This window comes from Solanum dulcamara, chromosome 9 (assembly GCF_947179165.1).
Source record: "Solanum dulcamara chromosome 9, daSolDulc1.2, whole genome shotgun sequence".
Classification (NCBI taxonomy): Eukaryota; Viridiplantae; Streptophyta; class Magnoliopsida; order Solanales; family Solanaceae; genus Solanum; species Solanum dulcamara.
Genome location: NC_077245.1, coordinates 61,537,786 through 61,606,748, shown reverse-complemented (window position 1 = coordinate 61,606,748; position 68,963 = coordinate 61,537,786). Strand labels below are relative to the sequence as shown.

Below are 68,963 nucleotides of genomic sequence, written 5' to 3'. Positions count from 1 at the left end.
TGTATGACTACCTTATTAAGTTTCAGATAATGATCCACCTGTGCGTGGTTGATGCTGACACCGAGTCCCATAAAAAGCTGGGTATGGTATATGATAATGACACTGAGTCCCATAAAAAGCTGGGTACAGTATATGATAATGACATCGAGTCTCATAAAGGGCCGGGTATGGTATATGATAATGACACCGAGTCCTATAAAGGCTGGGTATGGTATATGATAATGACATCGAGTCCCATAAAGGGTCGGGTACGGTATATGATAATAACACTGAGTCCCATAAAGGGCCGGGTACGATATATGATGATTATGACACCGAGTCCCCTAGTGGGCCGGGTATGGTATATAATGATATAATTATAACACCGAGACCCATAATGGGCCAGGTACAGTATGATAAGATATGATGGTATAAAAGGGTAACAATATGATATGAATGTGCATTACTCCCTTCACCGAGTCCCTTACTAAAGGACCGGGTATAATAGACAAGCATACACATGAAAATATAGTAATGTACTGGTAACGTATGAAACGATGTTGTATATGATAGTATGATGCCATATACATTAGTCTGGTAACACCGAGTCCCACGGTGGGCTGAGAGTGATATGTGAGGGTCATATACATGTCCTCTTTTCATAGGATGCAGGTATAGTAAACTCTTAATTGTCACACTTGTTTCCTGCATCCCTATTTCAGTTGTTATCTCAGTTATTTGTTGTTATACTTTATATACTCAGTACATATATCGTACTGACCCCCTTTCTTCGAGGGGCTGCATTTCATGCCCGCAGGTGCAGACGCATGCTTTGGGGATTCGCTAGCTTAGTGTTCTACTCGGAAAATTTAGGAGCAACTCCATTGAATCGGAGCCAAGCCTTTGGGTATTAGACCTTCTATGTATATATTTGTATATTCAGGGGTACGGCGGGGGCCCTGTCCTGCCATATATTATTGTTACTATTCTTAGAGGTCTGTAGACATATGTATGTGGGTTGTTTGAGAGTTCATTTTGATTGTTCCTATACGGTATATTGTAAATATTTTTATGTTATAATAGCCTTGTCAGCTTGCGTGTCCTTTCATGATATGGTTCGAATGGAAGGGGCCACACATGCACAAAAAAAAAGTTTTGACTCATTAGGATTTTGTAAGTAGTATCACTTTGTGCATATCTCAATTTGACTATAGCGGATAGGTATGTATATGGGGTCCAGGTCAGACCCTAGTCGTGGCCTACGGGGTTAGATCGTGACAGAAGTGGTATCAGAGCAGTTCATCCTTGGAGTGTCTACAGACCGTGTCTAGTAGAGTCTTATTTATTGGTGTGTTGTGCACTGCATCTATAAACAGGAGGCTACAGGGCATTTAGGATGCTCTCCCTCTTTTCTATCTTACATCATGCGATAGAGCTATGTTGTTAGGATGATCTTTCATTAACATATCATTATGTTTACAGTGATGTCTCTAAGGGAAGCAACAACTGCCCAGAAGGGCTAGTCTGTAGTAGGGGAAACTAGCCAGATCCCGAGGGTTAATAGGTCTTATGCCTAGTTTATGTCGGGGATTGTGCTGCAATCGGCAAGCCCTACTACGTCGCCACCTCTAGAGAAGCTTAGAACAACAGCAACTACCGATCCTGAAGCTTCAATACCTGAGCCTCCAGCTCCATAGACAGGGCCGGAAGATAGGGCCATGAGAGATGCAGTGCAATTATTGACTAAGATAATGGCATGGCAAGCTCGAAGGCCTAGGTTAGGAGCAGATGATACAAATAGACAAGATAGTTTAAGGGTCTGTTTTTTCTCACCTGTAACCCTCTGGAGTTTCATTGGTCGAGACTTGCAAAGGATCTACAAGAGTTCATTCGACAGATGAAACGTATATTGCGAATAATCAGGGCCTCGGAGACGTAGTCGGTCAAATTGGCTTCATATCAGCTACGTGACGTAGCCATTAATTGGTATGAGTCCTGGGAATTATCGAGGGGCGAGGGTGCTCTTCCAATGATCTGGGATGAGCTCGTGGAAGCTTTCTTTGGCCATTTTCTACCTCCAGAAATGAAACGAGCCAAAATTGATAAATTCTTACAATTAAGGCAGAATAGTAGGAGCATTAAAGACTATAGCCTGGAGTTTGACTCGTTGGCAAGACATGTGCCCACTATAGTAGCGGATATGGCTGATAGGGTGCATCGCTATATGATGGGGTTGGACCATTACTTAATTGATAGCTGTATGGCCATGGCTTCTCAGCCATGCATGGATATCACTCTGGTACAGGTATACGCACATGGGGTGGAAGATCGGCACAGAAGACGTCAGCCCGAGAGAGATTTTGACAGAGGCTAACATAAGAGGACTAAATTAGCTGGTTATTATAGTAACGTTTGAGGCGGGTAGCCTCAACAGTATGGTAGATACCCTTCCTAGCTGGCCTAGAGTACACCCCTACTATTCTTAGGTAGGGGATTTGATAGCACAGTGTATTCAGGAGCCGGTCAGAGCTCTAGGGTTTCAGGCATACAGACGAATAGGGGTTCGCGTCAATCTAGGCTATCTTTGCCCCAATATTCTCATTGTGGTAGGTTTTATTTTGAGGAATTCCATTTTTCCACCGACGCTTGTTTTGCTTACGGCCGTCAGGGCCATGTTATGAGGGAGTGCCCATCTAGGGGTAGGCAGGGGAGTGTAGTCCAGCCTACCGGGTCAGTTGCCGGTCCTTCTTCTTCTGTGGTTGTGCGCCCTATGGGGCGAAGTCTGCAGACACTAGCAGGCCGTAGTAGAGGCCGTGACGGAGCTTCCAAATTCAGTTGCCCTTCAAATTGGAGATACTCCCTGGCTAGTAGACAAGGCCAGGAGGCGTCACCAAATGTGGTTACAGGTATATTATCAATTTTCTTCCGAAATATATATACATTGATATTGGGAGCCCTGTGTGGCTGCGATATGATATGATATGAATATATAAGTTGGTCTTGTGAGGCATTGTTGGTATTTTCTGCATGCAGATGTTGGGATAGTAAGAAATACAGAGGACACTCTGCCCAAATTATCCTAGAAATAAAAGGAGAATGAGATACGGAGTTATAGTATGCCTTGCCCATCATAAGAAGGAGATTATGTACAAATGATGTTCTCCAAAGGGTATAGGAGTGATATGAAATTCCTCGGGCACAAAAAAAGGGGTAGACATAGGCTAGCGAAATGAAAAGACTATGAAAAGAGGCACTCGGATAGACATGATTAATTAAGTATAAATCTCGGGCAAAGAGGGATAGAGATAGCTATGAACGGAAGGTTTAGTACCAACGATTAAACTAGATCAGGACCTCGCCATTATGTTAAGCTATCGTACATGGACAACCAGAGGTATGGATGATATAAAAGAAGGCATAGACCTGGTGCAATGTACCAAATATATTGGGAAAGAATCATACATATTTGAAAATTTGAAATAAGGGCGTAAGGTAGAACATAAATTGATAGTTCCATGGGTATACCCTAAAGGGGGGAAGTGGCTTCGAGCGAGTTCCCATGCTGGCATGGGTTAACAAGATCTAAAAGCCAACAATGAATGGATAGAAGCCATGATACCTGAGACAGTGCGGGGAATTACTAATAAGGACCTTGAATAGTATGACATCAAAGAATAGGTGCATACAAATGGAATGAATACTACAAAAGAAGTACAATGAGAACTTAAGGATATTGTAAGGGATAAACAAGCTACACTTGATTAAAGGGTAAGATGTTGGTAACAAAGTTACTAGCTACTGACATTGTGGTATACAAGTAGCAAAAGAATAAGGATAAGAAATCTCTCCTATATTGGGAAAGGAGAAAACTTAAGAATAAGATCAAGTGACTACTCGATGAAAAGAAGTTGGTAATAGCAATGTGATCGCCATATTTAAACTCTATTAAAGAAAAGTGTAAGATGGTTCGAGGCAGAATTATTGAGATATGGTTAGTATTGAGGGCAAAAGCCATAGTGAGCCCTGACATCAATCGAAGGGGGTAAGAGGCAATGTAGGGTCTTTATGAAGATGAGTATACAGACGCTAAGGCATCTTCGTAACTAACTAAACACCTATACATGCTAGTATGAGGATTGCAATATGATGCGGGGTAAGAGAACTAAAAAGAAAATCTGAGTAAAGGCATAGTGGAATATACCTAGAGTACTACAAATTGGTGTGAGAGAAATTAGGAAATAGCTTAAACCAGATCGAGCATTAGAAGCTAGATAACCTATTACGGGAGAAATTATTAACAGCCCAGGATCAGCAGAAATCATGGGCGGACAGTCGACGTCGACAGATAGAGGTTGAAGTTAGAGATTAGGAGTTTATGAAAACCTCACCAATGAAAGGAATAATGAGATGTGGCAAGAGAGGGAAACTTATCCCAAAATACACTGGCCCTTATTAAATTATTTGTAAGGTAGGCAAGATTACCTATGAAGCGTACCTACTATCTAATTTGGAAGCGATATATCTAGTCGTTCACATGTCCATGCTCTGCAAATAAATAGGCGACCCTTCAAGAATATTCCCCACGGAGGAGGCCCATGTAGTAAAGGAAAGATCCCACTAGGGGTAACCTATCTCCATCTTGGATCGGCAGATTAAAACGTTGCAAACTAAGGACGTAGCTTCTGTCAAGGTGCTGTGGCGGAATAAGAATCGTGAATAAATGACCTAGGAAGCTGAAGAGGACATGAAACGTAAGTATCCATACCTATTCTCGATGTCTACAAGTAACCCCCACTTCTGGAACTCGTATATTAATTACTTGGATGAAAATGTATATTATCGCAATAGAAAGGAATCTCCCTACAATCTGTATGAACTCTTAAGGGAAGTTTTATGTAACATTCGGGGATGAATGTTCTAAAGGGGGGGAATGATGTTACACCATACACTTTTAAACTTGGAATGTCTTTTAAGTTCCTTAGACATTATCATAGGAGCCGAATAAGCTACGACACTATCAAACAATTTTAAGGAAAGGAGAATGTGATACCCTGTAGTAGAGAAGGTTGGAAATAGAGTTATAAGGATCCAGAAGAAATTGGAGGCCAAGTAATGAGTCGTACGACTCGATTTACCTACGTAAGCTACTAACTTAGAAGTCTTACATACCTAAGCAATTTGATTACATACCAAGTTTGCGTAGCACGAATTACATAGGCTCTTAAAATAAGACGAGATTATGAACCCACGTGGAAGGAAAAAAAAACACGTGGCAGCCAATGAGAGAGTGACACATGGAAGCAAATCAAGCAAGAAGGTGATCCACCTTCTTGGGGTCAAGTAGGTGACCCACCTGCTTGGGAGAGGTGGGCCCCACTGCCACATGGCAGCCCATCCTTCAATGCATGGATACGGTGGCCCAATAGGGGCTGGACATGTGTCTCCCTTAGGGTATGACACGTTTCACCCCCTAAGACCACCTATATTTGTATATTATCCATTAAACTTCATCTTTAATTCATTAAACTTCAGGAAAAAAAGTCAAGAACAAACCCTAAACTTGGAGAGAAAAGTGTGGCGGCTAGGAGGAAAAAAATAGGTAAGTCCCGATTTCGTTCTGTAAATTAATTATCCAGCATATAACACGATGATATGGAGGTATTATAAGTATAAAATCATGGCTTTGTACAGCCAAAATGGACAGAAAATAGTCCACACAGTTTCAGCGCAACTAAAGAAGTTCTGAGGCACAATTTTGGCTAGCTCTTTAACTAGTTAAGGAACTAGTCGAGAAGGCAAGTGAGGAAACGAGTTCTATGAATACTCATAGGTAATCTAAGGCGATAAAAAGTCTAAGGTTTTTGATACTTACATTGCTTCCATATTAAATAGGTTTGGAGGACGACAACGTGGACGTGATTAAGGAAAGTCCGTAAGAGGTATGTAAAGCTAACGTTTTCTTCTTTTGGCATGTTTTTGGCATAAGTATGTAAGGCTATTCTTCTTTATTTTGGCATGTCTTAGATATAAGTTATAAATGGTTTATATATGAAACATGTGGATAATTCCATTCGTAAAGCTCTGAGTATAGTTCGTAGTTCTCATCCACTTTGTGATGGTAGAACTCCTGAAATAGTTGAGTTATTGCCCTTTTAGGCTTCTATATGATAAAAGGTGATATATGTAGAGTCTATTGCTTCTTTCTTTTGGGATGTCTTAACTGTAAATGAAATGAGATATGATATGAGTGTAGAGGTAGTTCCAATTGTAAGTTTCAAGTATAACTCACGACTCGAGTTCACTCCTAAATGCTAAGGCTCTTAAGGTAGCTGAGCTATCACCCTCGAACCTGCTATACATGAGATAGTAATTGGACACACAGGAAATAGGAACTATAACTCTTGTTCACTTCTTGATACTGGAGCTTTTATTCCCAAGTTCTGAATATGCTATATGTCTCCTATTCACTCATTGGCGGGAAAACTCTCATCATAGTTGAGCTACCTTCCCTGAACCATCTATATGTCAATTAGTAGTGGGGATATAAGCTCCCATTCTTAGGGACTCTGTAATGACAGATGTCCCTGATTTCCTTAAGTCGGTTGGCATTACCCTAAAATATGTCTACAACTCCTAAGACTTCACTTAATGTAGCCCTAGGGGCACTCAAAGGGCACCTGAGATGATTATTATCCTGATCCACGAATGATAGTCTATATGACTACCTTATTAAGTTTTAGATAATGATCCACCTGTGCGTGGTTGATAATGACATCGAGTCCCATAAAAGGCTGGGTACGATATATGATAATGACATCGAGTCCCATAAAGGGCTGGGTACGGTATATGATAATGGCATCGAGTCCCATAAAAGGCCGGGTATGGTATATGATAATGACACCGAGTCCCATAAAGGGCTGGATATGGTATATGATAATGACACTGAGTCCCATAAAGGGCCGGGTATGGTATATGATAATGACACCGAGTCCCATAAAGGGCCGAGTATGGTATATGATGATTATGACACCGAGTCCCCTAATGGGTCGGGTATGGTATATGATGATATGATTATAACACCGAGACCCGTAATGGGCCGAGTATGGTATGATAAGATATGATGGTATGAGAGGGTAATGGTACAATATGGATGTGCACTACTCCCTTCACCGAGTCCCTTACTAAAGGGCCGAATATAATAGACAAGCATACACATAAAAACATAGTAATATACTAGTAAGATATGATATGATATTGTATACGATGGTATGATGTCGTATACGTTAGTCTGGTAACACCGAGTCCCACGGCGGGCCGAGAGTGATATGTGAAGGTGATATACATGCCCTCTTTTCATAGGATGAAGGTATAGTGAACTCTTAACTATCATACTTGTTTACTACATCCATATTTCAGTTTTTATCTCAGTTATGTGTTGTTATACTTTATATACTCAGTATATATATTGTACTAGCCCCTTTTCTTCGAGGGGCTGCATTTCATGCCCGCAGGTGCAGACACATGCTTTGGGGATTCACTAGCTTAGTGTTCTACTCGGCAAATTTAGGAGCAACTCCATTGAATCGGAGCCAAGCCTTTGGGTATTAGACCTTTTATGTATATATTTATATATTTAGGGGTATGGCGGGGGCTTTGTCCCGCCATATGTTGCTATTACTATTCTTAGAGGTCTGTAGATATATATATTTATATATAAGTTATTTGGGAGTTCATTTTGATTGTGCCTATATGACATGTTGTAAATGTTTTTATGTTACCGTAGTCTTATCGACTTGCATGCCCTTTCATGATATGGTTTGATTGAAAGGGGCCACACGTACACAAAAAAGGGTTCTAACTCATTAAGATTGTGTAAGTAGTATCGTTTTGTGCATAGCTTGATTTAACTATAGCAGATAGGTATGTATATGTGGTCCAGGTCGAACCCCAGTCACGGCCTACGAGGTTAGGTCATAACAGATATTGAGTCAGGTACATAGCCGGTCTCTATCCCACCATATCAGATGGCTCTAGTTGAGTTGAGGGATATTAAGGTACAGCTCTAGGACCTCTTGAGTAAGGGTTTTATTAGGCCCAATGTGTCTCCCTGGGGTGCTCCTATTTTTTTTGTCAAAAAGAATAATGGTACCTTACGTATGTGTATTGATTACATGTAGCTAAATAAGGTGACCATCAAGAATTGGTACCCAATGCTGTGAATTGATGACTTATTTGACCAGATCCAGGGTGAAGTAGTATTCACTAAGATAGAATTGAGATCAAGGTATCATCAGTTGAGGATTAGGGAGTCAGATATCCCTAAGACTACTTTCAGGACTCGATACGGGCACTATGAGTTCTTGGTCATGTCTTTTGAATTGACTAATACCCCCGCAACATTTATGGATTTGATGAACTGTGTGTTCAGGCCCTACTTGGACTCTTTTGTTATTGTGTTCATTGATAACATTCTAGTCTACTCCTGGAGTAGAGAGCAACATGAGCAGCACCTAAGGATAGTACTTCAAACCTTACAAGATAAACATTGTATGACAAATTCACTAAGTGTAAATTTTGGTGAGTCTGTGGTATTCCTAGGGCACGTGGTGTCTAAAGATAGGATTATGGTAGATCCAGCTAAGATAGCGGCAGTTCATGATTAGGCTAGGCCCATTTCTCCTACTTACGTTCGCAATATTGTTAAGCTGGCACAGTATTACAACAGTTTGTGGAGGGGTTCTCTTCTATTGTAGCACCCTTGGCCATATTGACTTAGAAGAATATCCATTTCTAGTAGTCCAATGAGAGTGAGGCATACTTTATAAAGCTCAAGGCCTTGTTAACTTCAGCTCTAATTATTACTCTTCCTGTCGAGCACTAGAGATTTACAGTGTATTGTGATGCTTCAAGTGTTGGCTTGGGGTGCATTCTGATGCATCAGGGTAGAGTTATTGTATATACTTCTAGGCAACTAAAGGTGCATGAGTGGAACTGCCCCACACATGATTTAGAGTTGGTGGCGATAGTCTTCGCATTGAAAATTTGGAAGCATTACTTGTATGTAGCCCATTGTGAGGTCTACACTAACCACCATAGTCTATAGTACATATTCAGTGAGAAAGACCTTAATTTGAGAAAGCGTAGGTGGTTGGAGTTATTAAAGGACTATGACATCACTATTCTCTATTACCCAAGCAAGGCAAATATGGTAGAAGATGCTTGGAGCCGGAAGGCGGTGAGTATGGGGAGTTTGGTATTCTTATCAGTTGAGGAGTGGTCTTTAGATTAGGACATTCAGTGCTTAGCTAACCAGATAGTTCATCATGATATCTCTGAGCCGGGCAAGCTACTTGCTTGTGTAGAGGCTAGGTCTTCCTTGATGGAGTAGATTTGGGAACAATAGTTTGAGGACCCACAACTGAGGGTGATTCATGATAAGGCACTCAATAGGGAGGCTAGGAAAGCGACCTTAGATCCAGAGGGCATCTTGAGGATTAAGGGTCGTATCTGTGTTCTTAGAGTTGGAGATCTAGTCAGGTTCATCCTGTAGGAGGCCCATTGTTCCAGATATTCCATTCATTCTGGTGCGGCGAAGATGTATCGCGACCTAAGATAACATTATAAGTGGTATAGGATGAAGCGGGATATTACAACTTTTGTGGCTTGGTTCTTGAACTATCAGCAGGTCAAGTTCGAGCATCAGAGGCCAGGAGGTTTGACTCAGCGACTACCCATTCCAGAGTAAAAGTGGGATCAGATAGCTATGGACTTTGTAGTGGGTTTACCATGTACCTTCCGAGGTTGTGATTATATTTAGATCATCGTAGATCAATTGACTAAATCTACTTACTTCTTACTGGTCTAGACTACCTACACTTCATAGAAGTTGGCTCAAATTTACATCCAAGAGGTGGTCCGATTGCATGGGGTGCTAGTATCTATCATTTCAGACCATGGTCTCAGTTTACTTTGCATTTCTAGGGGTCTATACAAAAAGAGTTGGGTACCCGAATTGAGCTCAACAGAGATTTCACCCCCAGATCGGTGGCCAGTTAGAGAGTACTATTCATGTCTTGGAGGACATGTTAAAGGCCTGTGTTATTGATTTTAGGGGCCAGTGAGATTAGTCCTTAGCTTTGCCAGAGTTTGCATATAATAATAAATACCATTCGAGAATTGAGATGGCACCTTTTGAGGCATTGTATGGTAGGAGATGTTGTTCCCTAGTGGGCTGGTTTGATGCCTTTAAGGTTAGGCCTTCGGGCACTAATTTTCTACGTGAGTCAATGGACAGAGTTTATATGATTCAGGAGAGGCTCCGTACTGCCCAGAGTAGGTAAAAGAGCTATGTTAATTGAAGGGTGCAACCTTTAGAGTTTATGGTTGGAGGCCGAGTATTCCTATGAGTGTCGCCCATGAAGGGCGTGATGAGATTCGAGAGAAGGGGTAATCTCAGTTCCAGGTTTATTGGCCCTTTTTAGTTCTTGAGACGGGTAGGGAAGATAGCTTATGAGATGGCCTTGCCCCCAGAACTATTAGGTGTTCACCCTGTATTCTATGTTTCTATGTTGTATCGGTATATTCCAGATAATTCTCACACAGCTTCATCATCTTCAGAAGGTCCATTATGGTCTAGAAGGGAGGCTTGTTTGGGTTTTGGAGTTTTTGTTTTGAGTTTGTGCGAGTTGTGGTTTTAACTTTAATGTTTTGGCCAAGTTAGACTTCAATCAACATTTTGAGTAAACACGCTCGGATGAGAAATTCGTCAGTGCGGTTAACTCTACAATGCCAATTTTGGTCTAGAATGACCTTTGCTTCTATTTCTAAGGTGATCGAAATGAGTTTTTGGCCATTTGGGCAGTTTAAGTGTTTTCTTTGAAAATTATTTGACTTGGGTCAAGTTTTCATCGAAAAAACCTCCGTTGGAAAATCTATCAATTCCATTGAGTCTGAAATGTCATTTTTAGTTGGGTAGCATAGTCCGTTTGCGTTTGCGAGGTTCCGAATGAATTCTGGACCCCCATCGGAGAAACACTCAATTCTCCAAAGTTTAGCACCAATTGAACTGCTAGTGCAAGTGCCTTTGCTATTCGCATTCGCGATCTAGTGGTCCACGATTGCGAAGGTTTGAGACCTTGGGCATCGCGATCGCGTGATTGGCCATCACGATCGTAATAAATTAACTGGATCAGACCTCGCGATCGCGAGGCCCAACTCTCAATCGCGATAAATAAAATCACTGAATTTAGTGAATTAAATGCCCATTTTCAGTAGTCTAAGTCCCATTTTGGGACTTAGAAAAAGAGTGATTTGAGAACAATTCTTGCCCATTTTCGATCATTCTTACTCCGGTGTGTTGAAAATTCTTGAAGGGACATTCTGAGACCCTTTCCCGTCCTAAAAACCTTGTAAGTTTTGCATAAATTTTATTGTTTCTTATATTTTTGAACTATTTTAGGACTTGAATTTGGTGGGGTTATTTGAGATCTTTCAGTTCTCGAAATGTGCCCATTTTTGGGGCATAAGTTCCTTAAGTTATTTGGGACCTTATGATGGGGTTGATTTTTTGATTTTGAGTGCGGGTCCCAATGTCGAATTTTGACCCAATTTTAGTTCCATTTTTAATTATAGCAATATGGGTATCGTTGGCCTTGTTTTGATGTGTTCATCAAAATTTGATAGAGTGGCATCATTTGGAGGTGGCCCGAAAAGGAAAAGCTCAAGTTTAGTGGTTCGGGTGCGATTTCAGTTTGAGGTAGATTATGGCTTGCTCTTGTTAGACTTGGCTTGTTTAGAATTAGTATATTTTGAGTAGTAACGTGTGATTAGGTGGCTTATTTAGGTTTGGATATCCCATTAAGTAATTTGGAGCCGATGATCATCGATAGTGACTATTTTGGGTTGTAGTCATTGGAACCTTAGTCTAGGTGATATATTGGCTTGTTTGCATCGATTAGAATCCTTAGAGCTTGCTCCTAGGTGAATTGAACTTAGGATGCCGTTTGCTTGACTTGATTGGTTTTGGTTTTCGTTTGATGAAATTTCGATTTAAGCCTATGTCTTGCTCACCTTTGAAATTGATGGTTTTGGTTTTGCTCACCTTTCGGTACATCAGAGTCTCAGGTGAGTGTTATATGACTCTTTGACATGTTATTTGTCTTATTTACCTTGTCGGAGATAAAAACCCTTTTTAAAGCAAGAATAAAATGATGAGATTAATACTTTTGAATGGTGAATAAGGATAAAGTTTTTTTATTAAGGAAATACCGGTGATATTATATTTATACATGATATTTCATATTGAAAAGCTCGAGGTGTGAATTTCGGGCGGCCCATCGATACATATCCCAGGTTATTACTACTACCATTATTATTGAGAAGCACTAGGTGGGAATTCTGGGTGGCCCGTCGATACATATTTCAGGTTATTATTATTACCATTATTATTGAGAAGCTTGAGGCATGAATTTCGGGCGCTTCATGATACTTTTGAAGGATATTAATCCTTGGCTATGAGTTTACATTTCTGTATTCCTCCGGTATTTTATTAGTTGAGATATTTGATGTGATTACATGATTTGGATGGGCTTACTTGACTACCGTATGATTATTTCCATACCCTCTTTCCCTGTATTTGTAGTTTATGCTCCTCTCTTAATGTTATTATTATCATTGTGCTGCTTATTATATATTTATTTTTTCTGAGCTCTGTCGGCCTATGATGCCTACTGGATATCCAATGTTTTGGTACTCAAACTGCACTTCTACATCTTTTTGATGCAACTCCTAGTTTGAGCCACCCCCATCGTGTGCCTGATCATCTGTAGCGATGCAAGTTCCCGGCTTTCAAAGACATGCTACATTCTCTCTTTTGTTCTTACTTATGTTTGTATTTTTGGACAGTCAGTTCTACATTGTATATTTATACTTATTGTCATCTTTTGTACTTAGTAGTTCCTGTATAGGTGACACCACATCCGGGGTTGATCTAGTGTCAGTCTGTCAGATTTGGTCACTTTTGGGGCTTTTTGTGTATTTTGTATCATATTTATATATCTATACCTTGCCCCAATTTCTTTTGTTATATTTGTCTTGCTTTTGCCTATTTATGCTTTTTATTATTTAATTAACTTGAAATTTGACTTTCGCTTGATTTGGGTTTGGCTTGCCTACTCGAGGGTTATAGTAGGCGCTATCATGGCCCAGATTCGAGTCATGATATTTTACCAAATTCTACCAGAACAGAGTTTTCAAGGTCAATAACTACGGATATGACCTACTGGTCATAGGTTGGGTGTACGGTCTATACTGTGACTAGTGGGGGCCCTATCTGGAGACATACTAAAAACCATGCCTTTCAAACCGAGGCCGCAGTGGGACTACCATAGGAAATCTCACGCCTTCAACCTTTGTCTCCATGTTGCCTCGACAAACCTTTCCCCTATCTCTAAAGGGGGCCCAAGTGAAAAGGGTCCTGAAAGTCAATTTTGGGGTCTAATTCTCACAGACCCAATAATGGGTCGTAGAATAATTATGGGTCATAGTTTGAGCCCGTAGAATGAAGTCTTGAACCTCATATTCAAGCCAAGTTTATACGGTTGGATTCTTCAATCCGTAGAAGCTACGATAGACTGTAGATGGCCCTATAGACGACTTGGCAGTATTTTAAGAGGGGTTATTTTAGTCTTTTCCCACCCCTTCTAAGCCTAAACCCGGACAGTTGCATCTAATTAACGTTCTAAGCATTAATATTCGACCTCATTACTCTAAAAAAAATATTCAAATCTAAGAGCAATATTCAAGGGGAGAAAACTAGAGTTTCAAGCATGTTTTTCAAAGTTCTTCAAGAATCTAGTTCTTTAAGGTATGTAAGGTTATTCATAGTGTTGGACTAAGTTCTTCCTTAGACCCTACATCTAAGTTCAATCAATAAGAGTTTAACCTATGGTTCTAACCCAGTACTTTTATTGAATTTTGAGTTTTTATTATTCTTTGTTATTGAATTAGAATCTCTATCATTAAACTTGTGATTCCTTATATGATTTTAGTTTCTAGATTGTTGTTCATGATTATTTTTCACATAAACCCTGTTTGAGTTGTTGAAGGTTTTACATAACTATATATTATGCATTATTTTCATTTAAAGTAAAAAGATCTCAAAGCTATTAGTAAAAGAATAGTTTCAAGGGAACTTGAGTATCCCAAGTTCATTAATTGATTTTGAGGATTTTGCATTACTATTCATTATGCATGATTTTCAGAATTTTAAGTGAGTTCAAGTATTTTAAGTTATCAGTTAAAGAAAAGTTTTAAGGAAATATTAAGCATTCCAAATGTATTATTTTATAATAAAAAGCGTAGCTACTTTTAAAGAAAGCATTATCAGTTTGAGAAATCAATTTTCAGTAAGTTAAAGTCGAGTTCAATTCAGTTTAAAAAAAGTATTTTGAGCAAAGGCTTTAAGTATCTAATTTTTATTTTTCTCCTAAAGTGGGATATTTTTAAAGTTATTAAGCATGTGCATGATTTGGGAGAAATATTAAGCACCGATTTTGGTGCGAGTTAGGATAACTCAAACCCCATAACTTGAGCCACCAGCGTAAATAGGATCGTGTCATTGGTTCGTTGACTAATCACTTAGTTCCTACAGAGGACTTTTTAGATGGATCCATAAGTTTTATCCTATGCTTTGACAAAGTATATGATGACTCTGGCAACGTGGGCAGAATATTGTATCATCACAAGGCTCATAGTACTACAAGAAAAATGAGTTTTTACAAAGGAAAATTTGGTCGGTAAAAATCCTAATCCAATCATTATTGGTCAATAACGACCAAAAAAATTTGATCATTTCCAGTCATTAAAAGCTTCGTCATTTAAAGTTCACGACCAAATTTGAATTTTGGTCGTTAAAAACTCTTTAGCGATGACAAAAAAATTAATCGTTAAACATTTTTTTAATGTGCGGTGTTAAAAACCTTTAGTTACGACTATAAATCTAATTGATATAAATATCTTTAACATCAAATTTTACCTTGGCTCATTTTCTGCTAACTTGCAACAACCATAAAAATAATAATTAAATATTTATCAAAACATACAAAATAATGGATTTTTATATACAATTGCATAGTTAATTACATAAAATTAAAGCATAAATTGCATAAAATATATTTATCCAATTTTATATTATGTCTGTCAATTCCTAACAAGAAAGAAAAATAATAGCATCTAAGAATGGGAACATCTGTAAATTTCTCCCAATAATATAAAAGAAAAAGTCTCTTGTGCTTCAACCGTCCGTTTTTATCTCATTTGCTTATACTTCTCCTCTGTACTTTTCTTCCTACATAGGTTCTACGTACTTTTAGCTCTTGGTCTATTAAAAAAAGGGAGGAACGCTCAAGCTTTCGACAAATATATACCTATACATCATACATCACAAGTCCAATTTAAATCACTGATAAATAAAAAAGTACATTAGAAAATATTTCACATTGCTGACACTAATAGCATATTATTCAGAGCTAAAATAATCTACTAGTCAAGAAAGTAAATCAAATACAACACCTATAGTTACAACACTGAAAGTCTGTCTCTCATTGCTAGACAAAATCAAAGCATATCTGTCTTTTCCTCTGAATCAGAGCAACAAGAAAATGAATAGGGGGATGTCAAGAAAGGTCAAGCGGATAGAGAGAAAAATATCATTATAAAAAAATTAAAAAAAAAGGAAGAGTTGAAGAGAAAATTTACTAAGGGTAACACGCTTCGCATAAATAGCACATAGTATTGCATCTTCAAACAAATGAACTAACAAATTTGTCTGCTTGTATAAGTCCTTTGATAGTACTAAGATTCACCTACCAGTGCATAGACACCAAGTAGGTTTTACTTTTTTCTTCTTCTCCTTCTTTTGATTGGAAAAACAAACATCATCAGCTACTAAATAATATATAAAATCACTCTAATGGGCAGAATCGTTACTAACTTTGTTTAGAGAAATCCAAATAAACTTTCTGAAAAATCTGTTATATAAAATTAAACCCAAATAGTGAATGATTAATCTAACACTCATTCCAACTAATAAAGTGTAGTTCTTTTAAAAAAATAAGAGACAATTAAATTTTATGATTAAGGTCCCTTAGGAATCTTATGTTGTTCATGTTGCAAGTCACATGTTGGTTGTTTCATGAAGTTCATAATAATATATATTTTTAAAAGAAATAAATGTCAAATGCATTCTGGAGAATTATCTAAAAATTAAGAATCATATATGAGCCTTAGTTTCCCCTAATCCCTCAACCTTGATCCTCTCCCTAAAGAGTTTTATTCTTAGAAATAAAAATAGATAGCTTTAAAGCTGAACAATTAAGCATAGAGAATGGTTCAAACAAAATATATTTAAATCAACTTACAACCAAACGAAAAAACTGCTCAAATATAATTTTTACAAAGTTGGGATGCTAAATTGAGAACAAGAAATACCAATCTCATAAATAACGCTAAACATTATTACTTTTTTCCCACCTATTCAATCAATATATCTGTGAAATTAGCCACCGAACATTTTTTAATTAAAAATAGTAATTTTTTGATAGTGATGGTGCTTGTCAATAATTTTATCCCGATTCCGAAAGAGAAACATCACATGGTGACTTATTTTTCAGTTTCATAAAATCTGTAAAAATCAAAACTTATTCCTTTTTATATTGATAAATTGATAAATCTCAAAACTTATTCCTATCTGCTATTCCTATTTGCTATATATAACATGCCATAAGTAAAGGTATGAGATGCTTCTCATTAAGCTAATAATAATTAATTGCTCATTCAAGTTCCTCAAGAACACTCCACCCTTTATAGCACATAACTCCATTTATATTATGTTTTCTATTGTGTGTTTTTCTATATTGATGACTAAAGTTGAAATTGAAATTATAGTTTGGGTAATTAGAATGATTTGGTAGATGCCTTGAAGATTTTACGTTTATTTCTCGAACCAAAGTTTTATCTATTATGATAAATAACTCTTATTTTTTCCTTACTCTTATTTTTGAAGTATAAATATCAAAAATCGAATCATAATATTCAATGGCATATTAGGATGGCCTCGCTACTTTAGTATATTTTTGTCTTGAGCCGAGAGTCTATCGGAAATAACATCTCTACCTCACCTTTATAATAGAGGTAAGGTCTGCGTATACTCTATTGTCTCCAGACCTCACTATTTGGGAATACACCGAGTATATTGTAATTATATTCGGAGTGCCTCACTAATTTAATACAATCAATACATGGGAAGTAAATAAGAGTGAAATTAATTTATAAAATTTTTAAGCATAGAAAATTGAAAAACGATCACAATTGGAAAAGAGGTTTAGCACAAAGAGAAAACAAAAATTGAAACACAAAATCTAACAACTCTAATTCACAGACAAGGATACCTATTGTTAAAATGTATACGTCCACTAAACGTCAGAGACCGGGTACCTTATCAAAAAATCGTACAGAAAATTAAAGAACAAGAACATAAAATCAGACACACGATTTTACGTGGAAAACTCCTTGCTCAAGGGAGAAAAACCACGACCTGTCTCACAGAATTTCACCTCCAATCTTCACTAATCAAACGAGCGAAGGATTTAGATTACAAACTCTTGCAATCAAGGAACTGCACTCCAAATCCCTACTCCCTTCATTGCAACAACTCTGTTGCAACCAGATCTAAGTAATAACTCTATTTCTCATTAAATCAACACCCTAGCTGACTTAGACTTCAAGTAGTCTCCATAACTAAATCTAGTACTTTGACAAGACAACAAATAAAAAAACTGATCTAATTCCTTTATAAATTAGGAATAGATCTTACAAAGATTTATACCACGAAATCAAGACTCTAAAACAAGAATAAACTACTTATAACTCTACCAGTTCCTTTGTCTTCTTCAAGAGAAGATTTCAGAGAGCAAGAGCTTCAAGATTTTTCTTTTTCAGTAATTCTGAAAAGCTAAAGAGGAAATGTTATTGAGAATGTATATATATAAAAGATATACATTATTTTGGATGTTTTTTATTAGATAGACAACTGTCCTCTTGCAAAAGGACTCAGCCGCGCACACAATAGACCTATAGATTTGGCAAGGTCTATTTTGTACTATTGTCTGTTGTCATTATCAACTTAGAGTCCTCAAAGAGATTAGGTCCCTTACCTATTTCCTTAGTTTATTAAATCATCAAAACCAACAACATTAAGCATTATCAATTTTCCCTTTTTTTGATGATGACAAACTCAAGCCTTGTTTACAATAATCTTTTTTCATTTTAATTGCATGCAGAAACAATTTCATGTTTCAACTAGATTAGCATGCAGAAGCAATTCCCCCTTTCACTAATATTCCCCTTTCAACTAGTACCAGATCCCTCAAACCAGAAGCAACTTACTATCTCACCAATTACTTATTCTAAGATCATCCTCAGCCATCCTCATCTTACAATATATTTCCCTTTTTGACATCATAAAAAAGGAAAAACAATAAACTAAGAACAAAGCATGCAAATTTTTAGAAGTTCATAGACACTAAGGGCAACAAAAGCACAAAGCAATCAACAATGAAGTAAGAAGTTGAAAGAAGAACAAAATTATTCATTCAGAATAGGTTAAAGGACATTATTCAATACATTACAAAAAAATTACAAATATTAACCATTGTGACTAGATCAAGGAAATCAGGGGAGTTTCAGAAGTTGACACTTAGAGGATGGGGGTTTCTAAGTAAGAAACTTGGGAATGAGGGATAAATGATAAGCAGAGTTCTCATGGTATTGAATCAGCTTGTCTTTAAGATTGAAGACCTGTACAGCAAGACTGGCATTCTCTTCCTTAAGGGCCTGTAGTTCAGAAGAACTTGGTCCCTCTATTTTTGCCATAGCAAGTTGTGCCTTGAGCTTAGTAATTTCTCCATCCTTAGCACTCAACATGGTTTAAAAATTGGTGAGTCCACCCCTAAAGCTCCATAGCATCAAGCAACTCAATCATCCCTAGTTTTTTCATGATATCAGTGTCGAACACCTTACCATTTAATAATTTTTGAGTCCTCAAAATGGCAACTCTTTCTTCTTTGGATAGTTCCTTCTCAATTTTTATCTTTTTACTACTGGAACCTGGTCCCTTGTCAGGCTCAGGTTCAGATGCAGCAAATAACTCATCTATATCTAGTTCATCTATATTAGGAGATGAGTCTCTTTTTCATTTGGTTTGCTTTTTTCTTCTTTTTGTTCATCTCCTTTTCTTTTCTTCTTCTTGATAACCGACCTTTTTGTACAGACTTTTCTTGTCCTTCGCTTTGTGGCTCATTTCCCCTTAAGAAGAGCCTTCCTTGGTTTTCTCTCAGCAATTTCCTCAATCTTGTCTGACTTAGTCTCACTGTCACTGTTTCCTTTAGACACCTCAATGATGTCCCCTTCTTAGGCATGACAGTCTCATTAATCATTAACAATTTTTTCTTCTTCTCTCAGTGTTTTTTTCCTTGTCTTACTTTCATAGCATCACACATCAGTTTCTTTGACGAGATTCTTGTAGTAGGATGGGATTTTGGCTTCGATCATGTAGTCTCAATCACTTTCTCCTTCCCTTTTCTTGATATAGGCACCATTTTTCTTTTAATTCCCAGGACAGGGGCATATTGTACTCATGATCTTCATCGTCAATATCACTCATAAAGGGTGGGGCAATTACGGAATCTTGTCTAAGTTAGAAAGAAGTTCTTTAGAAAGAGGAAGATTGGCATTACCTGGTTCTTCTTCTGAGAATAAAGGAACAACTTTGTCCTTCATGATTGTAAGACTCTCTGCAGCCAAGTTATCAACTATCAGTTCCTCACTCATTGCCAAAATATTTGAATCATTTCTTTTGCTTTCAGGAAAATCCCCTTCAAAGTGTTGCTTTGTAACATCAGTTGAAGGCAGACGAGATAGAGACAATGATAACTCAAGTTCAAAAGGAATTTTGGATTGAGTAGAATCATCTAGAGACATGTTCTAAGGCTTATTAAAGTCCAGAGTATAAGAGACAATGGGGAAATCTTGGTACTGACTTGTATAGAGGCATCAGTAACAAGATTTTTAGACACTTCACTTGTAGAAAGGGTTGAAGGAGGAGTATAATAAGAAGGAATGTTGGAACTACTTAGAAATGCAGAAAGGTCAATTTCTTGAAGAACCTTAAGAATATCTTGAGTGTTTCAACTAGGGTTAGTCACTTTTAGGATCTGAAGGCAAATAATGAGAGATGAAGTTTTAGAGAGAAAGAGATAAATTTCTTAGAATGGAATAGGGTTTTAATTTTTGAAAATGTGGAAATAGTGAAGGTATATAAAAGGAAAGGAAGAGGTATGTCATTTCCCTTCGTAAAGATCACGACGATTGAGTTTAACTGATGGAAAAATGGTCAGAAGATAGATGACTGGCACGTGGCAATCATAATGGTTCACATAAGCACTTAATAATGGAATGTAAGGAGTACTAACCTTGAGATAGGACCAAGTCCCTATCTACAAGTTAGGAATGATTTACCCTGCTCCTCCAATTCTCCTTTTATTCAAGCTCATTTCTTGTGAGTGTATACCTGCATAGATACAAGATTGACTTTCATAAAATAATGCAATGTAAAGATCAAAGATACCTACATCCTAATTGTAGTCAGTGTGGATTGTGGGCTTTAGATAAACCCAGATCAGTTCTGCTTCAGCATCCCTAATTTCAGTTTGTTCTTCTCAAATTGATCCATGTTCAATGCCTTGGTGAAGATATCAATAATTTGATCGTCAGTTTTACAAAACTGCATAGCAATGTTTCCCTTCTTAATATTGTCTCTCAGAAAGTGATGCCTGACATCAATATGCTTGGTCCTCTTGTGTTGCACTGGATTCTTTGCCATGTTCAATGCACTGGTGTTGTCACATAGAAGAGGAATTATTTGGGTGACTACTCCAAAATCTTCAAGTTGCTGTTTAATCCACAATAATTGTGCACAACATGATGAAGCTTCCACACATTTAGCTTTAACTGTTGAAAGAGCAATAAAATTCTACTTCTTGGTACCCTAAAAAATAAGAGATGCACCCAGAAAATGAGCCATTCTTGATGTTGTCTTCCTGTCAACTTGGTGACCAACATAATCTATATTTGCATATTCAACCAAATCAAAAGAATCTCTTGATGGATAAAATAGGACCAGGTCCCTAGTTTTCTTCAAATATCTCAGAATTCTCTAGGCAGACTACAGATGTAATTCCTTTGGATAAGCCTAGAATCTTGCACACATACCAACACTGAATACAATATCAGGCCTACTGGAAGTTAGATATAACAAAGAGCCAACTATACCTCTATACATAGTTTTATTTACTGCAGGATCAGTACCATCTGCATCCAATTTTGAATTAGTCCCTATGAGAGTATCAATGGGCTTTGCATCCATGATATGAAAATTTTTGAGTAGCTTCTTGATATACTTTTCTTGATAAATAGAAGTTCCATTTGGTGTCTTCTTGATTTGCAGACCCAAAAAGAAACTCAGTTCTCCCATCATGCTTATTTTAAACTTACTTCCCATGAGATTAGCAAACTATTCACTTAGTGATTCAGAAGTGGTTCCAAAAATAATGTCAACAATATACACCTAAACAATAAGGAACTCCTTGCCTCTAGATTTTAAGGACGTGATTTGGATGATCAACATCATCAAATCCAAGGGACTATTTCACACACACTTCTTCCTTTAGATAGCCATTACCAAATGAGACACCTCCACCTTGAAGTGCCTTGAGTGAGAGGAAGTTTTCAATCTTTCGAGTCATGTGCTTGCACTTGTCCTAGAACCAATACTGACTTTCACTTCCCTGCAACGTAGATCAGTTGTTAGATTTGGGAACCCATTTCAATCTGAGTACCCAATATTTAGATAAAGGTATAATAAGAGAGTTTTTGGTCCAGTAAGGTAAGTTATCTTTTTTCTTGAGATCTTTTCCAAGCTTAACAGTCATCCTTCATATGGCCATTCCTTCCACAATAAAGGCACAAGAGTTTGTCAGATACAAATACATACTTGCTATGAGGATTGTGAGAAAGACTGATGTTCAGGCTTCCTAGTCCTCTTCTACCACTGTACCCTTGACTAGTCATATTTTCAAGTATTTTTGATGAGGTAGTCCATTTTAGCGACTTGTTCAACTCTTGTTTTGACTGAACGGGATCATTTTCAAGTTGAGCATTTCTTTTAAGTGCCATAGCCAGCTTCACTTCAGCTTCATTCAAATTATCTTCAAGCTCCAACTGTAAATTACTAGCCTCACCCTTCCCTTTAGAACAACTTTTGTTAAATTTTTAAAGCTAATGGTTAAGTTTTGCATTATCAGCTATTAACACTATTATCTATTCCGGGATTAGATAGTTTTATTTCAGCCTCATTTAAATTCTATTCAAGCTCAACTTGTAAACTTCTAGCTTCGTCATTTCAATTTTCACTACTTTTGTTCAACTTCTTAAGTTCAAGATTAAGCTCTACATTATCATCTATCAAAACCATTATTTGCTCTTCCAGATTAGATAGTTTCATCTCAGACTTATTTAGCTTCTCTTTAAGCTCAGCCTATAAACTTCTAGCTTCATTTTTGTAATTTTCACTATTTTTGTTCAACTTTTTGAGCTTAAGATCAATCTCTACATTATTAGCTATTAGGGACATAATTTTCTCTTTCAAATTAGAGATTTGAGCAACTAGGGCAAGCTTTTTATCTTAAAAAATATTTATGCTATTATTCACATATCTTTCTTATTTGTTAACTTTGTGATTGAGTCAATCAACACAACTGTTAAGCTTCTCAATCTTTTAGCAGAATAAACGTGTAAGTTTTGTTTGAGGACAACAAGAGTTACCTCTGTTTCAGCTTTAAATTCAACTCCCTTATCATCAGACTATGCCATAAATGCAAATATCAAAATCGAACACTTCTTTATCATCTTTTACTGCTACCATGGAAGCATCTTCAGGATGAGTAGACTCCTCATAATCGCTTGAGGAATTTTCCCAAACAGCAAGAGCCTTCTTAATAACATAGTCAATTGCAACCCTTTTTCCCTTTTTATCAAGGATTAGGTCCCTTCTTTAGTCTCCTCTGGTTTTGACATATTCTTTATACTCCATCTCATACATTGGGCAATCTCTAATGAAGTTCCCTGGATTGCCACTTTTATGACACAAATCAATGGCATTTGCAGGTCAACTAGAGTTGCCCTTCTTAGCAAATCCATCGTGTTTTCTCACTATCTTATGAAATCTCTTTGTCAAATAGGCCATGTCTTCATCTTCAGCTGAAAGTTCACTTGGAGTCACCTTTAGAGCAAGTGACTCCTCCTGCTTGGTCTCCTTTTTCAGACCATCCTATGCTCAATTTAGTTCATGGGTTTGGAGACTCCCAATCAAGGCATCCATTGTGAGAACCTTCAGGTCCTTAGCTTCAGTTATGGTATCACTTTGCTGGCCTATGACTTGGAAAGAATTCCAAGAATTTTTCTAACTTGCTTACTAGGATGAATGGGTTCACCCAAACTTCAAAGCTCATTATGATAGAAGAGAACCTGGTATGCATGTCATAGATCGAATCTCCTTCTTTCATGGTGAAGTTTTCATATTGAGTGGTCAAAATGTCCACCTTAGATTCCTTTACTTGTTTAGTCCCTTCATGAACAATCTTCAAATAGTCCCAAATTTCTTTTGCAGATTCACTATCAGCGATTCTGTTGTACTCCTCAGCACCAATGCCACACACCAATAATTTCTTAGCCTTGTAGTTCTTCTCAATCTTTTTCCTATCATCCTCATTGTACTGCCTACGAGTTTTAAGGACAATCCTGATGATATCTCTTTCTTTCTCCTCAATAGTGGGAACATAAGGACCATCAAGAATAATATCCCACAGTTCACTATTCTCAGCCATGAAGAAATCATGCATGCGATTCTTCCACCAATTATTAAATTGACCATTAAATCGAGGGGGTCTTGTTGATGATTGGCTTTCTTCAAAATTAAGTGGAGCAACCATTTTTACAGGAACTTCTCGTGGTGTTAACCAGATAGAGAAAACCTGCTATAATACCAATTGTTAAAATATATGCGTCCACTAAACGTTAGGGACCTGGTCCCTTATGAAAAAACTGTGTAGAAAATTAAAGAAAAAAATGTAAAATCAGACACATAATTTTATGTGAAAAACTCCTTGCTCAAGGGAGAAAAACCATGACATGTCTCATAGGATTTCACCTCCAATCTTCACTAATCAAATGAGTCAAGGATTTAGATTACAAACTCTTGCAATCAAGGAATTGCACTCCCAATCCCTACTCCCCTTACTGCAACAACTCTATTGCAACCAGATCTAAGCAATAACTCCATTGCTCACTAAATCAACACCCTAACTGACTTAGACATTAAGTAGTCTCCATTACTAACTCTAGTTACTTTGACAAGAAAACAAACATAAAAACTGATCTAATTCCTTTATAAATTAGGAATAGATCTTACAAAGATTTATACCACGAAATCAAGACTCTAAAATAAGAACAAACTACTTATAACTCTACCAGGTCCTTCGTCTTCATTAAGAGCAGATTTCAGAGAGAAAAAGCTTCAAGATTTTTCTTTTTCAGTGATTCTGAAAAGCCGAGGAAATGTTGTTGAGAATGTATACATATATAGAAGATATACATTGTCTTGGATATTTTCTATTGGATAGACAACTTTCTTCTGCAAAGGGACTCGATCGCGCACACAATAGACCTGCAGATTTGGCAGGATCTATTTTGTACTATTCTCTGCTGTCATTATAAACTCAGAGTCCTCAAAGGGATCAAGTCCCTTACATGTTCCCTTAGTTTGTTAAATCATCAAAACCAACAACATTAAGCATTATCATCGATTTATTTGACATTTCAATTGATTGATTCTCACACATCGGATGCTCAATGTCACGCCCCAAGAGGGTACCCTGGGCATGGCCGGTACTCAGAAACTATTTCTGGCTTCCGAGAGAACCACTTGGTCTCATTTCTTATTTACTCATCAGCGAAAGACTTAAGAATACTAATGTGGGCTTATCATAATCAAAGGAAAAATAGATAATTCTTAGAAGAAGTAGTTTCTAAGGAGAACTACTCCGATTACATCATCAAACTCTGTCTATGAAGCCTCTAATACTCTTAGATGGTGCCAATGACATGTCCATGTCTACCTTAAAAGAAACATAATACTCAACAATAATTAAAGGATAAAGAGTTCCTCCGAATACAAGAAGGACTCACCAAATAGCTGAAAAATAATGATCTTCAACGAAACGCCTGTTGAGGATCTCTAACACCTGTATCTGCATCATAAAACGATGCAGGTCGAATGACGTCAGTACGTGAAATGTACGAGTATGTAAAATGGCAGGAAGATAAGGACAGATATCAATAAACTCCTCTCAAGAAAACTCAGCTCAAAACTCAACATCATCTCAACATCAATATGTAATGCAAGTTTAAAATATAATAATAAAAATAATAGTAATAAGCAATACTTACTCAGTTGGGAGTTTCTCTAACCGACAACCATCACTTATGAGCTAGCGATGATACAACGAAGCGATGCCGTTGCCACATCCATCCAATACCTTGCCAGGGTAAAGGACATCACCATCTTGGATCCACTCATCAAAGTCCTCTTTTTGGGACTTAAGAGGCATAGCCTCCATCCTACGTTGGCTACGTAGTTCTGGGGTTTGAGTCATTTAAACTCTTACCCAACTCGGTGCTCAATACTACTCCCAAAATATGTGCTCATATTAAACTCATCATCTAGTCTCATTGGACTTTAATTTAAATCATCAAACTCATCTCATTTCATGTTCATCAATCATTATACTTCCAAAAAACATCATTTACATCTCATCAAAATATCTTGCTCAAAATATCATTTGCTCAAATTCATTCAAACTCAACTCTTATGCTCTTTTAAAACTCAATAAAATACATATATAGTATTAATTCATATAACTTTCTTTTTATCAATGAAAATAATAAAAAGGCAACATCTTTACTCAAAACATATGTAAAAATATTCATGAACATCAAATCAATTAGGATTCATGGGAAAGTAGCCATGAACAATAATTCCAATAATATGAGAGATAACAATAATAATAATATTAATGCATAAATATATCAAACTCAATAGAAGAAGAATTAATTCATCTAGAATTCAAGATTTGGATAAAACTCAACTATAACTCAATTATAATAAATTTAAATATTGGGCGCATGGACGAACTCAATCCAATGCTATGAAAGCCTTACATACCTTAAATCCGAAGGTTTACTCCGAATTGAAACACTCTTGGACCCCTAGCCTTTTCTTCTCGCCGGATCGTTTTGTGTACTACCCGGAGTATAAGAATAACCGGAGTAGTATTTTTATACTACTAAAACTAAAACTATATTTGAGAAGAAGTATATAGAGAGAAGAAATGCTTAAGAAAGCTTGATGAATAAAATGAGGAAATAAGGTGGGTATTTATAGGTGGGCAAGAGGGACCTAACAATAAATAAAATAATTATAAAGAAAAATCTAAAATTTTAATGGAATATATTGATGTCATGGATGATGTTAAATGGAGGACAATTTATGTCATGAATGATGTCAAATGTATCTAGATGTTTCCATGGTAGGTAAGATGAGTTCTTTTTAACAGAATACTCTTTTTTGAAGCTGCGTTTGAATAAGATAAATTCCTTATTAGGATTTGGTGTCTTCATAAGAATTGTAGATATGGAAGTCTATTTTCATATCGTTCAAGAATCAACCAATTTGGAGAAACCTACAATGAGATATGAATTTCTTTCTATAAACACTCAATTCCGTCACAACACTATATCTTGCAAAGATTAATTTATTTGATCTACTTATACTCCGAATCTTAAGATGTGTTCTTCATGAAAGTTATAGGTAATGATGTTGTGGTTACTCAGAAATTTGAATCACCTAATTTGGTATAAACTAAGAAAAGTTATGCCCAAAATACAGAGGCTGTATTATTTTCATCGAGAATTAAAATACCGACATACAACATTTTAGGGGTTGTTACAATATCTCCCCCTTGGGATCATTCGTCCTCGAATGAAGATGAAAATAGGAGACATAAAGAATGAATATCATCAATACATCAACTCCGATACTCAAATGGTCAATGACTCAAACTCAAGAATAAACATCGACTCAAAGGTAGAAGTAAGGAATATTACCTTGAATATCGTCATCAGAAGGCATAAATAGATGAGGATAGTTAGCCTTCATATCTTCTTCAACTTCCCATGTGGCCTCTTCAACAAATTGATTTCGCTATAGGACTTTGACAGATGCCACTTCCTTAGTTCTTAATTTGCGAACCTGACGATCAAGAATTTGAACTGGAATTTCTTCATAACTCAAACTCTCTTTCACCCAAATGCTCTCAGCTGGGAAAACAAGTGAAGGACCTCCCAAACACTTCTTAAGCATAGAGATGTGAAACACGGGATGAATAGTAGCTAATTCTGGAGGCAACTCTAATTCATAGGCTACGTTACCTACCCTGCTCATAATCTGATAAGGACCAATGTAGCGGGGAATAAGCTTCCCTTTCTTTCCAAATCTCATCACACCCTTTATGGGTGAAACTTTCAAGTATATCCAATCGTACACTTCAACTCCAAATCTCTTCTTCTAACATCAGTGTAGGATTTCTGGCGACTTTGAGCAGTTCTCAACCTCTCTTGTATGGTTTTCACCTTCTCCATAGCTTGGTGAACCAAGTCTGGTCCAATCAACTCAGCTTCACCAATTTCAAACCAACTAATTGGTGATCTACATCTCCTCCTATACAGAGCTTCATAAGGAGCCATTTGAATACTCGAATGGAAACTATTATTGTATGCAAACTCAATAAGAGGTAAATGATCATCCCAATTACCTTTGAAGTCAATGACACAGGCTCTTAACATATCCTCCAAAGTCTGTATCGTACGCTCTGCCTGGCTATCTGTTTGTGGATGAAAAGCAATACTAAGGTTCACTCTTGAACCCAAGCCCTTCTAAAATGACTTCCAAAACTAAGTAGTAAATTGAGCTCCCCTATCAGAGATGATAGACAAAGGAACTCCATGCAGTCTTACAATCTCTCTAAGATACAGTTTGGCATAATCTTCTGCAGTGTTCGTAGTCTTAACCGACAAGAAATGGGCCGATTTAGTCATCCTATTCACAATCACCCAAATAGAGTCAGGTTGTTTGTGGGTTCGTGGTAAACCGGTAATGAAGTCCATATTGATCATTTCCCACTTCCATTCCGGGATCTCTATATTCTGAGCCACTCTACAAGGCCTTTGGTGCTCAACTTTAACTTGTTGCCAATTCGGGCACTTGGACACAAACTCTGCTATATCTCTCTTCATTCCACTCCACCAGTATACTTCTCTCAAGTCATGATACATCTTTGTTGAACCTGGATGGATGGAATACTTAGAATTATGGGCTTCTTTCATGATTCTCTCCCGAATACCATCAACACTTGGAACACATAACCTTTCTTGATATCTCAACACTCCATCTCCCCCTTTGGTAAAAGCCATTACCTTCTGCTTGTGAACCTCATCCTTCAGTTGAAGAAGAATGGGATCCTGATCTTGCTTTTCTTTCACCTCTACAACTAGAGATGATTATGCTCCATTTCGTACTATTGTCTCACCCTCACTAGAGTCAATAAGTTGAACTCCTAAACGTGCAAGTCTATGCACTTCCTTTGCCAACTCCTTCTTTTCCTCTTCCACATGGGTTGTACTCCCCAAAGATAAACTGCTAAGAGCATCAGCAACTACATTTGCTTTACCTGGGTGGTAGAGAATGCTTATGTCATAATTCTTGAGCAACTCTAGCCATCTCCTCTGCCTCAAATTCAGCTCCTTCTAGCTGAATACGTACTATAAGCTCTTATGGTATGTGAACACATCCCCATGTACACCATAAAGATAGTGATGCCAGATCTTAAGAGAAAATACCACAGTTGCCAACTCAAGGTCATGAGTGGGGTAGTTTCTCTCATGAGTCTTAAGCTGTCTGGAGGCATAGGCAATGACCTTACCTTTCTGCATCAATACACATCCCAACCCAACTCTTGAAGCATCACAATAGATTACAAAATCATCCGTTCCTTCGGGTAGGGATAGTACTGGAGCAGTAGTCAATCTAGCTTTCAACTCTTGAAAACTTTTCTCACAAGCATCAGACCATTGAAACTTAGCCTTTTTCTGAGTCAGCTTAGTCAATGGTGAGGATATGGATGAAAATCCCTCAACAAACCTCCTATAGTAACCAGCCAAACCTAAGAAACTTCTTATGTCGGTTGGAGAGGTGGGTCGGGGCCAGTTCTTAACTGCCTCAATCTTTTGAGTATCAACTTGGATTCCATCCCCAGATATAATATGGCCTAGAAATGCTACAGACTCAAGCCAAAACTCACACTTTGAAAACTTAGCATACAACTCCTCCTCCTTAAGAGTTTGAAGGATAATCCTAAGGTGATTAGCATGCTCACTCTTACTTCTAGAGTAGACCAAAATATCATCGATGAAGATAATTACAAACATATCTAGGTATGGCTTGAATACTCGGTTCATGAGGTCCATAAAAGCTGCTGGAGCATTTGTCAATCTAAAGGGCATAACAAGAAACTCAAAATGACCATAGCGGGTTCGAAAAGCCGTCTTCGGGATGTCACATTCTCTTACTTTCAACTGGTGATAGCCTGATCTGAGGTCTATCTTAAGAAGCATGTGGCACCCTGAAGTTGGTCAAATAAATCATCTATTCTGGGGAGAGGGTACTTGTTTTTAATGGTGACCTTGTTTAGTTATCGGTAATCAATGCACATTCTAAGGGACCCATCTTTCTTTCGCACGAATAGGACAGGAGCGCCCCAAGGTGAGACACTTGGCCTAATAAACCCCTTATCTAGGAGGTCTTTCAGTTGTTCTTTCAACTCTTTCAACTCAGTAGGAGCCATCCTATAAGGAGGAATGGAGATAGGTTGTGTATCAGGAAGGACATCAATACCAAAGTCTATCTCTCTATCAGGAGGGATTTCGTGTAGATCCTTAGGAAAGACTTCAGGAAACTCATTCACAATGGGAACTGACTCAAGATATGGAGTCTGATCATTAATATTTTTGACTCGGACTATATGATATATACATCCCTTAGAGATTAATTTTCTGGCCTTAAGGTAGGAAATAAATTTACCCCTAGGCACTACAGAATTCCCCTTCCACTCTAAGATAGGCTCGTTTGGAAATTGAAACTTGACAATTCGGGTCCTACAATCAACTGAAGCATAACAAGAATAAAGCCAGTCCATGCCAAGAATCACATCAAAATCAACCATGTCTAACTCAACTAAGTCAGCCATGGTATCCCTATGATAGATTGATACAGTACAATTTCTATAGACCCTTTCAGCTAAGACAGACTCACCAACAAGAGCAGACACGCTGAAAGGCTCAAGAAGACACTCAGGAAGGATCTTAAATTTACTAGCCAAGTAAGGAGTCACAAAAGATAATATAGCACCCGGATCAAGTAATGCATACACATCAAAAGAAAGGACTCGGAGCATACCAGTAACAACATCGGGTGCATTCTCTTAGTCTTGACAACTACCCATAGCATATAGACGGTTGGTTCCCCCACCTGCACTTGAATGTGCACCTCTATGATTACCTCTATTCTGTGGAGCTGCAGAAGAAAACTGAGCTCTACTACTTCTATCTCCCTACCTCTTTGAAGGATACTCATTCTGGAAGTGGCCTATCTTTCCACATCCGTAGCAAGCATTGGTGCCCACACGACACTCTCCCAAATGGAGCCTCCCACATCTAGCACATGGTGGTTTCCCTCTAGAACCTTGAGCCATACTTAATTGGGACTGAGAACCCCGAGATCGGAAGTTTTGGTGACTTAGCGATCTCTGATCATACCTAGTATTAGGTGTAAAAGCATTTGTTGGGGAAGGTGCATAATTGGAAGATCTTTTCTGAAAGAAAGACTTGTTACCCTTCCCTTACTTCTGCTCATTCTCATGCCCAGCAGACTTAGCCTTCTTGCTTAGGTGTTCCTCTTGGTCCTTTTTCTTGTCATCCTCAACCTGCTGAGCATACACCATCAATTTAGAAAAATCCATGTCAGAAATCATTAGCATTGCCTTACATTCTTTCTTTACATGTTTGCCTAGGCCAGAGACAAACTTCCTCATCTTAGACCTCATATGAGGAATCATTTCTGGGGCATATTTGGACAATTGAATAAACTTCAAACTATACTCTTTCACAGTCATACTCTCTTGCTTGAGGTTCACAAACTCCTCAATTTTTGCTTCATGTAGCTCTTGGGGAAAGAAGTTATCAAGAAATGCTCTCTCAAACTCATCCCAAAGAGAAGGCTCTGCATCCTCACCTCTAATTTCTTCCCACTGGTTATACCAGATATTTGCCACATCCTTGAGTTGATAAGACACAACCTCAACCCCCTCGATATCTGTAGCATGCATCGCTTTTAGTATCTTTCACATCTCATCAATGTAATTTTGGGGGTCTTCATCAACGTTGGAACCCGTGAAGACCGGTGGATTCATTCTTAGAAAATCTCTGATCCTCGTGGCAACAGACGACTCTTGATAACTAGAACTAGGAGTTGGTGAATTCTGGCTACTATTTCGAGCAGCCACCAACTGGGTGAGCATATCAATCGCTCCTCGAAAATCTTCCTCAGAAGTAGGAGTGGTCTGAACAGTAGGTACTTGGGGTACCTCAGTAGACTTTGCAGGTCGGCCCCTAGTTCTCCGTGGAGGCATCACTGACTGTGGAACCTCAGTGCTGGTAGCGTTTCTCTGACTAGCTGAACGTTTAGGAGGCATGTCTGAAATGTGTAAACGCACGAATTAGAAAGAAAGCTTTTATAGAGTTAAACTCTATCGCACGAACTTAGATTATGAAAGTAGTGAAATAATTCCTAATGTCTTATAGCTTCCTGATTATAAGTGTGGTGCACGACACACCCATAAACAAGACTCTACTAGACACGGCTTCATAGACACCCTAGGACTCTTGAACTCTGTGCACCAAGTTTGTCACGCCCCAAGAGGGTACCCTGGGCATGACCGGCACTCAGAAACCATTTCTGGCTTCCGAGAGAACCACTTGGTCTCATTTCTTATTTACTCATCAGCGGAAGACTTAAGAATACTAATGTGGGCTTATCATAATCAAAGGAAAAATAGATAATTCTTAGAAGAAGTAGTTTCTAAGGAGAACTACTCCGATTACATCATCAAACTCTGTCTATGAAGCCTCTAATACTCTTAGATGGTGCCAATGACATGTCCATGTCTACCTTAAAAGAAACATAATACTCAACAATAATTAAAGGATAAAGAGTTCCTCCGAATACAAGAAGGACTCACCAAATAGCTGAAAAATAATGATCTTCAACGAAACGCCTGTTGAGGATCTCTAACACCTGTATCTGCATCATAAAACGATGCAGGTCGAATGACGTCAGTACATGGAATGTACGAGTATGTAAAATGGCAGGAAGATAAGGACAGATATCAATAAACTCCTCTCAAGAAAACTCAGCTCAAAACTCAACATCATCTCAACATCAATATGTAATGCAAGTTTAAAATATAATAATAAAAATAATAGTAATAAGCAATGCTTACTCAGTTGGGAGTTTCTCTAACCGACAACCATCACTTATGAGCTAGCGATGATACAACGAAGCGATGCCGTTGCCACATCCATCCAATACCTTACCAGGGTAAAGGACATCACCATCTTGGATCCACTCATCAAAGTCCTCTTTTTGGGACTTAAGAGGCATAGCCTCCATCCTACGTTGGCTACGTAGTTCTGGGGTTTGAGTCATTTAAACTCTTACCCAACTCGGTGCTCAATACTACTCCCAAAATATGTGCTCATATTAAACTCATCATCTAGTCTCATTGGACTTTAATTTAAATCATCAAACTCATCTCATTTCATGTTCATCAATCATTATACTTCCAAAAAACATCATTTACATCTCATCAAAATATCTTGCTCAAAATATCATTTGCTCAAATTCATTCAAACTCAACTCTTATGCTCTTTTAAAACTCAATAAAATACATATATAGTATTAATTCATATAACTTTCTTTTTATCAATGAAAATAATAAAAAGGCAACATCTTTACTCAAAACATATGTAAAAATATTCATGAACATCAAATCAATTAGGATTCATGGGAAAGTAGCCATGAACAATAATTCCAATAATATGAGAGATAACAATAATAATAATATTAATGCATAAATATATCAAACTCAATAGAAGAAGAATTAATTTATCTAGAATTCAAGATTTGGATAAAACTCAACTATAACTCAATTATAATAAATTTAAATATTGGGCGCATGGACGAACTCAATCCAATGCTATGAAAGCCTTACATACCTTAAATCCGAAGGTTTACTCTGAATTGAAACACTCTTGGACCCCTAGCCTTTTCTTCTCGCCGGATCGTTTTGTGTACTACCCGGAGTATAAGAATAACCGGAGTAGTATTTTTATACTACTAAAACTAAAACTATATTTGAGAAGAAGTATATAGAGAGAAGAAATGCTTAAGAAAGCTTGATGAATAAAATGAGGAAATAAGGTGGGTATTTATAGGTGGGCAAGAGGGACCTAACAATAAATAAAATAATTATAAAGAAAAATCTAAAATTTTAATGGAATATATTGATGTCATGGATGATGTTAAATGGAGGACAATTTATGTCATGAATGATGTCAAATGTATCTAGATGTTTCCATGGTAGGTAAGATGAGTTCTTTTTAACAGAATACTCTTTTTTGAAGCTGCGTTTGAATAAGATAAATTCCTTATTAGGATTTGGTGTCTTCATAAGAATTGTAGATATGGAAGTCTATTTTCATATCGTTCAAGAATCAACCAATTTGGAGAAACCTACAATGAGATATGATTTTTTTTCTATAAACACTCAATTCCGTCACAACACTATATCTTGCAAAGATTAATTTATTTGATCTACTTATACTCCGAATCTTAAGATGTGTTCTTCATGAAAGTTATAGGTAATGATGTTGTGGTTACTCAGAAATTTGAATCACCTAATTTGGAACAAACTAAGAAAAGTTATGCCCAAAATATAGAGGCTGTATTATTTTCATCGAGAATTAAAATACCGATATACAACATTTTAGGGGTTGTTACACTCAAAATCAAATATACATAAATATAAAGGTTACTGAAGTAGTATAGTTAAACTGAAATTAAAGATATACACAACTGCTAAGAAATCCATTAATTAAAAAAATATCTGGTGGGGTATTAAACTGATAACATATTAAAAAATAATTCAACCCAAAAGCATGATACCCTTAGTCACGAAATCAATATCTTTGTATAGTCATATATTCAAAAATATACTCATCCTTAATACAATCAACAAAATAGATTTATCTTCCTTAATCGTTGTTGGGGATCAAGCTTCCAGCCTTATCTTGCAGTCCGAATCCACCGCTATCACTATCACATGGTTCTAGAGGATTTTTTCTCGATCAAAACCCTACTCGAAAGTTATGGGGTGCTTGTAGAATGCATTGATGAAAAATAAAAACTAACCCTAGAGAAGTACAGGAGTAAAACTTTCTCTTTCCTTTTTTTTTAAATTTATTTAATATGGGAGTATAGTGGTTTTAAATAATTAATGGGATAACTAATTTTAGGAGTAAGTTATTAGTGGTTTAAAAAAGGCAAAATGACCTGGGAGGCCTTTGTACTTGGCTCCGTTTGTAAGTTGGCCTCTTATACTTACGACTTTGCCAACTAAACCCTTAAATTTACTGAAACACAATATTTTATACACCTATTACCATTAACCAAACACATGTGGCATTAATATTGCTGACTTGGAATAATGCGTGATTCTACACATTTTAAAGCAAGTGAAAATAATATTTTATATTAAAAAATATAATAAAAAACACCAAAAAAAGAAGAAGAAGTCATCTTCTTCAAAGCTTCATCTCACTGCCGCCGCCACCCCCGCCCCCTCCCCCAACCCAACCAAATTTCTTCTCTCCATTCCACTTCTTTCTTTCTTCTTTGAATCCACCTATTATTCTCACCTCCTTCTTCTTCTTAATGCCCCAGCATCACTGCCTATCCCCTAAATACTTTCTCAAAATTCTTTTCTTTTGATGCAAACCAGTACCACCCCTAGCCCTTTTCGTTTTGCCACATTCCAATCTTAAAATCTCATTTTTGTGAGTATTTTTTGAATTTTGTATGAGTTAATGTAAAGATTGATAGTGGGTATTGAAAAATTGAAAAACTTTATTGATAAGCTTGATGAAGCTTCAAGTATAATAAATGGGTTTTGTGAATTTATAAAATAAATTTAAAATTGTAATGAAGATTTGTTGGGTTTGTGTTTGTGAACCTATAGGGTGAAATACAAGTCAAATAGGTAAGAATTCCACCCTTTTGACATGAATTGGGTACTCAATTTGAGAGCAAATATGGAGAAAATAATGTTCAAAAATTTTAGAATATGCAAAAGTAGCATTTTTTTAACATCTAATTTCTTATGTGTCATTAAAAATGAATTGGTGTACTACACTCACACAGGATGAGAAATGAGTTTAAAATATTGCGTTTCAATGAGTTTAAGGGTTTAGTTGGCAAAGTCGTAAGTATAAGAGTCCAACTTACAAATGGAGCCAAGTACAAAGGTCTTCCAGGTCATTCCGTGTTAAAAATATTAGTGGGATAATTAATGCACCACCTGATCTTGCACACTTATTTGCATCAACGACCGAATATTATAGTTTTAACGACGAGTGTATTATCCCTAGGCTAGTGATTAGTCAAAAATAAATTTTAGTGACCGGAATTTTTTTTGGTCGTTGTAAGTGTATGTATTTACAACGATCAGATCCATCTCCCTTCGTTAAGTAGTGGTCGTTAAAGACCAAATTTCTTTTAGTGTAGTGATGGCTGTCTATTAAAAAAACTTTCCAAAAAGTAAAGTTATTATTTTCAATTATTTTCATCACACACGCACACGCACACGCGCACACACACACACGCACACGCACACGCACACACACACGTGCGCGCACGCGCACGCGCACCCACCCACCATTCAGCTTTATTGTGAAGTTCTACATGTTTTCATTACATTCATGGTTTACTTTAAGTCAAGTTATTTTTAGCATTCCTTTCAGCATAAGTATTCAGTTCAGTTATTGTATCATTCAGTTTTATTACATACCGTACATTCCATGTACTGATGCCATTTGGTGATGCATCATTTTATGATGCAGATTGAGGTATTCACAATCACACACTTCTGTAAGATCTCCTTCCATCAACAATTGGTGAGATCTCCTTGCTTTCGGAGGGCTCCAGTTTAGTCAGTTTAGTTTATTTATTTTATAGTTAGGTAGCCGTGAGTCTTGTCTCGACAACTATCTTCACTTAGTAGAAGATTCATAGATAGTCCAAGTTAGTGAGTCAGTTTAGTCTTTTGTATTCAGAAATTTTAAACATTATTAATATTATTATTTATATTCAGATTGATTCCAAACTTTTGCATCAGATATCTTTAAATGATTTTAATTGCTCATCTTTTAAAGCTTCCGCATTCATGTATAGTATTCCGTTCAGTAGTCAGCTAGACTAAGGGTTCGCTTAGGACCAACAATGGTCTTCAAGTGCCAGCAATGTCCAGGGTGTAGGCTCGGGGCGTGACACCCAACTTGTCGCACTCCTCTTTTTCTTTTTTTCCTTTTTCTTTTAATTTATTTTTGCTCCAAATTTCTTCATCTTTATACTATTTTATTTCTACGTTGTAACAATATTATATTAAGTATAAATTAATATAATTAATACTCAAAAAATAATTAAAAATACTATAATATGAGTAAAGAATGGCTAAATATATTTTAGACCTTAAATTACTTCCAACATGATTACTGTACTTATTATTATGATCATAAGATATGGTAATAGTCTGTAGACTCTCTTGGCACATAAAAAATATTATTTCTTATCGTCAGTATTTCACTTAAAATCTGGATTGATTTGGTTGGCATTTAATCACAATTATCCTAAGCAAGTAAAGGTATTGTGGGTATTATTTTGCGTAGTCATTTGGTAACTTATTAGGTTACGGAGATACATATTATTTATTTAGGTATTGATTTTAAGATAAGTTAGAATATTAGTCAAACTGTGCAGTGGCTTTAATTATGTACTAATGGATTATTTAATGAGAATGGGGCATTTATCATGTTTTGCTATATTTATAATAATCTTTTAGTGTGGTTTCTTAGCACTTAATGTCTATTTTCTTTTTATACTAAAGGTTCTATGGTATTATGATTGCAAAGAACTTGATAATATGTGTAACTTCTGTTAATAGTTTTGTGAAATCGAATTATTATTATAGTTTTTATGAATTTAGAAATGCTAAGATATATTCACAATTAAAAAACTTATAGATTGTCTCTTCTTTGTACATGAGATTTACCATTAAAGAAATGAAAATTGAGGCCTATTTTATCAACAATAAATGCCATTAACTCTTTAAGATGAGCGAACTAATTTCAACATTATCTTTCTAATCGAAGTTTAAGAATTATAACTTTACTTTATCAAAAAAACAACTGAAATAATAATTCATTGAAGCATAATCATTTAGTTAGTGTTTAATTTCATAAACTTTTTGGTTAGGAATATATTACTTAAAAAATAAGCTAAATGATAGTTATATGTTTCTTAAGATAGTTAAATTAAAAATAAATAAGATAATAATTTTTTATAATTTTTTTTCTTCTAACATATTTCTCCATTGTAATACTTAGATAAATTAGCGATACGTGTATGATCAGATTTAGGGCATGATAATAATATATAAATTGGTACTTTTTTTAAAGATGCACTATACAAGAACTATGAGATACTTTTGTATAAAATTTGATATGTTAATTTTTAAGTCAACTAAATAAATGACATTTAAGATTAATAATGTTCGAACATCTACTCTAACTTCATTCATCAAAGATTAAAAATTAGTTAAGTTATTCTTTTTCTTTTTATACTAAAAGAGTCTATCTTATTATCACGGCAAAGAACTTGATAATATGTAAATTTACATGCGTAACTTCTATTAATAGCTTTGTGAAATAATTATTATTATACTTTGTGTGAATATAAAAAAGAGCCTATCTTATTATGACTGCAAAGACGTTGATAATATGTAAATTAACGTGTGTAACTTCTGTTAATAGCTTTGTAAAATCATCATCATCATCATAATAATAATAATAATAATAATAATAATAATAATTATTATTATTATTATTATTATTATTATTATTATTATTATTATTATTATTATTATTATGCTGTTTATGAATTTAGGAATACTAAAATGTATTCATAACTCGAAAACTGTTGACCAAGAGGATAAAACTAGAAAACATTGTATGAGATTTAGCATAAAGAAATTAAAACAAATGCCTATTTTTTTTTCCCAATAAATGTCAGTTGCCATTAAAACAAATGCCTATTTTTTCAATAGATGTCAGTTGCCATTTGCCAAGTAACTTTTTAAGGTGAGTGAAGTAATATCAAGTTTCCAATATTATTTTCTAGACTGAAACTTTTGAATTTTAACATTTTTTAAAATAAAAAAGTAATTGTTATAACAATTCTTTGAAAGCATAATTATTTTGCTAATGCTTAATTTCATAAACTTTTTGGTTAAGAATATATTACTTAAAATAAGCTAAATGATAATTATATTTTTCAAAAGATAGTTAAATTAATATAATAAAAATAATAATTTTTCTATGATTTTATTTTTCTCTAAGATAGTTTGCCATCGCACAATTTAGAGAAATTAGAGACACGTGCATGACATGCAATAAACCGTTTGTTGATTTCCTTGGAAAATAAGGAATAAATAAAAACCTAAAAGGAATGAGCAGAAAAATTTGAATTTGAAACAAAAAGAAAAGATTATTTCTCAGGTTAAACATATAACCCACCCACTATATATAACAAAGAGTATTTTCTATAACGATCTTCGATTTAGGGAAATATTCTGAATTATTATATTTATTGGGTTGGGTTTGGGAAAAATTAATTAATCATGAAGTTTGGAGAAACTTTCATGGAGTATCTACAGGCGGAAGAAGGTTCAGACAAATTTTCTCCGCATGTCGAATACAAAAGGCTGAAAAAGGTTCTCAAGAGTTGCAGGGCTTGTAGGGCTGCTTTGAAGGAATCCAATTCCAATGGAGAACCACATGATGATCATCATCAACCTTGCCAGTTTGAATCTTGCCAATGTACCTATTTCTTTTCCCTTTTTTTTTTCAATTTTTTTTAAATCAATAGTAGCACATTGGAATTTGTTTTTTTTTCTTTTTTTGTTTCTGCTGTTGCTGTTATGTTGATTTATTCTATTCCTCGAATTTGATTTTCATATACACAAATGTTAACCTGCTAGCTTGTATCCTTATTAAATTATAGCTTGCCGTGAAACTTTGTGGTTTTTACCATTTGTTTCTCCTGTTTTCAACAAATTTTAAAAGTGATAGAAAAATAAATTTCTATCACAAATAAAATATAGTGAAATAAAGATTTTATTGATGAATATTTGTGAGTACAATTTTGTTCCTTTCTTGATTGTTCTTCTCTCTAATTTTTCTTCGTGATTATTTCTCGAAAATAGGATAATTTGGACCTCCGTACGATGTATTTGATCGCAAAGAATGTTAAGTTGCGGCTTTGACAAAGGCAGTATTTGATGCTTTGATATCTTTTTTTGAATATCTCAAGAGTTTATGGGATTTCAAAATGCCTATTCAAGGGAATATGTTACCCTTTTATATAGGGGTGACATAGAGTTTAGGGTAGAGTAGCCTCCATGAACCCTAACAAAGATTGGGCTTGTCTTGTAGAGTCCCACAATTTTTTTTCGATGGCTACATCTCCCTCATATCTTTCTTGGAGAAAAGACATGCATGTAGTTTCACTTAAGAGCAAATGCATCCTAGAGTGAATAAGCAAATACCCAATATAATCCCGCAAGCAAGTGGGGTCTGTGGAGGGTGGTGTATGCAAACCTTACCCTTGCCTTGTGAAGACAAGGAGATTGTTTCCCAAAGACATTGAATAAATGAATAAAAATGCAAGGAAATTGTCGTGACTTAATGTAACTAGCGGAAGGTTTCATATTAAGTATCACATATAATTATTGTCAGAAGATGGCTAACCTCACATATTTGAGTACAATTTTGTATTCATGAATTGGTTACCTTGAACTTAGAATGTGAAGTTAGCTTAACCTTTCTGCTGCTGCTGCGTAATAACTCCTTCATTCTCACAAATTGGTATATGAGGCATTTCAAAATTGAAACTGGAATCTTTACTTGGTACAAAATTCTAGGGAGATTTTTTATGGGATAGACCTTTGATCATTTTCTTTTATATGTTCGGAAAGTGTAAACAAGGACGATATGTTTTTTATGAGGTTATGTATGATAGTGAAAAAGTGATGGGAAAAGAGGGAAACAAGATATTGCATAGATTTAAAGAAATAAAACATTTTAGACCTCTAAATAGGCTTAATGTTGGAAATGAGAGTCCTTGTAATTTGAGAGATGATATTTCAATTGATGCTCGACCAAAACTTGCTTAACTTGGCCCGTCGAAGATTTTGGCTAGTAGCTCTTTACAAGGTAATGCTTTGAGTCACCCCTCCATAGAAAGAGCAGAATAAAATCATATAGTTGTATGTTATAGATTAGTTAATAGAGAACATCCAATAACGAACACTAACACTTCAAATGGGGTTGTGTTGATACATCGATTTATCAATTACACCGGGTACATGCTTTGTTCATCCAAGCTGGCAGAGCTAGGTTCAAGATAGAGAGGGAGAGTGTTTCCATTTCTTTGATGCACATGACTTTTCCAAATATAATGATACTTCATTTGAAGGCTATTTATGAGTAACCCAATCTGGAGCTCTATGTTTGAGGATATTTGCAATCTGCTCTAAAGGCTTTTAGAGAAGGAAGAGAAAGTAGGTGCTTTTTTGGGTACTAGTCTCTCTGCATGTGCATTGCATGCGTAGTTCATGTTATTTTTTTCCGAATCTATATACATAAAGTATTTAATACATAGAAAGATATTTTATTTAGCTATATGATAAATGTCGATAGATAGCACTCTTGCACAACTCTATCTATGTTTTAGCCATTACACTTTCAATTAAACTTTGATATATTTCCTTTCTAAAATTATTTTTTAGTAGATAATGTTGAAAGTCACATTCTTTAATAAGCTTTAGATTCTCTATGATCTTCGGAAAATCAAAAGTTAAGCTCTTTAATCGAGATTCAACCCACTAAGTGGCCATAAAATTTTGTTATAAAATAAACAACAACAACAACCCAGTGAAATCCCACAACGTGAGGTCTGAGGAGGGTAAAGTGTACGCAGACCTTACTCCTACCAAGGTAGGACGACTGTTTTCGAAAGACCCTCGGCTCAATAAAAGCATAGAAAGAGGTTAGATAAGGCATATATGGAAAAGCAAATAACGAGAGCGACAGAGATAAAATAGAATAATCAAAGTACAGAAAGTGATAGATAATAATAGAAATCAGAGCACAAGAAATTATAGTGCGCTAATGCGCCTACTAATAGGGAGGAATAACGAGACTATGTACTAGCCTTCTACCCTAATGTGGGTCCTCCACATCCTCCTATCTAAGGTCATGTCCTCGGTAAGCTGTAACTGCGTCATGTCCTGTCTAATCACCTCTCCCCAATATTTCTTCGGCCTACCCCTACCTCTCCTGAAACCATCCATAACCAACCTCTCACACCTCCGCACTGGGGCATCTGTGTCTCTCCTCTTCACATGCTCAAACTATCTCAGTCGCATTTTCCGCATCTTGTCTTCCATCTAGGCCACGCCTACCTTGTCCCGAATAGCCTCGTTTCTAATCCTATCGCTCCTGGTATGCCCACACATCCATCTCAACATTTTCATCTCGGCAACTTTCATCTTTTGAACATGAGAGACCTTAACTGGCCAACACTCCGCCCCATATAACATAGCCGGTTTAACCACCACTTTGTAGAACTTGCCCTTAAGTTGTGGTGGCACCTTCTTGTCACATAGCACATCAGAAGAGAGCCTCCATTTCATCCACCCTTCCCCAATATGGTGTGTGACATCATCGTCAATCTCCCCGCTGACTTGCATGATAGACCCAAGGTACTTGAAACTACTTTTCTTTTGGATGGCCTGGTCACCAAGCCTAACTTCCGCACCAACCTCCTGAAATGTCTCACTGAACTTGCACTCTAAGTACCTCTATCTTGGTCCTACTGAGCTTAAACCCTTTAGACTCTAAGGTATGTGTCCAATCCTCCAGCTTAGCGTTAACTCCACTACGAGTCTCATCGATCAGGACTATGTCGTACGCTCAAAGCATACACCATGGCACCTCACGTTGAATTTATCACGTCAATCCATCCATCCCCAAGGCAAATAAAAATAGACTGAGAGCTGATCCTTGATGCAACCCCATCCCGACTGGAAAGTGCTCTGAGTCCCCTCCTACTGTCCTTACCCTAGTTTTGGCACCCTCATACATGTCCTTGATCACCCTAATGTACGCCATAGGTATACCTTTAGCCTCCAGACATCTCCATAGTATCTCTCGTGGAACTTTATCGTAAGCCTTTTCTAGGTCGATGAATACCATATGCAAGTCCCTCTTCCTCTCCCTATCCTGCTCCACCACTCTCCTCATAAGATTGATGGCTTCTGTAGTTGAGCGTCCCGGCATAAATCCGAACGGGTTCTTTGAAATAGACATGCCTCTCCTGACCCTCATCTCCACCACTCTTTCCCACACTTTCATAGTATGGCTTAGAAGCTTGATACCTCTATAGTTGTTGCAGCTCTGGATATCCCCAGTGTTTTTGTATAGGGGGATCATTACGCTTGACCTCCATTCTTCGGGCATCGTTGCCATCTTAAAGATGACATTGAATAACCTAGTCAGGCATTCCAAACCTACCGAGCTCGCACTCTTCCAAAATTCCCCAGGAATCTCATCAGGTCCGGTCGCTCTTCCCCAGCGCAACCTACGAACAACACTCTTAACCTCCTCGACCGTAATACTCACGCAACACCCAAAATCGTGACGCCTCCCTATATGTTCCAAATCTCCCAGTATAATCTCTCTGTCCCCTTCTTCATTCAAGAGTTTATGGAAGTATGACCCTCATTTATGTTTAATGAGGGTCTCCTCTACCAATACTTTTCCATGCTCGTCCTTAATGCACTTCACTTGACCCGAGAGAGAATTGTTGATAGGACATAAATTTAAGCAGTGGAATGCAGAAGGCACAATCTTTAATTAGGAAAAAAACTCAATGTCGAAGAAAATGTAATACTTTTTGGAAGTTTGTTTTGAAGTTTTGGTTTCAAAAGACTCAAAAATGTTAGATTGTTTTAAAATTAGCTTTCAACAGTGACAACACATTTACCCGACCAAATTACTGCCCAAGCCCACAATGTATTTATGCATTTTTCTTCAGTGTTGGTAATGAATGGTAGTGAAGAAGTAATAAGCATAAGGTTAGGAAGAGTGGTTTTTGTTTAACGTTGTTGGCTGCTGGAATCACATTTAATGAATACATTCTTCATTTCTAAACCAAAGGGTGTCTCCAATTCATGGAGGGAAGTTAGTTACTAATCATAGGAACACAACTTTTGGCAGAAAATACTTCAGAATATTAACGTGATGTTTTTATTTTTTATTTTTTATTTATTTTTATATGTAGGACATTAAATTATTTAAAAGAATATTTAGGTAATTCCATTTTTTAGTTTAGGAGTTTTTACTTTTATGGTAAGATACGTAGAGGTATTTTTTGTTAAATTATTTAGAATGAGGAGGTAATACAAGAATTTTCCCTATGCTCTAACTTAAATGTATATTTATTTTTTATTGTCTCCATTAAGAGGTAGAGAAAATCAAAGGTGTTAATAAAATCTAGCTTGAGAATGAACAAAAAGGTGGACAGTTGCGGCTATATATATAACATTAACATGATTTTTAAAGATAGTATATTTTTTTCACAAAAATCTTTAAAATACTTTTCTTCGTATGTAACTCACTCAAATAAGTTAGAGTGGACCTAGAAACTGAGAATATTATAATATTCATGAAAAAAAATGAAGTAACACCAATATCAATAAATAATAAATTAGTTATACTAATGAGCAAGGGTGGATTTATAGGGTAGTGAGGGGGCTCTCATGTAATAAATTACACGATATCTATAAGGTATTTTAATTTTTTTTATATCTATATATATAGATTTTGAACCTCCAAAACATAAGATTAGAGGTTGACTTAGTGGTTGAGGGATTAAAAATCCACCTTGAGGTTCCAAGTTTGAATCTCAAGCACTACATTCTTATTTTTGACGCCACTGCTAATAAGCAGCTTCACACATAACGAAAAGTTGAAAACACTGAACTTATCGAAGTGTTGAGAATACCCGTCATTTGTTGAAATGCACGTAATTAATAGAGCTAGATCATTCTGTCTATGTATAATGTATATAGAAATTACCTTATAAGCTATGCTTAATATGGTGACATATTAATACGATAATAAACTTAAGAGTTTGATTTTTCTCTTTTCCTCGTTTAAAATAAAAATGAGCTCGTCCCTGAGTAGGAAAGCTATAATTGACAGTTTCGGGTACACAATTGGAATAACCAGGAACAAAGATTAAAATAAGCAAGGAAAATGACAATGATATATGGGATATAAAGCATAAATAATTAATATTTTGTTACCTGAAGACGTATGGTGCCTTTAAAAGTTGTTGTCTCACAGGTTAAAAAAGAAGAACAACAACTAATTTGGAGAAGCTATTCCCGATCTTTGGGTTGTCTTGATCAAGACAAGTTCTAGTATGAGTTGAATGTTTGTGGCTATTGACCAAGGAGTGTGAAGCAATAGGATTTTCTTTTATAAATAAGATATTTAAATTATTTAGAAAGGTATGTTGGTAATTTAAACTTTTAGCTTAAGACATTCCCAATTTTAATATAATATATATGTAGGGAGATATGATGCTTCACTTCTGCTGGTTTCGTCACGTCTTTTCTTGAGACTTTCTGGGATATTGCAGAGTCCACTTAAAAGACTATTTGAGGATATTTATGGTGTTGAGTGTGTTAGGAATGATGTATCAACTCTACTTTGATCTGGCTTGTTCAGAGGTAACTCAATTCTGTACGAACAATGTGTCTTTGGACCTACAACCTTGGGTTCAGAAATTTTTTGTGTTATATAGGCAGAAACTTGATGTGTCATGGTTGATAGTGAGTTGGTGGATAATGTTAGGAATAAGGATGAATCAACTGTTATATTCAAAATGGACCTCGAAAATTCCCGTGAGAGGGGTTAAAGAGGCTTTCCGGATAAGGTGATGGGCAGAAGAAGGGGGTGATAAATGCAGAAGGATTGCTAATAGTTCTCTCATGATGACTAATGGAAAGCATATGTTCTAATTCTATGCATCTCTACCTCTTTTATTGCTTATGTTGATGGTGTATGTAGCTGCAAATTTCTCAGGAGGACCAAAGAGGGGACTGTAGGATGCTGGGGAAACGGTAATTACTTCAGGTTTGCAATTTCGCGGATGTAGCCATCTAGTCCTCTTTCTTATGATTGGAGCATCTTTATGAAAATTATTGTTTCTTCATGTCATGATGTTGTCAAACATGGGCTTTGAGCAGTTTCAAAGACTGAATATATGAGCAGTGCAACACTGAATAACTATGCAATTGATGATTCCATTACATAGGCCTGGAGAGTGAGGGCTTCTAGAAAGTATTTTCGGAATCATGGCGGATCTAGGGGCTGGAGGGTGTTCACCCGAACCCCCTCGGAAAAAAATTACACTATATACATTAAGTAGTTTTTTTTTCTACATTTGTAGACTTTGAATCATCTGAACACAAGAGATTTGGCTAAGTGGTTTAGGGGTACAAAATTCACCTTGAAGTTCCAAGTTCAACTCTCTTGTGCTACATTTTTAATTTTTGGACCCCCTTAATGGAAGTACGGGATCCGTCGTTGTTTGGAATAAGTCACTGCATTTCCGGGAAAAGCATTTGGAAACACTCTGGTTATTTTATTTTAAGCTATTGAATAAACTTATACCAATATTGTGAATATTTGTATCTTTTCGAAAATGAAGATGCGTCCACACTACAGAATTTTCAGCGAGTGTACCATTAGGTAAAACTAAGTCAATTTTAATACCCTAAAAGCTCCCTCTAGAGGCTGACCAAATGTATCTTCAGGAATTGAAGTCAAAGTTGAGAAAATATATATGTTGCCTATATTTTCGTTTCTTCTTCGATATCAGTTACAAGTTATACCAGATGGTATTGTCCATTTTCAATGGGGTAGCTTGTAAGAGTATTCTCTCTGTTGCTATATCCAGAAATAGGATCTTGCTGCAGCTAATGAGTATTTTAGAACCAAAAAAAATTCTTTGATTTTTCTCAATCACAGTCTGCATGTTCTTTTTTTTTCATTTTTGTTTATACCTTAAAATAGCATTTTAGATGTGTAATCTTTTCTCTGTTCGCTAGTTTTGCAGGATCCATATACTTCGATTTTTGGGTACCATTATATTTAACATGCTTCATTTGATTATCCTTTGTTACAGTCTCTAACTATGCACTTTTAAATTCTTCTAGTGTGTGATCAGAACTTCTTCTCTGAATTGAAAAAGGAGGCTTCTGATATAGCTGGTTGCTTCAGTTCTAGAGTGAGAAGACTTCTCCAACTTCATACTGCTCCAGGAATACAAAAATATCTGGTAACGTTGCGTCAATGTTTCAAGAATGATCAGCAGGCGATGATGCAAGAGTGCCGAATACTAATTGAATATGCCATGATGAATGCTATTGCCATGCAAAAGATTCTTAAGAAATATGATAAAGTAAGCGACTGTACTACATTTTTCTTAAGCAGATATTTTATGTGTACTCTATTTAAATAGGGACATGTTTATGTAGATTCACAGCTCTGTGAATGGAAGGAACTTTAAGTCAAAGATGCGTTCTGAACGCCTTGAGATTCTACAATCACCATGGTTGATAGAACTAGGGGCTTTGTATTTGAATTTCAATGAATCGAATGGTGGGAAGTCTAATGAGATTTTCAGCCAATTTTCTTGCAATCTCAGTGATACAGGGTCTATTATGACTTTGATGTTTCCAGATTCTGTGAAATTAGAGTATGATCTGACTTGTCCAATCTGTTTGGTAAGCACACCCCCTTTTTTTCGGTTAACCATGATATGGAATCCCTTTCCTTGACAGGATATTAATAATTCACTTGTTCATGATTTCTAGGATACGGTCTTCAATCCATACGCTTTAGGCTGTGGGCATCTTTTCTGCAAATCTTGTGCTTGCACTGCAGCTTCTGTGATGATATTCCAAGGTATTAAGGCTGCAAGTAACATGTCAAAATGTCCAGTTTGCAGAGAGGTTAGCACTGTTACACAATTTTATTTCTTTCAGTTACTTTGAGAGCATATATTATGCAGTAGCATCATTTCTTAATCCTAGAGTGCATTCTGAAAAAAAAATCTGCTTTAACTCTTCTCCTCCAACTCTGCACATATGTGGCATTCCTTTTATAATGAACGCTGGAATTTTGTAAGCTTTGGATCGTCATATAAGTATGCCTTTCCTATCTAGCAATTACAAAAAGAAAAAAGAAAAAAAAACTAAATAACAAATTTATCGAATGCAAATACCACTTGGAGTTTCTGGTTTAGCCAAGTCAAGGTTCTGGTATGCCTTCATTGTGAAGCTCAATTTGATTTTTGAAAATAAGCTTCTCGGAGAGGCTCCCTGTGTAAATATCGTCAGATATGCTGGAGTTGAATTTCTCTTTGATATTTTCTGTCTTGCTAATTTGCCTCTGAGAGCAAACATGCATTTCAGTTTGGAAAAGAACCGTGAATATCTATATGAAAGAACCTCTCAAGATGGACTCGGTTTCACGTAATTTAAAATGTATTACCAGACGAACGAGCTAATTCTTTGTTTTACCACTCTCCGACAATAACTTTTCCTCCTATTGATAGATTTCCACTCCCTACTTCTCACCACTATTATAACCACTGCCCACCATGTCCTCCTCCACCCTTTAATTATCACATGCCTCCAACCCCCCCCCCCCCCCCCCCCCTTTTTTTTTTCCTTCTGAAATGTCAAAGTATTCAAAACAGCACTAAGAGTGTGCTGGGAACTCCATAAGATGTGTGTATTGGTATGAAGAAATTGGAGAGATACTAGTGTTTGGTATGAAGAAAAATGTTTACTTGGAAAATAAGTGGGTTTCTTGCTTATTTTGTAATATTTAGTATGGTAATGAATAACAACACACTCCATATAGTTCCACAAATGGTGTCTGGGGAGGGTCAGGTGTGCATAGAACATTTGTATGTAATTGAGCAAAACACTATGGGGCAGGGTAGGGAGTGGGGGTGGGATGATCAAGGGGTTGGGGGCATTAGGTGGGTGGGAGAAGACAATATACTTGGAATGTTACTTATGAAACTTGTTTTTTGTACTTTCACGAGGGAAGTCATTTTCCTCATTTTAAGAAACTTGCTTTCCTAGAGAATATATTTCAAAGCATTCTGACCATTTAAACAAGGGGAAATTGAAAAACAGTTTTTCCTCGACACCAAGCACACCCTAAGATTGATGGGAAAAACATTAAGGATTGGAGTATTTATAGTTGAGAATTAGTGTAGAAGTGTAATTTTATAAATTTTCAGGGGGTGTTTTGGGGTTTTGATGGGCCAAACGACTGTTTTTAGCCATTAGCAACGATGGGAAACATATAAAATAATAATAATAAAATTTTAAGTATCGGTACCAGCAGCCTGTCGGGTCCCTAGTGGGCCTGCTGCCGATTGGTCCTTAAGGGGCCAGTCCAGCGGGCTTTTCTATTCCCATTACTATCCCCTCTTATTTGTGGTAAGCGTTTTCTTGCTAAAATATTTGGCTTTACATGGAAAACGTTTTTTGAAGTTTTACTGAAGCTGAACTAGTTATCCCTTGGCTCTCCAAGTAAAAGGTAAACAAGAAGTAATTTATTGTTGCAGGTTGGAACTTATGCTAATGCAGTGCATATGATGGAATTAGATTTGCTTCAAAAGAAGAGGTGAGTAACATAAAGTATTAGTATATATTTTTCCTATCAACAGGTAGCTTTATTTGTTCATTCTTTTACTAATTTATACGCTAAATTTTTCAAAGGTGACAGTAAAATGTTAGGAAATTGCTTATTTGCTTATAATTTTCAGATTTAAGCAGTATTGGAAGGAAAGACATGCTTCTGAACGAACTGAAATGGTGAAGCAATCAAAACTCTACTGGGATAACCAAACAAGATATGCTATCGGTTTTTAGATATTGTCTTGAGGTTACAGCGCGATGGAGCGATCTATTTCCTCTGAGCTCCGGTTTTTCACATTCCAGCTAAAGATCATCACCTGGTGTTTTTGTCTTATTTAGATCATTGCTAGCTACCTCATTCCTAGACTATTGGAGTTTGACAAAGTTTATAAAAGTCACCATTGTGACTTTTCTTTCTTTTCTTGCAAATTTCCTTTTTGACTCATTTAACAGATTTCAAGGTGGCGATTTTGACCTGAATATGTTCTTGTGTATTATAAATTCTTTTAAGCAATTTTTAGTCGTGATCTGGTGGCTTTTAAGTTTAACAACTACTATGCCTCCAAACAAGTTCGGTTGCGTATATGAATTCTCATTTCTTCTTCATAATTATAAATTAAGGAGAAAAGACATAAATTTCTCCCTTGAAGTTGTATCGAAAAAAAAATGTTAACAATATTATAAATAATACTAATAGTAGCAATCATAATAATTAGTTCTATATGAGTTTAAAACCTTCGTATTACCTATATAGATCTTTTTCTTCGTTCTTTTTTCTTTTTCGTTGTGTTATCCTTTTTTTCCACATGGTTTCTTATCTTTAACTTTCTTTGATGTAATTTTAGGTTTGTCTTGCTTCTTTCTAACACATTCACTTATCATAATTTAGTTTCACATCTAAAGACCGGTGTATTTATAGATGGATGCAAAGCATATCGAAACTATCTCAAGTGAGAGTTAAATTCTTAAGTGGTCGGTCAACTTAATGAATTTACCTAGCAAAATTATTTTTCTTTAGTTTGTATCTGAAAACCCATTTGTTATATAAAAAAACAATTCTACCATCCCTTAAATTGTATTTAATAATCTAGCACTAGGTAATATTTTTTTGGTTCTCATTCGTGTCCGATACCCACATTGGAGCCCGACTAAATTTGGATTCGCGCCGGGAAGTCCCACATTGAGGGAAAACGCTCCATAATAAAGACGACTCCTTACCCAAGGAAACTCAAACCCGAGACTTCTTGGTTAAGGATGAAGGAGTACTTATCACTCTATCACAACCCTTGTTGGTCAGCACTAGGTATTTGATTATGCCTCAAATGTCCTTGCTTGAGTATTATTTCATTTGTTTCATCATGTTGAATACTTACATTCCAAAAGATTTTTTTTTAGGAAAGAAATAGATTACAACATATATATTAGACGTAAAAAACTAAAATGTTGTGAATTTATGAAGACTTTAATTCGTCCCAAAAATAGTTGTTCACAAAAGCAAATTAGTTACAACCACCTATCCCTTTAGTGCCCTCTATATTAATTACACAAATTCCTCATTTTGACAAACCTTCAAGTGAAATAGACTCAGCCGAAACAGAGCAACTAAAAGCATCTCCCCAAATTTAATTCAACTTAGTTAAAACAAACCCCAAAAATCATATCTATAAATTCGAGTTGTGGTTTCACCTTTTACGATTTCAATAATGGATCATATAACAATCTTAGTTCAACATAAAGGTATGCAAATCAAAATCATCTCAATTTTGACATTGATACAATCCTTGTTAATACTAGTTGCAATTTCATAGAGTCCGAAGTCAAAAGAGCCATTTAATTTTTGTTTTTAAATCAAAAGGGACAATTCGTTCTTGAGGGATCGAGATCTTTTGTAATTTTAATAGTTGTTAACAGTGTTCAGTCACTGAAATTTGTTAATTTTTTTTCAAAAATTAAAATCGCTTCTGCAACAGCGATTTCCAAATTTATTTTTTCTAAAATAATTAAATCAGTGCTACAGCAGCAAGTTTCTTAATATATGTGTGTGTGATAAAATCGTTGCTCGTGGAGTGAATTTGTTTTTTTTTTTAATTCGTTGCACAGGCAACATTCACGTGAGGCAAACTTACAAGTTCACGTGCAATGACCAAAAATAAAGTGAAGTTCATATATAGTGATAAAATATAAAAGTTAAAAAATAGCTTCATCGTAAGCAAATTACTCAGTTATTATATTGCTTGACAGTAAGTGTTTTTTATTTATTTGTGCAGTTGAGTAATTTGCCATATATTGATGATCAATTTCATTTATTCGCTTTATTCAAAAGTTCAATCATTCTCCTCACCCAAAAATTCACCTTATTAAAATATTTAACTTTTTTCATTTGTCTAAAAAATTTCAATCTTTAGATTGTTTTGTTTAATCAAAACAAAATGGATGATATCAAAGTGAGAGTAAATTTATATTTGGGGGGGCGGGGGGGATATTGTGCATGAAGGTGGTTCTATACGATACAACCAACGTTCTCTAGCAGTCTAAATATTTTCCTTATCTTTTAACTATGAGCGTTTGTAGCGGTTATTAAGGAAGAAAATGGGTATAAATGATCTAGAAAATGTAGTTGTTATTATTGTGTGATATTCAACTTACTTTACATCAGATGAGCGTCCAATGTATGATGAGACATGTATTTGAAATGATGATTGCTTATCTTTATTTTTTCGCGGTGTTGAAAGTTTTGCTAAAAAAATTAATGTACGGACGCTTGATATGTACGTATCAACTGAGCATTGTCCTATTGTTCAACAATCCACTGATAGTGAGTTTTATCTTCGTGATACTAAATATTTAAATTTAAATATTGTTTTTTAAAGAATGCATTCCCAGAATAAATAGTGGCAGAAGTGGAAAGACAATCACAGTATGAAGGTTTGGATTGGAGTGTGCCTGATTACAATATGAGGGAGCCTAGCAATGCTTCCATGCACTTGAATAGTTTAAATTCGAGTGATAGACATCATCCTTTTCCACCAGAGTCAATTGATAGGTAAATTATGACGCTCTGAAAGTTGAAAAGTCAAAATTTTGAGTTAAAATAAATAGTGAAAATTTGAAGTCTGAATCTCGCCCAGTAGCTTATGAAACTCGCCAAAAGGGGTCAAAAAGCTAGCCCTTTGGTTCTGAAAATTTGCTCAGAGGTCAGGACAGATTGGTGAGAAAAGGGCCAAGTCTGGCGACTCCAAATCACTTGGCGAGCTGAAGTGCATCGCCAAAATATTATGAAAATATTGCTTAGAAATAAGAAATATTGGCGAGATGGATGGATGGTTGACGACTTGCCGAGATGACTTGGCGAGATAGTCATTCTCGCCAAATCTTTCATAGAAGTTGGAAGTAAACGAAATAAAGATAGCAAGGTTGGGGTAAATTCGGCGATTCATCAAGGAATTTTGGCGAGCAAAAGTGCCTCGCTAAATTGTTCATAGATTTCTTTATCAAATTGAGGTTTAAGTAGGCGAGCTAGTCCAGGAGATCCGCGACTCGCCAACTTGGACGGCGAGCTCGACCGATCTCGCAAAGAGGTCTCCGCTAGTCCTTTAAGGAGGGTAGTTTCATCCTTTCCAACTTGTTTAATCCATAAGCTATTGTAATATTCTTAGCGTTTGAAGGTGGGAATATGAAATAATAAGGTTAAGCATTGTAAAAATGGCCTAGGTAGATTTTTAGGTCAAATATCTCAGAAAATTAATTTTTTCAAAAATGGCACTTCTAGAGGAGTACGCAACAGGTCCGTGTCACGGACCTGCTCTCGCAAACTTCATTTTTTCCCTCCTGATCAAAATTTGGCCAGATTCTCATTCGCCCAAAATTGCCCTGTTAGTGAACAACTCCGCGTCGCGGGCTTGGGTGCCCGTTTTTATCTGAATTCAATTTTTAAGTAGGGGCACTTTAGGCAATTCCCTACCTATTAATTAATGAGACTGAGCGTTTTTAGTATTTAATTCAACCCTATTAACTAACCTAAACCCCTATTCTCCCTCATTCTTTCACAATTAATCTATTTCAAATAATTCTCTCTCTACAAAAGCTTTCAAATCACCATTAAAGACTTCAAGCAATTCACTCAAGATCTTCATCAAAAACTCAAAATTTCTTCAAGTTACTTCTAGTTTCTTATCCAAGGTATGTGGGTATTCATCCAAGGGTATCTTTCACGCATGGAGCCCAACAAATTCTCTACTTTTTCAATCAATCCAAGTATGTATTTTTATGGGTTTGATGGTGTCAATTTCAATTATGATTTAAATTATGATTATGATCATATTTCAATATGAATTAATTATTATTGCATGGAATTGAAGAGTTTCTTTATGAATTTACTACATCACTCTTTAGGGTTCATGATATGGAAGATGGTTATTTTTAATTATACTTCCAATTGATATTACTTTCATGAATTATGTATTAGTTGATAAAAATTTATAATTATGCATGTTTTCAATTCAATTTCATGATTTCTAGGTCAACTAATTGTGAATCTATGTTTTCACCTTAGTTTCAAGTATAAGTTATGATCATGGATTTTCAAGTGTTCAAGCAAATTTTATGAAAAAAGTGAATTAAGACCTAATGATACTCTTATGAAATAAGATTCGTAATGATGAAAGACGTACATCCACATTACATGAATCACATGATAATAAGCTATTCCTATGAACAGGTTTTTATGAATTGGATTGGTAGTTTGATTGCCTCTCCACATGATAGGTTAATGTTTTCGAGACAAGTATGATTATGTTTTATGAAAAGCTTATGATCTATGACAAGTATGATGTATAATGATATGTATTCCGTTGGATGTTGACTTAGCACCGAGAGGACTTTGAGGTGGGGGATCGATCTAAGGAGTCCTTAGTAGAAATCTCTAGTTCCTTAACTACGTTGCCATCATAGTTTTGCCTTTACGGCCTAGCTAGTGGATCCGTATATAGCACATGATGATGACAATGATACAGAGCCTACCTTGGAAAGTAGCCTCTCTCTTCTCGATGTGGGAGTTATATTAGATTCCATGTTATAGCTCGCATGATCTTAAATGTCGGTTATGGTTATCTTCCACATATGTATTGCCCCTTATGATATTTTAAATTACTAATCCTATCCTTTACTTTTATATTATACTCTGATGGTTCATTGTTCATTGATCCTTCTCATGTCTGCTTATGATTTTACTACCTCTCCTATCATGCTATTTGAAATGGTTATTTACATAACATGATTTTATTATGCATTGCATTGCCTACATACTTAGTGCATTCAGAAATAATAACACATGCTTTATTGCCTACATTATATCACAATGTAGGGATGGATGCTCCATGCTCTTCTCATGACTAGTTGGTGACTTGTTGAAGATTGTGTGGTGAGTCATCATGCTTCGAGGGCAAGATGAGTCTATCTTTCCTTTTTGTCATTGTTAGACCATGTTGGTACATTGATACTATTCCATTTTATGTCATTTTGTTTTCTTTTAGGGTGAGCTAGGAACATGTCTTAGTCCCCTCCTATGTAGTTCATGTAGAGGTATGTTGGATATGTGTATGGAGTCTATGTTATCTTGTGTCATTCTAGCTATTTTATGTTCTTAGATTTCTATGAGTTTTCACTTATTCTTACCTTATGTATGCTTATGATATGCTAAGAGGATTAGTTGAGGTTTATTCGGGAATCCTAATCGCCGTGTCACACCTAGGTCCTAGCTTGGGTCATGACAAACTTTGTATTAGAGCACAAGGCTTTGAAGTGTTCTAGGGAGTCCAACATGCAGCATCAAGTAGAGTCTTATTGAAGAACGCCACATATATGAGTAGGAGGCTATGAGGCATTTTAGGAAATCTTCAGTTCTTTCATGATATATGTCGTGCGATAGAGTGTATTCTAAGTATTTTCCCTCTAACAATTGTTCTTTTTGATTTTCAGAAAATACCTCCAAGAGGAGCTCCACACCAAAGATGGGTTAATGCTAATGAAGTACAAGCCCCTCAATCTCCTAATGATCCTCTAGCTGATCAAGTTACTCATGCCGAATTCCAAACCACCATTTCTATACTAGCCCAAGCTATGACTACTCAAGTGAACCAAGGGGTGTTGGCTTCTCCAAATGCGGCTACACTGGCTTCAAGGGTTAGGGACTTTACAAGAATGAACCCTCCCGAGTTTCATGGGTCCAAGATTGATGAGGATCCCCAAGATTTTGTTGATGAGGTGTAAAATATTATTGTTATCATGGGTTTTCTTAGGAGGAAAGGGTAGAGTTGGCAGCCTACAAACTTAAGGGTATTGCTCAAATATAGTTCAATCAATGGAAGACCGAAAAGGTTGAAGAGGGTCCCATAGGTTGGGAGAACTTCAAGGTTGAATTTCTTGGCTGCTTCTTTCCACTTGAATTAAGGGAGGTGAAAGTGTTGGAGTTTATCAATATCAAGAAAGGTAAATGAGTGTGAGGGAATATGCCCTCAAGTTCACAAAGTTTTCCAAGTATGCTCTTTCTTTGGTAGCCAACTCCCATGCCCGAATGAGTGAGTTTATTTCTAGAGTGTCGGACTTGATGATGAAAAAATGCCAGACCATAATGCTTTTCAAAGAGATGGATATTTCTAGGCTCATGGCATATGCCGAACAAATAGAAGGGGAGAAAATTAAGGAGAGGAAGGTGAAGGAGTCCAAAAGGGACCGATTTGAAGGTGGGTTTTCTCAATCTAAGTTTGGTGGTGGTAATAGTCATTTCCAACAAGGCCAATGGTTTCAACTCCAAGGTTCCTCACAAGCTTCGGGCCAAAGGTTTGACAAAGATAGGCTTACCAACCCTAAGGCTTAGAGTGGTGGTGTTAGTGGGTCTGCTCCTCCCAAGTGTTCCAAGTGTGGGAAAAACCATAGAGGCAAATGCTTGTTTGGTACGGATGCTTGTTTCAGATGTGGTAAAGTGGGGCACAAGGTCTTCAAATGCCCTAATGCTGTAAACAAGGGGAGAGAAGGACGTCCTCAAGGTCAAGCTACTCTAGGTGGACAAGCTCAACAAAGTGGTGGCCCATGCCAAAGTGGGTTCTATGCACTCCAAGCTAGACAAGATGTTGAGGAGTCTCCCAATATGGTTATGGGTATGTTGCGGATCTTTGACTTTGATGTTTATACTTTACTTGATCCGAGTGTCATATTTTCTTTTGTTACTCCTTACCTTGATATAAGATTTGATATATGTCCCAAAATCTTTCTAGAGCTTTTTTTGGTTTATACCCCCATTGGTGATTTAGTTCTAGTCAAGAGAATCTATAGAAATTGTCCCGTGTCGATCTTGCATAAAATAATCCCATGTGATGTTGTTGAACTTGACATGACTAATTTTGATGTCATTCTTGGCATAGATTAGCTACATGCTTCTTATGCATCTATTGATTGTAGTACCCGTATGGTCAAATTCCAATTTCCTAATGAGCCAGTTCTTGAATGGAAGAGTAATGGTTTAGTATTTAGGGGTTGGTTCATGTCGTTCCTAAAATCCCGAAAAATGATTTCTAAGGGATATATCTATTATTTAGTGCAATTTAGGGATACAAATTCCAAGGCTCCTACTATTGAGTCAGTTACCATTGTAAATGAATCCCTGATGTGTTTCATGATGATTTGCTTGGTATTTCTCCAAAAGGGAAATCGATTTCTGTATAGATCTTCTTCCAAACACCCAACATATCTCTATCTCTGCTTACTGTATGGCCCCATCAGAACTTAAGGAGTTAAAGGAACAATTTAAATATTTGTTAGATAAGGGTTTCATAAGGACAAGTATATTACCATGGGTTGCTCTCATGTTGTTTGTAAGAAAGAAAGATGGGTCACTTCACAGGTGCTACTGGGAATTGAATAAGGTCACCATAAAGAACAAGTATCTCATTCCAAGAATGGATGATTTGTTTGATAAACTCCAAGGTGCAAGTTACTTCTCCAAAATTGATCTCTGGTCCGGTTATCACCAATTGAGGGTGACGGAATATGACATTCCCAAGATGATATTTTGAACAAGGTATAATCATTTTGAGTTTTTGGTTATATCATTCAGGTTGACTAATGCTCTTGCTATTTTGATAGACTTGATGAATCGGATTTTCAAGCCATACCTAGACATGTTTGTGGTGATCTTTATTGATGATATATTGATTTATTCTTAAAATAAATAACATATGGGTCACCTAAGAATTGTGTTGCAAATTTTGAAGGACAAGGAACTATTTTGCCAAGTTTAGTAAATATAAATTTTGGTTGAGGTTCGTGGTATTTTTTGGATCTGGTATCATGGTTGATCCAAAAATATGAAGGCGGTAAAGAGTTGGCCTAGACAATTGTCTTCTTCGAATATTCATAGCTTTTTGGATTTGGCCGATATTATAAATGGTTTGTAGAAGGATTTTCGTCTATTGCATCACTTTTGACTAAGTTGACCCAAGATAAGGTGATGTTCCAATGGTCGGATGAGTGTGAAAGAAGTTCCCTAACATTAAAGGATCATCTTACGTCGACTCCTATTTTGACATCGTCGAAAGGTCCGAATGGGTTTGTTGTATATTGTGATGCCTCACGGGTTGGATTGAGTTGTGTCTCTTTGGACCTGCAAGCAGATGGTCAAGAAGAAAGAACTATTCAAACTTTGGAGAATATTTTAAGAGTATGTATGATTGAGTTCAAAGGTAATTAGAATGAACACCTACCATTGTTAGAGTTTGCTTACAATAATAACTACCATTCTTGTATCCAAATGGATCCATTTGAGGTTTTGTGTGGTAAGAGATATAGATCTCCTATTGGTTGGTTTGAGGTGGGTGAGGTCTCTTTGATAGGACCCGAGTTGGTACATGATGCTATAGAGAAATTTAGACTCATTTGAGAGAGATTAGAGACTGCCCAAAGACGATAAACGTTTTATACCAATGTGAGGAGAAGGGAACTTGAATTTGAGATTGATGATTGAGTTTACTTAAAAATCTCACCCATGAAGGGTGTATGAGTTTTGGTAAGAAAGAAAAGCTTAGTCGTATAAGTTTTGGTAAGAAGGGGAAGCTTAGTCCCTAATATGTAGGCCCATATCAAATTTTGAGGCTTATTGGCAAGGTAGCATATGAGTTGGACTTACCTGCATAGTTGGCACCAGTGCATCTGTTGTTTCATTTCTTATTGTTGAAGAAGTGCATTGGATATACCAATAGTATTGTGACTTTAGAGAGCGTTAGAGTAAAAGAGAGTTTGTCCTATGAGGAAGTTCCAGTTGAGATTTTAGACTGACAAGTCCAGAAATTGAGGAATAAGGAAGTGGCATCCGTTAAAGTGTTGTGGAGGAACCAAGAGGTTGAAGGTGCTACATGGGAGACCGAGACTGATATAATGATACATTATTCCCATATTTTTCCCTTCGTTCCAACTTGAGGTAATTAGTTTCCTCATAATTCACTACATTACAGATTTTCCATGTATTTCATATGCATGCATGTTCATGAAATTGATTTTTAGTCATATTTTAACTTGGGATTGAATATTCCATGGTTTATGCATTCTTAATGTGTCATTGCATTCATGTTGGGCTAATAGTCTCTTTCCATACTCTATTCATGCTAGTTGAGTTCTCATTCAAGGAGAATGTCCCTAAGGGGGAGATATTGTAAGAGCCTTGAATTTGGAAAGTCAAGTTAAGGAAAAAGTTGCAGAAACTGGATGTGGGAACTTAGGAAATTTTATGTTTCTGAGAAGATCCCTTTTGACAATCTATAAAATTTTTGACGAGCCATAGACAAGGCACCTAGGAAGGAACAAATGGGTTAAAATTTGGCTAAGTGTGGGACGAAGTCGAGTGCCATCTACGAACCGTATAAGGTCCTATGTTGAGTAGATGAGGATCGTAGGATGACATGTTCAAATTCCAAAAGCTTCATTTATGGTGTATGATGAGTCGAGAATTCAAACTCATTTATAGCTCAAAACTCAATCAAACAGTGTCATCTTTGCCTACATTATATCTAATATTGACTCTAAAGCGATCATTTGCAGATGCAAGGAGTTAAGGACAAGATATGAGCATAATGTTGAAGAAAAGAGCTAAAAAAGGGGCAAAAATGAGCAAAGTGCATGTTGAAGCTCATAAAGAGCTGTTGGCGAATCGCCAAATAAATACATAAACTCGCTAATTGGCCCAGAATATAAGGCCAACAACTACAACAGGAACTTCGGCGACTTGCCAAGTATAAATAGGTGACCCACATCGTGCTCGCCTAATGATTTGTGGAAAATATATCATATGAAGAACAAGAAGGGCGATATGCATTGAATATTAATGACGTTGAGATATGCATCTACCCTTATCCGAACAACAGTATTAACTTTGCACCTCCCCTAGAAGCCTTTTCTAACTTGTTACAACCTATATTGGTATTATTCGTGTTATTATTAAATCTTGTTAACTCTCCGAAATTGATAACCCAAACTTATAGATCTAAATTATGTCTTAATTCAATTGCTTTTATGCTATAAAAGTTTGGAACACGTTCTTTCTTCTTGATCAAATTCTACTCCTAACTGTTCCTTATTAGATTCGACTCTGACCTTATACATTGGGTTTATATTCCTAATGATCGCCTACACTCTAAATCATAAGAAATGTAGTTTGAGCGTTATAAAAAATGGTGTTGTTGCCGGGGAGCGGTGATTAGATTTCTTTTATTGAAGTTGTTTGTAATCTAGTTATTTGTAGTAGGACTACTTTACTATTGTTTGTGTAATTTTGTCTTTTCTAGGTAAAGAAATGAGCATTCATAGAATGATAAAGATTAATCGTGATCATATCATGGACATTATGCGCCAACCCTTTGCCATTGCTGCAGTATTGATTAATGAAATGACGAAGATTAATCATGCTTTGCACACTCAAGAAGAACATATTTCTCCTCTTCATATTGAATTGACTAAGGAATAATTGGAGAAGAATCATGAATGCAATGAGAATATGGAAAAAATGATGACCCAGTCTGATTTGTTCTCCAAAAATGTTATGGGTGGAGGATATAAAGTGATGAATGTAGTAGATGCAAATATTGGGTTAAACCCGGAAGATTTCAAGTTCGATGCTATGCACAATGAGGAAGTGCAATTTCTAGCAAATTAGTCGGGAGGTTCCCGACCGGCCTATCCAAGGTCAGGTGGGAACCAAGGTTGAAACAGGGAACATGAAAGCAGTTGGAGAGATAGGGATTGGCACAATAGAGGAAATGCTTGGAGGAAAGGTCATGGTGATCATAACAGATATGTTCCTCCTTATCAAAAGACTAAGGAGGTGAGTGCTGATGTGGAAAACTTTCGTACGGATCATATGCTTACTAGAATCTTGAACAAGGTTGAGGGGTTGGATAAGGTGTTAAAGGAGATGAAGGCTGGTTTTTCTTTCTTAAACCAAATAGTCACTCGGCATTTGGTATCAATCAAGCAATTGGAAGCTCAAATGGGTCAGATTTTAGCTCATCTAAACCTAAGGCCAAAAGGTGGTCTCCCAAGTGATACCATTGCTAATCTTAAGAAATACAACGCACAATGAAAAAAAGTAGCAAAGTTGTCGGTAAGGAAGTTCCTAATAATGAGGTGACAAGTTCAACCAAAGGGAAGACTAAGGGTATTCGAAAGTGATGAGCTAGCGAAGAGCTCAATAATGATCAATCCAATGAAGTGAATGATGCACCGAAAGAGCTTGATTATGGTGTGTCTCAAAAGTCCAATGTGGGTGTTGTCCCACCGATGGTTTATACAATGCCACTTCCAAATGTGAACCCTCTTTTTCCTCAACATTTGAAAAATAAATATGAGGATATCAAGTTCCAAAAGTTTCTCTCGATTTTCAAGACTCTTTCCATTAGAAGCATTATTGGAGATGTCCGGGTATGCCAAGTTTATGAAGGAGCTAGGGACAAAAAAAGAAGCATAATATGGATTTTAAAACTATTGAAGTATTCCGCAACTGTAGTGCAATTATATCAAGTAATATTATGGTGAAGAAAGATGATCTAGAGGTTTTTACCATCCCGTGTACTATAGGTCTATACCAATTCACCAAGGCACTATGTAGGCACAAGCATAAATTTGATGCCCTATGACATTTTCAAATAACTCAATTTGGGTGAACCCAAGCCTACTACTATGTGGTTGCTCATGGCAGATCGATCAATCAAGCGTCCTATTAGTATTCTCTATGATATCTTGGTACAGGTCGATAAATTCGTCTTCTCAGAGGATTTTATTATTCTTGATTGTGAAATTGATGTAGAGGTTCCCATTATTCTTGGTAGACCTTTCTTGGCTACTGAAAGAGCTTTGGTTGATGTGGCGAGTAGCGAACTGGAATTTTGGGTCAATGGTGAGGAAGTCACTTTTAATGTTTGCAAGTCAATAAAACAAGCTAGTGATCTTTATGTCATCTCTGTGATTGATATTGTGGATAAAGTTGTGGAAACTATGAAAGAAGTATCTAATGTTGGGTAGTCATTAGTGCCGGTGTTGCTTCATTATGGTGGGGAAGAAATTCCTGACTAAGATGAAGTAGTGGCAGCACTTACGGGTATTGGGTCCTACCCCAAAAACCCGATGAGGTTAGAGATTGATTTTAAGAATAGGGACTCACCACCCGCCAAACCGTCTATAAATGAACCGCCCAAGCTTGAACTTAAGGTACTTAGATCTCATCTTAAATATGTATTTTTTGGGGCCAATGATACATTTCCCATCATAATAGCTGCTGATTTTGTTGAGGAACAAGTGAAAGCTCTTGTGAGTGTGTTGAGGAAATTCATCAAAGCCATCGGGTGGATAATTGCCAACATTGTAGGCATTCCTCCCGATGTGTGTACACACAAAATCCAGCTAGCGAGTGATAAAAAGCCTAGCATTGAGCACCAATAGAGGTAAACCCTCCAGTGCAAGAAGTGGTGAAAAAAGAAATCATCAAGTGGCTTGATGCGGTTGTTGTGTATCCCATTGCTGATAGTAAATGGGTGAGCCTGGTATAATGCATTCCTAAAAAGGGCGGCATGACAGTCATGCCTAATAAAAAGAATTAACTTGTATCGATATGTCTAGTGACCGATCGGAGGGTATATATGGATTACCGAAAAATGAATTTTTGCATAGAAAAAACCACTTCCATATGCCTTTAATGGACCAAATATTTGATCATCTTATGGGTCGTGGTTGGTACTATTTTTTGGATGGATAATCTGGGTACAATAAGATTTTAATTGCTCCCGAGGATCACGAGAAAACTACTTTCACATGCCCATATGACAATTTTACTTTTAGGCGGATGCCTTTTGGGTTATGTATTGCTCCCGTGACTTTTCAAAGATGTATGCTCTCCATTTTTGTCATGGTAGAAGACACAATAGAAGTCGTTATGGATGATTTCTAGGTGGTGGGAGATACATTTGATGCTTTTCTTGAGCATCTTAGCCAAGTGTTGAAAAGTTGTGTCGAAACTAATCTTGTGATAAATTGGGAGAAGTGTCACTTCATGGTTAAATAAGTTATTGTGATGGTCACAAAATATCGGGCAATGTTATTCAAATGGATCAAGCGAAAGTGGAAGTGATCACTAAGTTACCTCCTCCTATTTTGGTGAAGGGTGTTCGGAGTTTCTTAGATCATGCTGGGTTTATTGACGGTTCATTAAAGACTTTTCTAAGATGGCCTATCCATTGTGGATATTTCTTGAGAAATAAAGTGTGTTTGAGTTTGAAGAGGCTTGTGTAAATTCCTTCTTGTGCCGAAAAATAGGTAGTTGACCATTTATCAATACTTTAACCAGAAGTGGTTGTTTCCGGAGAAAAAGAGATTGAGGAAGCCTTTTTGGACAAAATGGTATTTGGTATATCTCATAGTTTGCTCCCATGGTATGTGGATTTCACAAACTTTATAGCTTGTGGGATTATCCCGGATGGTTTAAATTTTCAAAAATGGATGAACCCTACTTGTTCAGAGAATGTGCTGACCATATTATCCGAAGATGTATTCCAGAGGTGGAGGTTGAAGAAATTCTTAGTGCTTGTCATTCATCGCCAATAGGTGGTCACCATAGTTGGGTCCGAACTGCAGCCAAAGTTCTTTAAAGTAGCTACTATTGGCTCTCTTTGTATTATGATGTGAATGTATTCACGCGAAAGTGTGATTAGTGCCTAAAGCAATGAGGTATGTCTAGACGACATGAGTTTCCTCTTACCCTAATTTTGGAGGTTGAGTTGTTTGATGTATGGGGGATTGATTTTATGGGGCCCTTTGTAAGTTTCTACGGGAAAAAATATATTTTGGTTGCTGTGGATTATATGACGAAATGGGTAGAGGTGATGGCATTACCTAACAATGAGGGGTAAAATGTAGTGTAATTCCTCAAGAGGTATCTATTCACAAGGTTTGGGAAACCATGAGCTATTATAAGTGATTGTGTATCTCACTCTTGCAATCGCATGTTTGCATCATTACTGATCAAGTATGGAGTCACTCATAAAGTTGTCACTCCCTATCATCCACAAACTAATGGTAAGTAGAAGTGTCAAATCGTGAAATCAAGGCTATCCTGGACAAGACCATAAATAGAAATAGGTCTGATTTGTTACGAAGGTTGGACGATGCCTTGTATTCCTACCAAAATTCTTACAAAACACCAATTGGAATGTCTCCGTATCAGCTGATATTCGGTAAGGCTTGTCACTTGTCGGTTGAGTTAGAAAATAAGGCCTTATGGGCATTGAAAGGTATGGATTTGAATTAGGATGCAATATCAAAGGGGAGAGTTGATCAACTTCACGACTTTGAGGAGTTTTGACTTTGAGCATATGATAGGTCAGCTATTTATAAGGCAACAATGAACAAATGGGATGATACTAAAATTCTAAAATGAGACTTTAGAGTGGGTAACTTTGTATTTCTTTTCAACTCTCATCTCCGACTATTTCTTGGGAAGTTGAAGTCCAAATGGTATGGACCCTTTAGAGAGGCTCGTGTGTTTGCAAATGGTGCCATTGAGGTTGAGAACAAAGAAGGGCTGGCATTCAAAGTTAATGGGTAGCGCTTCAAGTTATATTTCGGTAAAGGCCTGAGTTTAGGGATGATTGAGGTGGTTTATTTGGATGACGCTTGAATGTATGTCCACGTTGTGCCACGATGTTAACTAAGGAACTTCTTGGGAGGCAACCCAAGTTTTTAGTTGTTTTTGAATAATGTGTATTTATTGTGTAGGTTGAAGTTGGAATTCATGGGCGCGCCGAAATGGGAAAACTAAGACAATATTTGGTGACATGTCAAAATCACTGAGCGAGCCCACTAAATATCTCCTTCTGGGCCTCTTGATGACTCAGAATTTCCTGGAGGTTTTAGACATTGAGGCGAGCCCATATCTCATTTGGCGACTTGGTGAAGTCATATGGAGGACTTATAGTAGCTCACTTTCTGGACTTTCAGATGACCTCAAAAATTCCTGGAGGTTCTGGACATTTAGACGATCTTACCTGCTTGTCAGCGACTCATCAACCCAATATGCTAGATCCTCTTACACTGCCTTCTGAGCTGTCAAAAATGTGGCTACTATTGAAGGGGAGGTCAAGATGAGGCTTTATTCCGCGATACGCCAAAGCCTGTCGGCGAGCTTCTTTTGGCTCGCTAATCCAATATATGTTTACCTAGGGAAGCCTCTCAATTTCAGTGAGCATAGGCTCTATTGGCGACTTGCCATTCATTTTGGCGACGTTATGGAATTCTCACCGATTTGAACGGAAACTTGGAACTTAAAAGGTCTCCTTTCATTTAAATTTCCAACTCTTCAAATTTTGCTCCTTCCTCTTCCTACACTCTTCACCTCTCCTATTTTCATCTATTTTAAGTTGGTCCTGTACTTTGATTCTCATTTTTATTAAATTTGGGTGGATTGTTCCTGTGTGATTAACTTTCTCCTTCTATCACTAAAACTTATTTTCATAGGTTGGTTCTCTAGTTTCATTATCACTTCATCTATAATATTTGGGTAATGCTTTAGGCAATCAATGTGTTCTTAACCCTTTGTGAAATGAGCATGATTCCATGATTTTGATTTGTTTGATTACTCTGGTATGTGTTCAATTCTTGATTTCATTGCTTACATGTGAGTCATAGCTCGTATTTGCACATTTGCTTTGAGTTTTAAGTGTGGGTCCTTGATATAAACTACTAGGGAGTTCATGTAGATCTGATAATGTATGTTGGTGAAGTCTAATTAACCCTGGACCCATATATTCTTGATTTTTCAAGATGATAGATGGGTGATATCATTCTAAAGGATAATTTTGTCAAATTGTGGTGAATTGGTTAGTCTCGTAGGGAAGTCTTAGTACCTATGACATTGGTTAGCAAATGGGTTGCATAAATTCTATACAAATTGCATGTGAGATAATGTGAAATACTTGTGCAGGGGATTGATACTTTGAAAATTGGGACATTGTTGTTTATGGGCTCTTAAGCAAACTCGAGCGTGCTCGCTGAGTTCTTTTGTGAGTTGTCAAGGGTTTAGATCTCTCACCCTTTTTTCTCTCCTAGTTGCCAGTTCTTCCTGAATAATTTGGTGAGCTACTACTGGCTCGTCGATGCAACTTGGCGGCTCTCCCTTCTATGATTCCCATTGCCTTTCCCCCTTTGCTATGAGGTTTTAGCCAAAATATTCTTATGACTTTCGGTGAGATTCTTTCTACTCGCTGAAATGGTTCGGCGTCTTTCCTAAAAGGCCTCTACCTCACCTACTATGCTTTTGTTTGGAACTCCTGAGTTTTGTAAGCTCGACTAAGCCTGCTTTTTTCCCTTGGCGACTCGCCGATTAATTTGGTGAGCTTCAGCCTTCCTTAGTACCTTTACCCTTTATATTTGCAATTGTACTTGGTTTTGGAGTAACCTATCACTGAATTTTCTCTTGTGATGAATGACTAGCGTGCAAGAATGGCCAGGGATAAGTAACTAGTGCGTCGTCCTATAAATAAGATTACCTCAATCTCGCAAACCAGCTCGAGGTATTACTATAACTGAACCATCCAAACCTCGTAGACCTGCCCATGTTAGTGCAAAGGACACTGGAAAAGGGAAAAAAGTGTCATTTGGTTGATAATTCTGGTTCTCATGACTCCTCATCCGATGATGAAATACCAAGATAACAAGGTGAGGGGCCCACAATCTAAGTTCATGCCCCTATTATGGGGTCTCAGTCTGTTCCTTTAGTTAAAGAACAAGGCCACGAGTGCGTCCATATTGAAATGTGTTTTATAGCGACTGATAATGCAATGGCTAAAGAGTTGGTCCCCGTTGTTGACCTCGCTCGATGAATAGGCTAAAGGCTGTAGGTTTTCGTATAATTTTGGAAGAGAAATGACTCTATACTGATGGAGTAGTCGACAGATACCCCCATATTTGGAGAACTATTTCATTTTATCAATTCGAGTGGTTCACTAGAGCTTGGATTCTATATGTCCAGTGTCGGTTCAGGAGTTTTATGAGGCCTATGCTAATGCACTTCTAAAAGGCAAGAAAAAAACTAGTGCAACAGGCCCACTTGAGGTTATGACTATTCGTGGCAAAGAAGTGAAGAGCAGTAAAACTGATATTAATGATTCATTGGGGTAAACATACCGTTATCATCATTCCTTAGCAGAAAAACTTAAAAGCCGCACGTTAGATGACTTAAAAGGTTTTCTAGCCCCATTGATTTCTAATATTACTTCTTTGTTAATTGAAGAGGGCACTGTGATAGAGAAGAAAGACATTAATGTGGATGCTCGTTATTGGTTTGGCTTTATGAAGAGCACATTGATGCTAGGTCAAAATGAGTCTATCCTTTGACAACCCAAGGTAGCTTTGTTGGGGAGTATTATTGCTAAGGAGGGCTTGAACTTGGGTGCGATCATCGTCCCTGAGATCTTTTTGACGGCTTGACATCACTAGATCTCATTATTATTTCCTGTTCTAATTACAGATTTGTATGAGCGAGCGAGAGTTCTATTTATTGAGGCTACTGACTTGAGGGTGGCTACCGCATCGTCTAGTGACATCCACAAGATTGGGGCAGATTATTTGTGTGGTGTTGAGGCTAGGAGGAGGCCACTACCATTTGATACTACACTGGTCATTGATACGGAGGCCTTGGAGGCTAGCACTGTGCCTCCCACTCCCAATGTGTTAGGTCCATCCGCTACCCCTTCTACTTCCACAATCCCTCCAGTTAGCACCACATCCCGGACTCCTTTGATGTAGGCTATGTTATATAAGATGGGCAATTTGGACCACTCAACATATGTACAAGCTTCGAGGCTAGAGGTTGCTTTCCTTTCTATGATTTCCATTTCCATTGAGGCTGATGTTCTAACCTTATGAGCTGAGGTAGAGGGACTGCAAGCCAAGCTATAGAGATTGTTGAAAAGCTATCTACTCTTATTGTTTTAGTTGAGGAGCGGGAAAAGGTTGAGGGACCTTCTACTAATTTGGAGTCCATTCGAACTGACATTGTCGGGTTGAGAAAGGATGTGGACGAGCTTAGGTCCATAGATATTATGATGTTGTGGGGTGGTGTTGATGCCCCTAAGGGTCTGAGTTCTGAGGTTCCTCCTACTCAAGGGGTTTTTGGTTCTGTTGTTCATCAGGCATCTATGACCGAAGATGATTCTATTATTAGTGGTGTTGTTCCTCGGGCTTCTATTATCGGAGTTAATTTTGTTGTTGGTGATGACAATGAGAAGCCTCATCATATAGATAAAGAGGACTTGGGATTGACTAAGTTGAAAGATAAGGATACTTATGAGGGCCTTGCTGATTTTGAGGATGTGCAGCTTCAGGTAGCAGTAGAACAGTACCTTGCTAATCCTTCTCCTATGGAACCACCTCCTATGCCTTCTAATGATCCATCACATGTGGTAGCACCTTCTACCACCACTAGTAAGACACCGAGCACTGATACCCCAGTTAAGGACGCCCCTATGATCTAGAGATATCCTCAGGCTTAGCCAGATAGGGGGATACTTATCTTTATCTTCTTTACTTGTTTTTTTACTTTTTGCATTGAGGATAGTACTTTATTTGTTTTAGTAGGGTGAGGGTACCTTAGGTACCTAAACCATTTGCTATTTTGATTTTGGAAACTCTTCCAATTTGGGTTGTAAATAATACTTGGTTAAGTAAATTGTTTGTATATATTTGTCTTTGGAAATTTGTGGGTTACACCTCTACTTAAATTTCTATGGTTGTGTCCATTGTTCACTTGTACATTCGAGAACCGATCTTGATCAATATCAATGAATTGAATAGTGGTCTTGATGAACGACATGTTTTGTGCAATTCTAAAGAAGCAAAAGAGAGCGCATAAGTCATGTGTGAAATCTT

At 36.7% G+C, this 68,963-nt stretch overlaps 1 protein-coding gene across 1 annotated transcript; it reads left to right on the top strand.

Annotated features, from left to right (window-relative positions):
* The first annotated feature begins 39,173 nt into the window (after positions 1 to 39,173).
* Positions 39,174 to 50,035, top strand: LOC129902963 (probable E3 ubiquitin-protein ligase BAH1-like). The gene is made up of 6 exons (XM_055978425.1): positions 39,174 to 39,531; positions 47,004 to 47,248; positions 47,325 to 47,573; positions 47,664 to 47,801; positions 49,436 to 49,494; positions 49,637 to 50,035. Exons 1-6 carry the CDS (start codon positions 39,333 to 39,335, stop codon positions 49,740 to 49,742), a joined length of 996 nt encoding a protein of 331 aa, XP_055834400.1. The 5' UTR covers positions 39,174 to 39,332; the 3' UTR covers positions 49,743 to 50,035.
* Positions 50,036 to 68,963: the final 18,928 nt, after the last annotated feature.

What these genes read in the sequence shown, in the direction of transcription:
- LOC129902963 (XM_055978425.1), top strand. Translation starts at nt 39,333, where the DNA reads ATGAAGTTTGGAGAAACTTTCATGGAGTATCTACAGGCGGAAGAAGGT. An exon ending in TTCTTAAGAAATATGATAAA is followed by an intron (nt 47,249 to 47,324) that starts GTAAGCGACTGT and finishes ATGTTTATGTAG; the next exon opens with ATTCACAGCTCTGTGAATGG. An exon ending in AATGTCCAGTTTGCAGAGAG is followed by an intron (nt 47,802 to 49,435) that starts GTTAGCACTGTT and finishes TTATTGTTGCAG; the next exon opens with GTTGGAACTTATGCTAATGC.